General features: G+C 34.2%; 5 protein-coding genes across 16 annotated transcripts; all 5 read right to left on the bottom strand.

Annotated features, from left to right (window-relative positions):
• Window positions 1-67: 67 nt before the first annotated feature.
• LOC104088255 (zinc finger protein ZAT1-like) lies at window positions 68-1,340 on the bottom strand. Its single transcript, XM_009592902.3, has 2 exons — window positions 371-1,340; window positions 68-292 (listed from the first exon to the last, which is right to left on the bottom strand). Exons 1-2 carry the CDS (start codon window positions 1,170-1,172, stop codon window positions 189-191), a joined length of 906 nt encoding a protein of 301 aa, XP_009591197.1. The 5' UTR covers window positions 1,173-1,340; the 3' UTR covers window positions 68-188.
• Window positions 1,341-22,818: 21,478 nt separating this feature from the next.
• On the bottom strand, window positions 22,819-24,725 carry LOC104088256 (zinc finger protein ZAT1-like). Its single transcript, XM_033653986.2, has 2 exons — window positions 23,316-24,725; window positions 22,819-23,142 (listed from the first exon to the last, which is right to left on the bottom strand). The coding sequence occupies exon 1, from the start codon at window positions 24,631-24,633 to the stop codon at window positions 23,317-23,319; it is 1,317 nt and encodes a 438-aa protein (XP_033509877.1). The 5' UTR covers window positions 24,634-24,725; the 3' UTR covers window positions 22,819-23,142; window position 23,316.
• Window positions 24,726-27,493: 2,768 nt separating this feature from the next.
• On the bottom strand, window positions 27,494-30,750 carry LOC104088257 (WAT1-related protein At5g47470-like). 3 transcript variants are annotated; one of them, XM_070182729.1, is made up of 8 exons: window positions 30,072-30,750; window positions 29,895-29,960; window positions 29,677-29,793; window positions 29,060-29,291; window positions 28,749-28,910; window positions 28,466-28,617; window positions 28,060-28,157; window positions 27,494-27,757 (listed from the first exon to the last, which is right to left on the bottom strand). In XM_070182729.1, exons 1-8 carry the CDS (start codon window positions 30,269-30,271, stop codon window positions 27,753-27,755), a joined length of 1,032 nt encoding a protein of 343 aa, XP_070038830.1. In that variant the 5' UTR covers window positions 30,272-30,750; the 3' UTR covers window positions 27,494-27,752. The 3 variants fall into 3 exon arrangements, with proteins under 3 accessions (XP_070038830.1, XP_009591200.1, XP_009591199.1); XM_009592905.4 differs by having other exon boundaries at window positions 27,494-27,760; window positions 30,072-30,749; XM_009592904.4 differs by lacking the exon at window positions 27,494-27,757 and having other exon boundaries at window positions 27,818-28,157; window positions 30,072-30,749.
• A 19,727-nt stretch (window positions 30,751-50,477) lies between these two features.
• Window positions 50,478-54,971, bottom strand: LOC104119272 (protein NONRESPONDING TO OXYLIPINS 2, mitochondrial). 10 transcript variants are annotated; one of them, XR_011410594.1, is made up of 5 exons: window positions 54,682-54,955; window positions 54,491-54,609; window positions 52,432-52,498; window positions 51,046-51,088; window positions 50,478-50,731 (listed from the first exon to the last, which is right to left on the bottom strand). XR_011410594.1 is itself a non-coding variant. In XM_009630723.4 (4 exons), exons 1-3 carry the CDS (start codon window positions 54,843-54,845, stop codon window positions 51,069-51,071), a joined length of 303 nt encoding a protein of 100 aa, XP_009629018.1. In that variant the 5' UTR covers window positions 54,846-54,956; the 3' UTR covers window positions 50,478-50,731; window positions 51,046-51,068. The 10 variants fall into 10 exon arrangements, 5 of the variants coding, with proteins under 5 accessions (XP_009629018.1, XP_009629017.1, XP_009629016.1 ...); XR_011410593.1 differs by having other exon boundaries at window positions 50,542-50,731; window positions 54,418-54,609; XR_691385.4 differs by lacking the exon at window positions 51,046-51,088.
• Window positions 54,972-56,392: 1,421 nt separating this feature from the next.
• LOC104119273 (metalloendoproteinase 4-MMP-like) lies at window positions 56,393-57,638 on the bottom strand. The gene has a single exon (XM_009630725.4). It carries the CDS (start codon window positions 57,554-57,556, stop codon window positions 56,486-56,488), a length of 1,071 nt encoding a protein of 356 aa, XP_009629020.1. The 5' UTR covers window positions 57,557-57,638; the 3' UTR covers window positions 56,393-56,485.
• Window positions 57,639-67,347: the final 9,709 nt, after the last annotated feature.

Genomic DNA, 67,347 nt, shown 5'->3' with positions numbered 1-67,347 from the left:
TCAGATTGCTTGTGAAAGTTTCAAAGCAATGTGTGTTACAACTACCATAAAAACAGAGGAGCTAAAATGGGATTAAAGATCATGACTTTTCTATAAATAAGTAAACCCCATTTAAGAAAAATTACTAAAAGACATATTTAAAGATTAAAAAAGGCAAAACAAGATAGTAAACGAGAGTGACAATTTTTTTAACCTCTCCCATTTTCTTGATGTTGAAAATCAGCATCTGAAATTGCAGAAAAATCTGGTTGGCTAAAATCTTCATCTTCCATTGGTGCTGGCATGTTAAGATCTATAAATCCATTTGGTAATTTAGCTGAATTTGAGTGCTCAACTAAAAAACTATCACCAAGTTTTAATGAGGAAGAACCTGTAGTTGATGAACTCATAATAAGATGTGATCTTTTATGCCCACCTAATGCTTGACCTGACTGAAATAATTTCCCACAAAATGGACATTCATGCAATTTTTTATCCATAATACTCTTCACACTAAGTAATTTCTTGGTTGGTTTTTGTTCTGAATCTTCAATAGAAGTTGAAGAATTGCTGTTCTTGATCTTGTGAATGGTTTTATGACTACCTAAAGCTTGAGAAGTTTTGAACATTTTGTGACAAATCCCACATTGGTATTTCTTCCCATGTTTTGGCCTTAATTTTGAGGGTTGTGAACTTTTCCAAACATCTTTTGAAAGCATCATTAAACACATAGCAATGTCTTCTTCACTTGAACTATCTGAAAATAAACTCAATGGCTCAAAATCAACTGATTTCTCCTTCTCTTTTTCTACTGTTACAACCATTTTATTACTTCTTTTGGATCTTCTACAAGTTGGTTTTTTTATTGACTCAGTCTCACTTTCTCTATCTTGTACCACATACCCACCATCCAAAAACTCAGGATCTATCATTCTAAAGCTTCTCTTTGGATTCTCTCTCAACCCATAATTACCCAATGAATCGTCACCTTTCTGTTCTAACACTTCCTCTTCTTGATTTTCTGATGAACAGAGTGACAGAGTTGACTGGCTACGGCCGCCGCCGGAATCTTGTTTTAACGGCGGAGTCTTAGGTGAAAGTGGCAAAGCCATTAAATGAGACCTCATGTGACCACCTAAAGCTTTGCCATTCAAGAACTTCCTTGAACATAACTTGCATTTATGCTTCTCCATACTCAAAAGAAGAAGAGATCAAAGATTAGCACTTTACTATGTAATCACCAATGAAAGAGGGAAAGGGAGAAAGTTGAGGGATAGGAAGAGAAGTAGAGTGGGAGTGGGAACTTAAGGATTTAAGAGGAGTAGGTAACAAGCATTCCTCAACCAAATAGTGAGGCACAAACTCTGACTCCAAAATAACTCTCATAGAATTTTCATTTCTTTTTTGGGATTTATATTTACTCTATTATTTCCCGTTTTTATGAACCTTCTCGCATTGAAATAAATTTTTTATCATATTGACATAAAAAGAGTTGCTCATATTATTTTTTCTGGTTTCTATTGTTGTTACGGATCTATTATCTCGTTTTGTCTTTTTGAGCCGGGTGTTTTTTAAAAATAACTTCTCTACTCCTTCGGGGTAGGGGTAAGATCTGCATACACTTTACCCCCAGATTCTACTTGTAAGATTTTACTTGTTGTTGTTGTATTGACCTATAGTTTTTGAATATTAAAATTTTACCTTTAAAATATTAAGTTAATATAATTCAATTTAACTTAAAAAATTAGTCAAATTAACCTTCAAAAAGCGAAAAGGTCCACGTAAGCTAGAACGGAAAGAATATTTATTAACCCCAAAGGTTGCGGTCGATGGTAAATATCCTTCCAAGGTCTCCTCTCGAGCCATAAGAAAGAAATCACATTTAATTGAGGACACTTTTATTCTTAAAGTGAAACTTTTTAGAGTGAATTTGAATTAGTCGGATATCTATAGGATATCGAGTGGGAGAAAAAAAAGAATTTGTTTATTTAGTTTTAGTTACTTTTTATTTAGTAAAGGTAAATGAAAAGGAATTGTAACAATTTTGTGATTTGAATATTTCACGGGACGACAAAATGGAGTAAATTAATAAAAATTAACAAATCATGATCATAAGTGGATAAAGAGGAACAACTAACATGCACATGCTGCCTTCTCAGTAGAAACCTTTCCTCCTTTTCTTTGTTTTTCTTCCATTTATTATTTTTTTTCACTTTATGTTTTTCTAGATTGAGTGTAGTGTTTAAATACTCCTTGTTAGTCTTCTATTTTTGTTTGGTAATTTGGTTATACATTGTCGTACTACTATTATTAATTACTCATGTATTATTAGTTTGTTAGTAACTCAAATGATTAAATGACTTTATTTAACCTTTTTCTAAAGATTTTGTTGCAAAACTTGCATGGGTCTTCTCACATTTGGCTTTTTCCACTTCCAGAAAAAAGAACACATCATTACCTATTTTTTCACCCTTTTTCAGATCAATTTTTGTGTCACGATCCAAAATTTCACCACAAGCGTCGTGATGGCATCTAGTCTCTAAGACTAGGTAAGTCGATTACAATTAACTTTTGAAGCCATTTTTTTAAAACAAACAGCGAAAATAATCATAATATACAACCTCCCAAGACTGGTAGTACTGAGTCACGAACTCTAACTGAATACATGGAATGATCACGAAGACCGAATATACAATACTGTTTGATTACAAATTAACAGTACATTGAAATGAAAAGACTCCAAGGGACTGTGACGGCCAATCAGCTCTACCTTGAATCTTTACGATCGCGCTTTAACTCTGCTCAAGTCTGATACCTCCAATACCTAGCTCTGCACAAAAATATGCAGAAGTGTAGAGTGAGCACACCACAGCGGTGCCCGATAAGTATCAAGACTAACATCAATGGAGTAGAGACGAGGTATAGTCAAGACATTCACTAGACTAATAAATTGTGCAATATAATATACAAAATATTAGAAAACAATAACAACAAGGGCAGGATAAAATAACCGGTGATATGCACAACAGACAACAAGAATATCATTAATATCCCTCAACAATTAATAAACACAATTACACCTAATTAAATCAAGTCTTTCAAATAAATGTCTTTCGCATATAATTCCCTCATATAATTCTTTTTGAATAAAAATCCTTCCAAATCAATATTTTGAATATAATTCTTTCAATTAAAAAGTCACTATGTGACACCTCATTTCATAATCATAAAAAATACGGGTCTCAGCCCATTTTTATATTTTTCGTAAATACGGGTCTCAATCCATTTTTATATTTTCACGGCACCTCGTGCCCATAATTAAATTATCATGTTTTTCCGGCACCTCGTGCCCTCAATTCATATCTCAACTGTACGAACAACTCACGTGCCAAATATCCTCAATGTATATAAGATCCACATGATCAATATATTTCCACTAAAGTGACTTTAAAATTTTAAAATCAAGTAAGAAATCAACAAAGAATTGAATTTATTTTTAGAATTCATTTGGGTGAAGAAAGTAATATTTCACTTAAATTAAGGCATAAGATAAACTACTGGTTTGGTTATAAAACTATTTAATTTAAAATAAAATAATAATTTTTTTTATTTAAATCAACTCAATCATCGAAAATCAGTAAGAAAACCCAGAAATATACTTCTTCAGAGTCACGTGCTAAAATGCCAAAGCCAACACAATATATGTGATGACCCAAAATATCATCTTTAAATTTAATAAGTAATTCTGTGTTCTAAAACCTCAAAAAGTACCATTTATTATTTTTCGACTTGCGTGCGCAGTCCGTACAATTTTTCGAAAAGTTTATATGTGAAAAATGGATTAAAATGTGAAATAGAGCTTTAAAAACTCAACTGAGTTGACTTTAGTCAACATTTTGAGCAAACGGACCCGGATCAGTATTTTGATAATTCCGGTAGGTCCGTATTGTGATTTGGGACTTGTGCGTATGCCCGAAATCGAATTCCGAAATCCCTAGCTCGAGATATGAAATTTTAAAGAAAAAATTAAAAGCTTGAAAGCTTAATGATTTTTAAGAAATTACTGATGTTGGATTTATTGACCTCGGGTCTGTATTTTGGTTTCGGAGCTCGGTATAGCTCCACTATAATATTTATGACTTGTCTGCCGAATTTGGTGAGAATCGGAGTTAATTTGACGTGATTCGGATGCCCGGTTGTAAAAATAAAGGTTTTAAAGTTTTCTTGAAAATTTCCTTTGATTTGGTGTCTGATTCGTAGTTCTAGGTGTTAGTTTGGCGATTTGATCGCGCGAGCAAGTTCGTATGATGTTTTAGGACTTGGATGCATGTTTGGTTTGGAGCCTCGAGGGCTCGGGTTGGTTTCGGGTGATTAACGGATCATTTTCGGACTTAGGAAATCTGGTTTTCTGCATACTTGAGGCTTGTGGTGTGTTCTTCTTCGCGTTCGCGAAAGTACTCTCGCGAACGCGAAGAGCAAATTGGGGCTGGTATGTTTTGTGCTTCGCGTTCGTGACAGAGTGACCGCGTTCGCGAAGGCTTGAGGTTCAAAGCTTCGCGTTCGCGATCGAAGCCTCGCGTTCGCGAAGGGAAAGAGGCTGGCTAGGAAAATTAGCCTTCGCGTTCGCGAAGGGCATCTCGCGTTCGCGAAGGCCAAGCCAGGCAAGCATCACGTTTGCTTGGTAGCCCTCGCGTTCGCGAAGAGTAAAATGGGATAGCATAAATTTGTGCTTCGCGAACGCGAGGCACTGACCGCGTTAGCGAAGGGTAAAAATCCAAGAAACATAACTTAAGTTCTGGAAAATGGGATTCGTCCTATTTTTAACCCTTTTCCATTTTTGAGCTCGGGTAAGGCGATTTTTGGGCGATTTTTACGGAAAAATATTGGGGTAAGTGTTCCTTATTCTATATTGATTATATTTCATGATTTCATACTCATTTATATCATGAATCCGTGAATTTATGAAAGAAAAATCAGATTTTTATAAAATCTTCCAAAAACGAAAAAAATAAAGATTTGAAGGTCCATTTGATATCGGAATTGGACAAATTTTGTATGGTTGAACTCGTATCGGAACGGGTGTTCAGATTTCGTGAGTTTTTCCGAGATTTGAGATGCGGGTCCCACTGCCGAATATTTTAATGAATTTCGGATTTTTATCCGGAAAATTTATAAATTCATATGGAATTAATTCCTATGATTCTTATTGAATATATCAAATTTTTTGTAAATAGATTTGAAACTTTCGGAGGCAAATTTAAAAGGAAAAGTTGTGATTGAATAATTGATTGGAATTTGCAAAGCGAGGTAAGTGTCGGGGTTAACCTTGACTTGAGGGAATAGAACCCTTAAATTATTTATTATGTGAATTGCATATGAACGACGTATAGGCGAGGTGACGAGTGTCTATACGTTCTCAAATTAATTGTTTGTCTGCTTACTTGAAAAATCATAAATTATTTTTAATCATAAATTAATTATTATAATAATTATTTTTCTCCTATTCTTTGTCACATATTAATTCTTGAATTCCCGCATTAATTGTTACATACTATTTGAATTATGTGTTTTAATTGTTATTTGACATTTAGCATATTAAATATTAAACTGCCTATTTTTTCTCTGATTTCTATAATAATTTGCTATTTGTCATTGTTTGTTTCATAATTAAATCATGATTATTGTATGCTTGTTATCTTATAGTTTTATATTAATTATTGCATTTATCGAAAAAATTTCTTCTATAAGAATTGGTAAATGAATATGTTGGAGGAGCGGGTTGCACGCCGCAACAGAATTGATTGAAATGGATATATATTGGAGGATCGGGTTGCACGCCGCAACAGACTTATTAAAAAGTCAATATTTGAGGATCGGGTTGCACGCCGCAACAGATTTATTAAAAAGTCAATATCGGGGGATCGGATTGCACGCCGCAACAGACTTATTTAAAAGTCTATATATAAACTTGGTTGAAATAAATACATGACAGACTTGATTAAAAGGAATATATTGGGAGAGCGGGTTGCACGCTACAACAGAATTGAGTGTGAATATATTGTGAGAGCGGGTTGCACGCTGCAACAGCATTGGTTGAAATAATAATGGATTATGACTGCTGAGTTAGCTTTAATTATTATAAATGAGTTACCTGATTTATTTCTATAAGTTGTTGTTGTTATCAATATTGCGTACAGGTTAATGTAAGTGAACCGCCTTAGCCTCGTCACTACTTTGTCGAGGTTAGGCTCAGCACTTACCAGTACATGGGGTCGGTTGTACTGATACTATACTCTGCACTTCTTGTGCAGATTTTGGAGTTGGTCCCAGCGGCGTACCATAGACTTGCTCAGATTTCAGCTACCAGAGGAGACTTGAGGTATAACTGTATGGCGTCCGCAGTTTTGAAGTCCTCGTCTATTTTATTTTAGCTGTGTGTTTATTTCCAGACAACTTTATTTATTCAGACCTTTATTTGTATTTATTCTAGAAGCTCGTGCACTTGTGACACCAATTCTGGGATGGTATTTATACACAGTTATTTTTCTTGGATTACTTCACTATATTTCAAACTTTGCTTCCGCTTTTGTTTCCTTGATTATTAATAATGTATGGATTATTTAAAAATTGGTTAATATTATTCTAACGTTGGCTTGCCTAGCAAGTGAAATGTTAGGCGCCATCACGGTCCGAAGGTGAGAATTTCGGGTCGTGACAATATAACTAGAAACACAAAATACATGATAATAAAGTCTACTAGTACATCACGGAAGAAGACAAGAATTTACATATTCAATGAAACAAAATCACCAAGACAGGAACATAAATAAAGAAATATTAACAGGGCACTCCTGAGGTACCGCCTCGTAGTCCCAAATCATAAATAAATTCACAATATCTCATTTTCTAATATCACCGCGGGAGCCTTTACATTTAATTTTTAAAGAAATTATTTTTTCCGAAATGGCATCCCGCGTTTTAGCCATCCTTATCACATCGCATGACTTCTAGTAGTTCCCCTACTAGCCACGCGTTTCAAGCCACCCTTATCTCACCGCATGTGTTTCAACACCATGACCTTATATCACCGCATGACTTCTAGTAGTTCTCCTACTAACCATGCATTTCAAGCCACCCTTATATCACTGTATGCGTATCAATATCACAAGGCCCTCGGGACCCCGTTCGAACATACCAACATGTTCCCTAACATAAGACGGACCTACTCGAGGCCTCAAATCATATCAAACAACACCAAAACGACGAATCGCACCTCAAATCAAAATCTATGAACTTTGAACTTTTAAATTCTATATCTTGTGCCGAAACATATCAAATCAATCCGGAATGACTTCAAATTTTGCACACAAGTCATAAATGACATAAAGAAGCTATTCAAATTTCCTGAATCAGATTTCGACCCCAATATCGAAAAGTCAACCCCCCGGTCAAACTTTTCAAAATTCAACTTTCGTCATTTCAAGCTTACTTCCACTGCGGACCTCCAAATAATTTTTCGGACACGCTCCTAAGTCCAAAATCACCATACGGAGCTATTGACATCATCAAAATTCTATTCCGGAGTCATCTTCATACAGTTCCGACTCCTATAACTTAAGCTTCTGTTTTGGGGACCAAGTGTCCCAATTCACTCCAAATCATCCGGTAGCTGAAGCTGCTCAGGGCTTTATGCCGCTAGACGAGGCTTAAATTCTTAAAACGACAAGTCGGGTCGTTACATTCTCCACCTCTTAAACAAACGTTTGTCCTCAAATGTGCTAATAGTTATTCTAAGGTTACCTAATTGATGATGTTTTACTTTTACACATACACTCACGGTTGGTCTCACGTTACTGCATTGGAGGGTCCGGCAACACCATCTCATTTAAGATTATTTCTTTTATCCATATTTGTGAATCTTAAGACCAATTTATTTTTACACTCCAAACATTTTCAGAAAGTCCGATTTTTCATCAACGCATGGTATTACTCTCAACTGGCTGTAGCAACTCGTGCCTACGCACACATCAACTTTCTTGATAGTGTTGAAGTACTTCAAAATTTTTCTGGGGTGTTACATTCTTCCTCGCTTAGGATCATTCGTCCTCAAACAAATAACATAATTTATCTCTTCTTTCACACATATCAATCTCCCAAACTTTTTTCTAACTCCCAAATTTTTCAGAATATTTTGGCAGAGTCTCCCTTGTAAGTGGGCCTATCCACCTGCCAGAGCAACACCAAAACGACTCCTAACAACACATCCATAAGGTATATATCAATAATACTGATCTCAGCATTACAAGCATTGCATTATCATTATGATATCAGGACATGAAGTACATCATATGTATGCTCATCACCACATCTCAGGTCTTAAAAGCTGTTCATAATTAATTCCAGCATCATCAATTAATCTCATATTAACCAGTACCTCATTTCAAAATCTTTTTTTTCACAACACTGACAACATAATGTGAGGCATGAAGACCTCATAACTATTTTTCCGATTTAACGAGTCACATTTAACGCCACCTGGACACTCATCTTATAGGTTAAAGCTCAATGTTTACAGCACGAAAATGGTTGAATATGCATAGAAAATATACAAGAATTATCAGATAAGCCTAACATGCATGACTCCCTATTAATATTATTGTACAAATTACATTTCACAAAGGGAGAATTTTAAACTCATATATATTTCACCACAAGGACCTCGTCCTTATATAACTTCCACCGCGGCTTGTAGCCCGGTTAAAATATTTCACATCATGTAAAAATGCGAGGATCTCGTCCTCAACTCCGAATCACAAGTATTTTGCACATTGTGCCAGCTGAATTTCAATTTCCTTTCTTTCTTTTCAATAAATTTCGTAAGCATTTTTTATAACACATAATGAACCCTCATACCGGTAGGGCATATAATTTATAAAAATTGAAATCTATTATTCCGAAATCACATCAAAACCCACTGTATTGAATAATAAAATTTTGCTTTTGGACTTATAGCCCTCAATGGTGCACAAAAATAAAATGACAGACATAGGCTCACATCTTTAAATCTCCCAACAGGGATACATATATAAGTGAGTCACAAATTTACGAAGCTCACCCATAAGTGGAGCATAATAGGAGTACTCACCTCAATATTCAAAACCAAATCAAATTAAGGGGAAAATATCCTTTTATAACAAATATCAGGATCGTATCTGTAACGTCACCATCTGGTGTATTGGCTGCAGCCAAATCATAGCGATTATATCAATGGGTCGGGTCTCCAACTCTTAGGGGCCCACTACCCGTCTGTCCTCTACCTCTAGCTGACTGTGCACGTGGAGTATTAACTGGAATAAATCTTGTAGCCTAACTATTCTGATGAAATCCGTCTCTTCCAAGTCTGGGACATTCCTCTTGATGTGTCTAGTAAAATCACACTGATAACAACCCCTCTGTCGGTTCGGTTGCTCATACTGAGTCTCTGCCGGATAACTGGAATAACCATTATAGGAACCACGTGCCGGTGGTGCATTAAAAGAACTTACTGTAGCACCCCGAGTATTCTGAAATTATTTCTGTGACCACGCTGGTACTGAATTTCGGAGAACCTTTCAATACCACATAAATACATCTCAGGCCAAAACTGATATAACACATGACACCCACAATTTGATCGTTGATAGTGGACTCCCCTCACTTGGCGTGAAACCATAGGGCACATTCTGATGATCCGCAATACTAACCTTCATCGCTCGTACGACTCCGATCATAAGACATCTCAACCATTTATTTTGCGCATGTCATCCTCATGACAGTTAAACTCGCTTCCTCTAGTGCCTTGGTTGCGTACGTACCCTTCGCTAAATTGAAATCCCATACGAATTACATAGTCTTTAATACCACCAGCTATTTCAGATCTACATCTACCTCGTGACCCTACCACAATTTATGATGATTAGGCAATTAATTAAACCTTCATAATATCATACTTATCAACTAGATGTCAGAACCTGCTGCACCCCAATGTGCACAACTGAATGATCTCTCAATACTTTCGCATCCTCTATCTGGACGACACGTTGTAATAATGGTTGAGCAACTCTGGCTCTCTTATAACCCCTCTATAGTATCACGAACCGTTGGCGCATAGTTGATATCGAGTGCGCAATTTCATACACGAGTGGATGCAAAAGGACATAAGATATATGCTTCAAGCTGAATAAATATCGCACGATAAGGAATGAAAGAAGTAAAATTCCCTAATAGTTTTGTAGCCTCTCGAAGATAAGTACAAACGTCTCCGTACCGATCCGCAAGACTCTACTAAACTCGTTCGTGACTCGTAGAACCTATGAACCTAGAGCTCTGATACCAACTTATCACGACCCAAAATCCCACCACAAACGTCGTGATGGCACCTAGTCTCTAAGACTAGGTAAGCCGATTACAATTACCTTTTGAAGCCATTTTTTTTAAACCAACAGCGGAAATAATCACAATATACAACCTCCCAAGACTGGTAGTACTGAGTCACGAACTCTAACTAAATACATGGAATGATCACGAAGACTGAATATACAATAGTGTTTGATTACAAATTAACAGTACAATGAAATGAAAAGACTCCAAAGGACTGTGACGGTCAAACAACTCTACCTTGAATCTTTACGATCGCGCTTTAACTCTGCTCAAGTCAGATACCTCCAATACCTAGCTCTGCACAAAAATGTGCAGAAGTGTAGAGTGAGCACACCACAGCGGTGCCCGATAAGTATCAAGACTAACCTCAATGGAGTAGAGACGAGGTACAATCAAGACACGCATTAGTCTAATAACCTGTGCAATCTGATATACAAAATACTAGGAAACAATAACAATAAGGGCAGGATAAAACAACCAGTGATATACACAACAGACAACAAGAATATCATTAATATCCCCCAATAATTAATAAACTCAATTACACCCAATTAAATTAACTCTTTCAAATAAATGTCTTTCACATATAATTCCTTCATATAATTCTTTTTGAATAAAAATCCTTCCAAATAAATATTTTGAATATAATTCTTTCAATTAAAAAGTCACCATATGACACCTCATTTCATAATCATAAAAAATACGGGTCTCAGCCCATTTTCATTTTTTTCGTAAACACGGGTCTCGGTCCATTTTCATATTTTCACGGCACCTCGTGCCCATAATTAAATCATCATATTTTTCCGGCACTTCGTGCCCTCAATTCATATCTCAACTGCACAAAGAACTCACGTGCCAAATATACTCAATATATATAAGATACACATGATCAATATATTTCCACTAAAGTGAGTTTAAAATTTTTAAATCAAGTAAGAAATCAACAAAGAATTAAATTTATTTTTAAAATTCATTTGGGTGAAGAATGTAACATTTCACTTAAATTAAGGCATCAGATAAGCTACTGGTTTGGTTGTAAAACTATTTAATTTAAAATAAAATAATAATTCCTTTTTATTTAAATAAACTCAATCATCGAAAATCAGTAAAAAAAAAAAAATAGAAATATACTTCTTCAGAGTCACGTGCTAAAAAGCCAAAGCCAACACAATATAACTAGGAACACAAAACACATGATAATAAAGTCTACTAGTACATCACGGAAGAAGACAAGAATTTACATATTCAATGAAACAAAATCAACAAGACAAGAACATAAATAAAGAAATATCAACAGGGCACTCCCGAGCTATCGCCTCGTAGTCTCAAATCAGAAATAAATTCACAATATCTCATTTTTTTATTTCACCGCGGAAGCCTTCACATTTAATTTTTAAAGAAATTATTTTTTCCGAAATGACATCCCGCGTTTTAGCCATCCTTATCACACCGCATGGCTTCTAGTAGTTTACCTACTAGCCACGCATTTCAAGCCACCTTTATCTTACCGTATGTATTTCAACACCCTGACCTTATATCACCGCATGACTTCTAGTAGTTCCCCTACTAGCCATGCGTTTCAAGCCCACCTTATCTCACCGCATGCGTATCAATATCACAATATTTCACAAATCGCACCTCAAGTGCCCAAATATCACATCATAATACAACTTGCACCTCAAGTGCCCAAATATTACAACATATCACAAATTGCACATCAAGTGCTCAAATCTTACAACATATCACAAATTGCACATCAAGTGCTCAATTATTATAACTTGTCACAGAAATCAACAACACATTATTTTTCCACAATAAGAAGCCATGACTCGATCATAATGTGCACAACATCTTAACAAAATGTTCGGGAGTGAACAACTCAACCGAATAATATTTTACAATTTGGCACTTTGCCTCAATATGATTCACGGCCTTTATAATTCAGTACCAAATTTTTTACAACGTGAACTGATAAGTAATTCATCTTATTAACTAAATTTTTTATTTTAACTATTTGTAGGTAAAATCAATAATGAAAGTATTTTTCATTAAAAAAAAATGGCAACTCAAACAAATACAGGGTTCACATAAAAGTCAAGTGACAATCACACCAATTTATCATATAAAAATAACCTCGGCAAACAAAGAATGAGGCATGACAAATAAGGGATTTAATAAGTTACAACAATTTTCCAACTTAATACTTAAGGGCGTCTATGAATTTCAACCGATATTATTTACACATATAAACTAAGTACATACTAGTCACCTCACGTACATGGTTTTCAATTATATAATTTTCACATAAGACTCAATGCCTAAGGGATAATTCCCCCACTCAAGGTTAGGCAAGATACTTACCTTTTTGAAGTTATGCCAATATTCCATAATCATCTTCTTGCTTGAATTGACCTCCAAACACCTCGAATCTAGCCACAAATAATTGGATTCAGTCAATAAAATTTATTGGAATTAATTCCATAAGAAAATACTAATTTTCCAACAAAAATCCGAAATTAGCTCAAAAATCGTCCGTGGGCCCCACATCACGTAACTCGACAAAAGTTACGAAATCTGAAAGCCCATTCAACCACGAATCTAACCATACCAATTTTACCAAAATCCGACCTCAACTCGACCTCCAAATCTTCAAATCTTATTTTCAAATCCCTAAATTCAAACCCCCGATTTACACCTCAAAAACATGTAATCTACTCGGATTAGTCGATGATAATTCAATATTATGGAGTAGAAATGATCACAAGTGACTTACTTCAAGTTTTTCTTGAATTCTCTCTCAAAATCGCCCCAAAATCCGTGCTTGAAGGCCCAAAAATGGCAAAAACTCGGAACCCCTCTGTTTTTAACATTCTGTCCAGGATTTTCGCACCCGCGGTGATTTCTTCGCATCTGTGGTCTTCGTACCCGCGGTGATTTCTTCGCACCAGTAGGTCGCGACTGTTGTATTTTAGTCGGTCGGGGGAAGCGGTCTTCGCACCTGCGGTAATATTTTTCGCACCCGCGGTGCCTGGCCAGCCCATGCATTTTCTGCTTCAGCGACTAATTTCTCACATCCGCGAGCTCGCACCTGCGGCCCTTTTTCGCGCATGTGCGATCACACCAGATGCCCAGCTGCTTCAGCTCCTCCTCCAAATCCAAATTCGATCCGTTAAGCATCTGAAACTTACCCGAGTCCCTCGGGATCCCGTCCGAACATACCAACACGTTCCATAACATAAGATGGACCTACTCGAGGCCTCAAATCATATCAAACAACACCAAAACGACGAATCGCACCTCAAATCAAAATCTATGAACTTTGAACTTTCAAATTCTATATCTTGTGCCGAAACATATCTAATCAATCCGGAATGACTTCAAATTTTGCACACAAGTCATAAATGACATAACGAAGCTATTCACATTTTCAGAATCAGATTTCGACCCCGATATCGAAAAGTCAATCCCCCGGTCAAACTTTTTAAAATTCAACTTTCGTCATTTCAAGCTTACTTCTACTACGGATCTCCAAATAATTTTTCGGACACGCTCCTAAGTCCAAAATCACCATACGGAGCTATTGACATCATCAAAATTCCATTCCGGAGTCGTTTTCACACAGTTCCGACTACGGTAAAAATCCTAAAACTTAAACTTCCGTTTTGGGAACCAAGTGTCCCAAATCACTCCAAATCATCTGGTAGTTGAATTCAACCACGCACGCAAGCCAATACTCATAATAAGAAGCTGCTCAGGGCCTTATGCCGCCAATCGGGGCTTAAATTCTTATAACGACAAGTCGAGTCGTTACACTTTGTCAAATCAATTCAATAAACTTTTTTTTTTTCAAATTCATATTTGTTTGATTGCGTATGTGTACAGATGTATCACACATATATAGTTCGCAGTGAACGACCAATGAACCCAAGGAAAAATAGAATGATCAAAAGATTACAATATGAACCATAATATAATACATTGTAATAAGTAACACAAAATTTAGGCAAACCAGTCATTAATTACAAGATTCCGGTGAGTTTGGGTATAATTGTTTTTTAAACTTTTTTCAGAATTTTTTTACTTTTTTGGAATCTATGTTTTGTCATAAAAATTCAAATTTCACTTCAAGTTGAATTTCGGAATTTTATGGAATTTGAAAAATTCTAAAAAGTTATTTTTCAAAATTTTCACATCAAATCACTCACAAAAATTCAAAAATAATTTCAAATTATATTTATATCTAAACAAAACTCTAATTTTTAAATATTATTTTTAATTAATTCTTTTTCACTTTTTCCGAGATTTCATAATTTTTATGTCCAAACGCCCATTTAGCTTTTTAAAAATTAGCATATTATCTTGCAAATCCACAATCACAACACCATTTTCGAGAACTTTGTTTGGTTCTATAGAAATAAATATATGGATGGGGTTTGTTGTAACCAAATCAGAGGCCACTGATAAGCTCTTTTGGCAAAATGCTTACGTGTCTCTCTTCTTCCAATTTTTTCCTTGCTTTGTGTAGAACAAAAACAAAAATGAAATTAAATGAAAAAAGATTACTGTAATCCCTTCCTGAATAATTAACTTACAACTTAACAAGTTTTTTCTTCAAAATAAAATATCCAAAAACAAAAATAGACACAAAAGTATAATATAGAGCAAAAACACACATCAAGTAATATTACTGTGATCCCAAATATTAGTTATTGGCAAAGTGAATTGTTTATTTCAAATATTTGATGTCTTAAAACAATTATGAAGTCAAATTTATCCTTGTTGTTCTAATTAGTGGAATATTAAATAAGTGAGATATTTGAAAAGAAATAAAAAATAAAATTGATAAAGACTTTTATAATTAAGAATATTAAATATATATATTAAGTAGTGTACATAAATTTAAAAGAAAGATAGTAATATGGACGAAAGAGTATTTATAAGGACTTAGACTTGTACTTTTAACATATCGTTTAGTTGGAAAATAAGTTATCTTAGGATTAATTATCTCACAATTAGTTATTTAAAAATAGCACTATAATCTCAGAATTAATTATATCACAATTTTATCTTAATTAAATATAAAATAAACTCATCTCAAATTTATTCCAAAATTACTTATTTCTTATCCCTCGTACCGAACCAGCCCTAAGATTCCAAAGGAAAGAAAGAAAAGTAACATAGAAGTCGGCGGGTTTCCCATAGGATAATTTGTTAGCTGGAGATTTTGAGGTTCTAGTTTATAATTCGTGATACAAATAAATGCGCTTTATCTGTAAGTTTTATTTACTGTCCATTTGATAATCAAAAAAGTTTATTTACTGTCCATCACATGATATGACATGGTTGATTTTTGCTTTGTCCCAATAACGCTTCTCAAAAAAAAAAGGTGAAAATCAGAGGGCTGATTTACAATTACCAGAAGATCTTTTTTCTCTTCCAGTTTTGTATGGGAGGTCCATAGACCATAGTAGGATTAAAAGAATGTAAGACACCACTTCCAGTTTTATACGGGGAATAAGAAAAAAATATTTTTTAAACTTTTTTCTCATAGAATTAATAGCAAGTTGATAAATTTCTCCACTCTCTGAAAAATGATCAAATAAATTTGCAAGTTCTGCAATATAAACTAAACAGTTAGAAATAGTAGGATAATATTGCCTAGAAAATTCATTTGTAGCAATATGGAATTTTTCTAAAAAATCTACAAGCATTTTAACATTAGCCCAATCCGCATTTGTAAGATGCTCATCATCATCACTTACATGAGCATTAAACGTTGAGTTTATGGGGTTTCTATATTCATATGTAACAACTAAACTTTCATACATGTAATTCTATCTAGTTGGACAAGGTTTAGGAACTTTTCTTTCTCTTAGGCCAAATTCATCGCATCTTTTAAAATATTCTCTAAGTCTACTTCTACGGTTTGAATAAAAAAGCCAATTAAGAGCTATTTTAACCTTTTTAATTTCAACATTTAAAATTAGCATACCATCACCCACAATTAAATGGTAAATATGACAAATACATCTAACATAAAAAATGTTACTAAATACAGGACTTAGTGTAGTGGTAAGCAAGGCTACAACATTTGTGTTACTAGTAGCATTATCCATTAAAACTGACATTATTTTATCACTAATGCAAAAATATCTATAAATATCCGTAATCGTGCTAGAAATAAACTGCCCTGTGTGACGTGAATTAATTATTTTATAAGCAATAATGCGCTTTTGCATTATCCAATGCTCATCAATCCAATGACTGGTAACAGTAAGGTAATCACAGTCATTACCACTTCTACCAATATCAGTTGTAATAGCAAGATGACAATTTATATGAGTAAATAAATAGCGCAAATATTGTTCATATTCATGTTTATATTTATAAATATCACTCTTTACGGTTGTGCGAGAAAAACCTTTATAAGTAGGATTATAAACTTTTCTAATATAATGCACAAAGTGGGGGTTAGAAGGAAAACTATAGGGTAAGCACATAACAGTAACCATTTTTGCCAATTCTTCCCGATCTTTTTTTGGATCATAATATAAAATACCACCGGTAACCGTGTTAATTTTCGGTTAAAATTGATTTGACCCGGTACTAAGGTCAGCCTGACTAGGTGTACTTGTCCCCTCAGCCAAAGCTTTCATACGAAAATATCTAGCTTTATCTTGAGGGTGTAGCAATATGTGTCTAGTCAAACTTCCCGTCCCCCCGACTTCCAACATATTGAAAAACTAACTCTTTGCCACAAGTTTTATACTTAGCCCTATTTTTTTCTCTTAGTTGAGTAAAAAATTGCCAAACAAGAGATGTTTCTGCCCGTTTAGAAGGTTGTCTAGAAAAAGTAGGGGCACTAACAGGAGGGTCAGACTGGGGATCATCTGGATTATTATTAGTTGGGTTAACTTCAGGAGCAGGACTAGTGGGTGTATCATTATCCGGTTGCGTTTTATCAAAATCTATTTCTTCATCATCATTTTCATCAATAGTTGGATTACCATAAAGAGCATTCATATATTCATGGTTTAATTGTTCACCGGATGCAATATTATGGCAAAATTGATTCTCGGTAAATTGTAATAAACTATTATCGCTATCAAGAATAGGAGGTGTAGGACGGGTAACAGGTTTGGGTCGGGGAGCCGGGGAAGTGGAGGAGGAACAGATTGGCCACTAGATTCACCACTCTTCGATTTTCCCTTATTTTTACTAAACATATTTTTTAAGGAATAAGCCATCTTAATTAATCAAGCAAAGTAAATAAAACAAACAAAATTATAATATTAAAACTTAAGAGTTGGAACGAGTTTACCGAATTGACGAACAACTTGTTGGAAATTGATTATCGTTGAAGACTTCAATTCACCAACTTCACAATTGTTTCACAAATTGTAACAATAAAGTAAGCAATAGTAGCAATTATAGAAGTAAATTAGAGAGAGATTGATGATTTTGTAAGAAAAAATGAAATAATGATAGGGTATTTATAGTTGAAAATAGGGAAAATAGTGTAATTATAAAAAGTTTGGGATTAAAATAAAGTTGGGGGGGAGTTAAATGGCTATTTTATAAATAGCCAACGGCTATTTTTGACAGCCCAACGGCTATATTGTTTTTTTTTAAAAAAAAAAAAATAGCCGTTGGGACCGTTTGGCCCGTTAAGGGACCGGGCCGGTCCCGGGCTCTGGCGGGCTAAACGGTCCCGGGCCTGACATGCCCAAATCATAGGACCGACCCACAAGACCAGACCAGGCCCGCTAAAACAGGGCCAAACGGTCCTGGTCCGTTTGGCCCGCGGTCCCCGGGCCTGGACCGGCCCACTTGCCAGCCTTAGTGATATACCAATTAATAGAATAAAAAAATAATAAGAAAATTTGGACTTTATTCTTATTGGTAAAAGCATAGTAAAATTTAAGGTAGCTAAGTTATACTAATTAAGGGTTCAAAACTCAGAAGTAAATCTATAATTTGTGTTGGGATTATACAACATTCCATTTATTTTATTGAGTTTGAATTCTATTATTTATACCGAATTCGAATGTACACTGCATCAACCCCAGGGTGATCGGTGCATTTCGTACATTCAAAAGGTGTAATTGCATTTAACAAGATCTCTTTCCTTATAGTGTAAAAATTTGTATATAACAGTCACTTATAATATAATAATAAATAAATAGTTATGATAAATATTACTCTCTCTGTTTCAATTTAGATAACACATTTTTCTTATTAATCCGTTCAAAAAAGAATGACACATTTTAATATTTAGAAATAATTTAGCTTTAAATTTTTTATTCTACCAACTTTATTTTTAATGAGAAACTTTTATATCCACACAAATATTATGACCCCACTAAAATTTTACCGCTTAAGCTTTTAGCACCACATGTTTTAAATATTTTTTTTTAAATTAAATTTTGTGTCAAATCAAATTATATCATCCAAATTGAAACAGAGAGTACTACTAATAGCATATTAACTTGCTATCATAAGTTAAATTACACTATTTTTTCCCACTATATATGCAGGTCTCAATGCAAATGCAATGTGTCTTTTGCTTTTTACAGAGCACAGAGGCTGCGGTGATAGTACTACCATTCAGTGCAAAACTGCAAATTCGGCTCCTATATATTGTTGCAGCTCTTGTACTTGTTGTTTTTACTATTACCATATTCACTCCATAATATCCTTCTCTGTCTTTTCATTTACTGACATCAATATGAAGAAAAGAAAGAGAAAACATATCTGCCACTTTTTTTCCTTTCTAAAGATAATGAAACCTACTTATATTGAGCTAGCTAGGAAGAGTTCTTTTTAGTAATATTCTACTCTATCTCTCATGTACTTGTTTTTCTTTTTTCTTTTTATCTCAGAAATGTAAGATTAGGGTAACTTTGATTTGTTGATCTGATTTTGAAATTCTTTTGCAATAGCTGACAAGAACTAGTAAAGATATTTGTGTGGACACAAAATTTAAATGCATAAGCTAAATACTTACTATAAATTAGTAAGCTTTTGTTTGGTCAAAGATTTTGGTTACTTCTTATTGTTACAGATTTTTGTTTCTGAGTCGAGGGACTTCCGGAAATAGTCTCTCAATCCCTCCGGGGTAGGGATAAGATCTGCGTACATACTACCTCAGACCCCACTAGTGGGATTATTAATGGGTTGTTGTTGTTGTCTTTCAAAAATAATTTGAAAATATTGTATGTTCATGAAAAGTGATCTTTGTTTCAAAAACTTTTGAATTTTTTTTTTCGAGTTCAAACCAGTTTTTGGGTGAAATATTTTCTTCCACTCACAAAACTTTAATTTTTTTTCAAATAAAATGCATGTCCAAACATAACTTTAACTTTCAAAAATTATTTTTCAACACAACTTTTAAAACTCTTTTTTCAAGTTTCAACCAATTTTTTGTCCGAACGCTAGCTAAAATTGCTCATGTTATCAATAACCAAATCGGCCGTGGTGATAATTTACTAGAGTTTTACGTGTCTTCGTCTTTCCCGGTAAAAGAATAAAATTTATACTAGGATTCTAATTTTAAATGATTTTCAAATAGAGAAAGATGTCATTGTTTTAGGACATACTAAAAAGAAAATTGGGCCGCATAAAACGAGACACATGAAGTAATTAATACAAATGGAAAATGTGATTCGTGTTTCAATCGGTCATTTTAACAGTAAATCTCTATTAAAAATGGTGCAATTAGTCTTGACAATTTTTGACCCAGTCATGAGGTAAGATATTCCATCCTTCCCGAAAATTGATTGGAAGTCTCATAATCGTTCCTCCAATTTGAACTTTTAATTGTCCTGGATATTAAAAAGAGGAAATGATTCAACGTAATTTTTTATAATTTGAACGGAAGAATATGATTAATATCTCTTCTTCTTTATTTCGAATCTCTTCAAAGATTTGACATAAAATTACAACAACAACAAATACAGTGTAATCCCAACAAGTAGGGTTTAGGAAAGTTAGTGTGTACGCATATTTTACCCCTACCTTTAATAAGACATAGATACTGTTTCCGGTAGTCCCTCGGCATAGATTTAAAAAAATTATAACGAGTCACAAAATCAATTAATCCCATTAATCATCAAAGTAAAAGGTCAATTTAATAAATATTCACTGACTAGTCAGCAAAAGGAAAATGTGATTCGTGTTTCTGAAAGTAAACATAATAGGGTTTGGTATTAAATTTTGGGACCTTACACTTAACAAGTTGCTGAAAGTACCATCTAAATTGTAGAGCCAAAAATTCTACTACCTTAATTATGTATAGCTTCATCAAACTTTTTGACTGAGCTCTTATACTTTTTTTCTTTTTCCTTTTCTTTTTGCATTATTGCGATCTGAATAAAGGTTATCACATCAAATGGAACTGATAACAAAATGATTATAGGGATATACCGTGAAAGAAGAAACAAAAAACGAAAATTACAAATCTAAGCAAAATCATTCAACTCATAAATATCGTAAATTCATAATTTATTTTTGTCAACATTGTTCTAACTAATTTGCTATGATGGGGCCGGGTTGGCCTGTGAAAATAGAGGAGGCGAAAGGAAGAGAGTTCAATTTCAGTTGCATTTATTACAACGGAAAATATTTTTTGAAGGTTCATTTATTTTTCTAATTATAAAATATTTTATGGCATTTGGTTGGAGAATGAAAAATATTTTCTTTTAAAAAAAAAGATATTTATTAAACTTTGAAAATAATATTAGCAAACCAAATAGTATTTTGATCAAATTTAGTGTTACAGATTGAAAATAATGTTTACGTGTTGGTTAGAGCAGAAATATGAAATTAACAATTGAGATAGATTTTAAGAAAAATAATTTGCACATGAAAAGTAAAAATATGCCCTTTAACACCAGAAAATACTTACTTTATGAAAACCATTTTTTGTCATACGAAACATTCTTATCTATTAATTTTCTTGTCTGTGACTTTGGTTTTACAGGTTGGCTATTGTAGCTTCAAAACTGAAAAAATCAATTTATTTGCAGCTCTCTTTGGACATTGGCTGATGTTTATAATAAATTGGCATAGTTATAGTAAGAGATATACTGAACTTTTGTTCCTTGGCCTTTTCTTCAATGCTATAGCTTAGACTTTTCCAATTTCAACACCCTTCGACATAACTTCATTGCCTCCAATTGATTTTTCCCTTTTTACTCAAACCGAATTTTTAATTTTGATTTTATAACTAAATACACATAAAAATTCTTTCTGCTATATTACTCCAGGTTGTAGCATAAAATTATGTTATTACTTAATTTTGAAAAATAAAGTACGAATTTTTTGAGAGAGAAATTAAATTAGTTACATAATTTTTTCTTCTTTTAGAAGCCTAGTAAACACCCAATAAATTAAGGAACAAAAAGGAATAAGAAAAAAGTAGGGAAATTAACAGCTATGTCCATTTATAAGTAGTTTATTACAAAAATTAACAAATTTATAAAATATTACTAATATTAGCCAATTAGTTATTTGTAGCCAAAAAAGGTCAATTCTTTGCTTTATTTTGAGTGGGTGTTATTAGAATAAATTGGGTACATCTTAAGGAGCTTGAATATCAGTTTTGGGATGATTTGGTGGAGTTTTGAGGTGGTTTGAATTGAAAATTCGAAGTAGAATACGAACATAAAAAAATGATATGTGTATCACACTGTGTATCATTTGTGTATCACATATGTATCATATTTGTATCAAATGTGTATCACATGTATACTTGTGTATGACATACATGCGTGATACATGTTTGATACATGTGTCGCAAAATATTTTTTGAAATTAACTACGGATTTTGACACCAAATCAGTCCAAATCATTTCCAATCTTCCTCAAATTTTGTATATTGACCCATCTGTATGTTTTCAATGAATTTCAACCATACCCATTGAAAAAGGTTCTTTTTGCTTAGATTTTTGGAATATATATATATATATATATATATATATATATATATATATATATATATATATATATATATATATATATTATTCCATCACCTTTTTTGCTATCTTATCCATGAAATTTTCTTTCCGTCTTGCATCTAATGTTGCTGATCACGCTTAAAAATATAGAAGAAGATCTTTGCATGTGATTCTTGGAGAGAAAGAACCTTAGTTATTCAAATTTTTCATTTTTATATGTGTTTGACTTATTTGATAAGTATATAATTAATGACTAAAGGTTGTAAGTTGAAATTTATTTGGGACATTTCGGTAATACTCCCAAAAAAGCGTGTAACTTATTCTGATTATGTCAAATAGACAGTCCATTGACTAGAAATAACAGGGATTTAAAGTTTTGTTTAAGACATGGGAATAGCATAAAGAGTAGCGAACTCTTGTAGGATTCATTGACTAGCTAGAAAATGTAAAAATTGTAATTATTTGGAATTTTGGGTCATAATTTCCTGCTTTGGTGTCCATTATTTCTAATGTAACATCCAACTAATATGTTATGAAAAATGTAACATCACATCTGACATCGTTTTAACACTCGAAAAAAAAACTTAAAAAAGAGAAAGAGTCACTAAAACAAGAGAGCTAGCGACTCAAGCTTCATGCAGGCGAGTTGCAACCTAAAACTCGGACTGTCGACGGGTTTTTTGGAGTTAGCTCAATCAATATAGTACTAATCAAGCCGACTATTAATGACTAACAAGCCACGCCGCATGTGGTGCAGGAGACAAGGGAACATGGGGGATTAATTCAGCTGCAAGATCGTGAATCAAGAATGTTATAAAAAATGTATAGGGTATTATTATTAGTATAAATATGTTAAACATTTTGGGACATCCCAGAAGAAAGAATTGTCTATAAATTGGGACGGAGAGTATAATTTACTAACTATTTTGTAGCTTACAAAACAATGACTATGATACTAACCTTAGAGGGTTGCTACTATATCTGGAGTTGGACCAATTCCAACTTGTAACCAAGAAGATCCTCCATCCAAATTCACATCTTTAAGGTTACTCAACTTTGCTTCCTTAGCCTTATAATTTTCTTCCCTACTCAAATCTTCTGTTGAAACTTTGGACTTCTGATTTAGACTCAGATTTAGATTATTAGTATCAACTTCTTGGTCTGTCCATAGCTGGAGATAGCTTCTTGGGCCTTCATGTTCAAATGGATTGTGTAATTTCTGCCCAACTTCAGCAGCATTGCCTAGTTGTGCTGAGAAATTTAGATCTAGTGGTTGATCAGAGTTGGTAAACATTGGCTTGTTGAATAGTTGTTCTTGGTTGTGATATTGGATTTCTTGAAAAGTTGGTATAAATGTAGTCTCTGGCAAACTTGATGTTAGCCAGTGACATCTTTTGTGTCCACCCAAGGCTTGTCCAGATGAAAAAACTCGATAACAAATCGAGCATTGATGAACCCTCGATCTCTTTCTTGAAAACGAGCCCGATGATGAGGGAGAGTGGGATTGAAAAGAGTTAGATTCTTGATGTAAAATTAAATCAGTAGGAGAGATCAAGTCTTCATCGATGTCAATATCATTATTGTTGTTGTTATTATTGTCGTCAAGTTTAGCAGCATAACACCCTTTAACTTTCTTATGACTAGCTCTATGTCCCCCCAAAGCTTGGTGGGAATTAAAGATTTTCTTACATGCTTTACATTGAAACATGCATTTTTCCACTTCTTTAGCCTTGTTTTCGACCTCCTTGTTGTTATCGGACAAATCATAAGATTTGTTCGACAACATGACCAAACAATTAGCTAGATCTTCATCTTCATCTTCTTCTCTCGAACCATATTGATCCTTATCATAACCATAGTACTCCGATTTTGCATTATATGACTGAACATTTCTTTCAATATCTGATGATCCAGGCGATGACACTGGTGACAAAGTTAAAGTCTCATCTATAACATATTTCCCACGATCATTGGGAGGCCACATTGAGGACTTTCTATCACGATCTTCACTTGCTCGATTGCCAAATAATCGATTAGAATTAGCACGAAGATTATACGAATGCTTTTGTCCCTCTTGTTTATTATCCCTTCTAAAGTTGTTGTTTATCATAAATCTTTGTTCACTAATTTCTTCTCCATAATTTCTATTAGTATCCCCTACTCCATGAGATCTCATGTGGCCACCAAGAGCTCCAGCAGAACTAAAAACCCTCTTACATACTCTACAATAGTGTACAACACTTGATATTGTTTCATTTTTCTCACTATTGTCCACCATTTTAACTCTCTAAAAGTAACAAAGAAAATGTTAAAGAAACTATGGGAGTATGTTTTGTAGTATAGTTCAAGACAGGGTTGGTATATATAAAGAATTAGATAGTGACAGTAGTGAAGGTTGTGGTGTATAAGTAAATGGATTATTATAGCAAAGTGAGGGAAGTCCTAGTTTTTAGTTGAAGTTAGTTGATTGTGGATGAGAAGAAGAGAGAGTTTGTTATGAGTAAAGGGAGGGGAGTGAAAATGAGTGTATGACAAGTGGAAGGTTCAGTTTATGTGGTTGGCAGACTATTTCTAACTCTCGTGGTTATAGCAATGTTTTTCTTCAGTCAAATCTTACTGACACAAAATCGTATTGTACGTAATGTTGTACTAAGAAATTTGTAAGATTGGTGGACTACTTTACTAGTGACTTCTATCTAAAAACACTGTTGTAATAGTCTAACAGAATAATTAAACAAAATAAACACATATACGTACAATAAGTGGCATTATTAGTTTTACGAATATAGTAGACTTAAGACACTAGTTTCTATTTCTTTGTTGATTAAATTCTCATTGCATGCTTGTAAGGATCGAAATAATCAGGTGTCATGCGAAAGTTAGTAAAACAAACTTTAAACGACGATAAATCAGACAACAAAAGAGAAATATACTAAAAGAGATACAAACATTTAACGTGGTTCGGTCAACTGACATACATCCACAGATGTAGATGAGCAATCCACTAAATAAAAGAGAATATAAAATATCGAGAGAATTGAACAACCTCACGAAGTGGCAAACACAAGTGACACACTAACACTTGTTCCGTAAAGTTCTCGCCCTAAACAAGACTCTCAAACCCCATATGGTTACATCGTGGATGCTACTGAATGAGAAGAAATGATCCTCAATTTATAGAAGCCTAAAACATTTTCCTCCAAGAAAAAAGGACTTGCCAAATAGAGGAGATTTATAATTTTCTTCTACAAGAAGGAAAGCTCAATTATGCTAAATATGTTGCCCTTTCATTTAAGAAATAAAAGAACCAAATATAATAAGTGTAGACATGTAATTTTTGACCCTCCCCAAAATTTTACATCTTTTAGTGCTTAGTGTTGGTTTTAGGTGTAGTAATGCTATTTTGATTATTTTTTACCTTTTTGCTCTATTTTATCCTAAAAATGAAAACTACAAAAATATTTTCCTTGATTTTATCTAGTTGGTATTTTGTCTAGCATTTTTTATTTATCTTACTTCACAAAAATATTTTTACTCAATTTAGTGATTTTTAAGTTGTAGGCTTTTTAGGAAATACTTAGTAACAGTAGTAGTTAAATCCCTTTAATATAGTTACTATATTCTTTTGTCTAATATTTATTCCCTATTAATCTAAAGCAATTGGAATTTGTTTTGCTATTTTAATTTAGTAGTATTTAATTTTTAGTTTTTGTTACTTTGGATTATCTTTAAAAAATGAAGGAAAAAAATAGAAACAGAAAGTAAAGAACGGAAAAAAAGAAAAGAAAAAGTGAAAGTAGTCCCTTATCCTCATTTATTATTTTATTTTTATTAGGAAATGTAGTTAAAAGTAATAACATAAAACAAAAAAATAAGTAGAATAAGAGAATAAGAGAATAAGAAATAACTTTCTTATTTCATGAAGTGTTCGAGTGTATTCATTTCATATTTCATGTCTCTATTTATACTATTACACAGAAAGGTTATAAAATGATTGTCTTAAACATGACATTAACAATTGAGATCACGGGGAAGACGTGGGAGGTTATTTACCTCAAGGATAAAAGTAATGGGAGTAGTGGAGATATATATTTCTTTTTCTCTCACTCTCTAATCACCTCTTCTCACCTCAATTCCCTCTAACAAACTACAACTCATTCTAGAAAAATCTTTTCTTGTACACCAAGTTCACGTGATAAGAGAGAGTCCAAAATTGGATGGCATAAAAGAGTAATAGAGCAGAAGGGGAGAGAAGCACAGTGAGGAGACAGACGGATACAAAGCAAAAATCAGAGGAAACCTCTGCTCCTAAACCCCAAAAATCCGCCGAAAACACAGCTCTAAACAGCCATCTCTTTTAAGTTTTAACCATCTCCTTCATCCTTTTTTTAAACCATTGTTTTCAGCTGCTTGCCATCTCCATAAACCACTACTGTTCTCTTCCCAATAAGGTGGGTTGATTAGACTAAATCTAGACGAGTTAAAATCAATGAATAGGTTAGATCATAATTCGTCCATAATTAATTTGGATCAATTTTATGTTTGATAAGTCTTTCTATTGGTAAATACGGACTACATAGGTTATCCGAAGAGGAATTTTCATAAAACGCTATAGTTTAGAGCCTAATTATCATACGTAGTTATAGTTTGCCTAATTATTATTTGTAGTTAATGTACTAGTTTTGATATATCAACATATACCGTCGCGCTGGATAAAGTCACGGCAGGTTGTATGCGTTCCATCAATTTTGTTGTAACAATTTTGATGGGCTAACTTAAATTATGCGCAATTGAACCGTCAATGGAACATATTTCCGGGGGAGTGCACAAACAATTATTTTTAGGGTTGCTATTTAGAAATTAATCAGTATTTACTTTGTCATTAAAACTTGAACTAAAAATCTTAATTTCAGGTCAATTCAGGATATTTGGGTCCTAAAATATTGAACTGAAAAATTAAAATTAAGGACACATTGATTAATTCCTAAATAGCAGTTCATTAGTGCAGCTCATTTCTACTATATTTGACACCACTAATATCATAATCTAAAACAAGAAAAAACAACCCTAGTATTGTAGCAATATGATTTAGTATGTTTTTCTGCCATAAGAGGCTAAAGGCACTAGGTGCATGGGAATTCTCAAACCGCAAACTCAAAAGGAAGAACAAAAATGTATTACTACATGATTGTGAGCTTATGGTCATTAATTCAATCCCCTTTTCCAGAGGTTATATTATATATATATATATATATATATATATATATAGTTCTAAGTTTTTACAAAAAAAGATCATTTGCATATCTGGTCTAAATCTTAAATCTACCCTTTCTGCTTCCAAAAGTGAAGGAAAACAAAACCCCAGAAATACAGCAACATGTTGATTCCCATATTCCGTCATGCTACTGCAAAATAAAAGACATTACTAGGATTGTAACTTGCAATTTTTTTAAAACTTCAACTATCATAATCAAGTCTTTCTTTGTTCTTTTTCTTCCTTTTTTTTCTCTTTTGATTTTTATATATTTTGAGCTCCAAGTCTAGATTAATGAGTACATATTATCTATTTGTACTACTACAAATTACAAGCTCGCTCTTTCTCTAAGTTGGTTTCTAATTATATGTACAAACTAATTAATCTACAAAGTACAAAGAGAATAAGAAGAAATTTAATGTAAAAGAGGCTTCTCCACATCGTACTCACTTTCTGAAGAGTTGATATCATTATTTAGAAATCCTTCTTTCCTTTTAGCCCATAGCACGAAATACAGACCCGTAAACATCAGAAACATACCAGCAAGGCTGCAAAAAAAAAAAAATTATGTCATTTAAAAGGTAATTGCAGATAACCGTCTATAAAAGAAAAGTGCGATTAGTAGCCTAGAAAATAGTAAAAGGCAACTTGGTGCACTAAGCTCCGGCTATGTGCGGGGTTCAGGGAAGGGCCGGACCACAATAGTCTATTGTATGTAGCTTTACCCTGCATTTCTGCGAGAGACTGTTTTCACGGCTCGAACCCCTGACCATACTAGTTACGTCAAGGCTCCCCTTGAGCCTGGAAATAGTGTATAAATTAAATCCAAGTGAAAGTAGATAAGGTGTTTAATTACCTTCCCATAGTAATTGTGTCACTCAAGGTGATAGCAGAAAGAACCACAGTTAACACAGTGCCAACAGGACTAAATACAGAAACCAAAACTGGCCCTCTTTTCTTCATTGCCCAATTATTGAAGCTTACACATGCTCCACTAACAATACCTGCCTATGATCACAACCACAAACCAACAGTAGATAAAACTCAAAAGTTTGAACTTTAAAAGAATTTTCCATTGCTAATTAGCTCCTCTGCACCATAACTTAACATGAGTATATTGAGTGAATTTGATGAATTACCAGTAAGGAGTAGCCAATTAAGTCGCGGATACTTAATAGGGGCAATCCAATCTCCAAACTACCTTGTTGAATCAATTGTACAATTCCAGTCAATACCATTCCTATAAGTGAAGTTATAGCACATAAGGAGATTGGTGCTGGAAAATCTCCTAGTGTTGCTGCCTGCAAGTTAAATATTTGATCAAAACTCTATACTATTTCTCGACTTATATGTATCATTCTAGCATAGTAATCTTTTCTGTGTCGTTCTAATTTTATCCCTTGACGGGACCTAGTAAAATTGGTACGATTAGTTAATACTAGACCTGTACCTGCAAGACAATATTGCATGATAACACGACAATAGCTGCCATGAGATACATTGAACCTTTGATTTTTTCTGGATCAAAAACGTTGTCCTTGTGATCAGGAGGTGAAGAAGGCATCTCTTTAGGATTTGAGCTACTTTGCATTAGGCTCATAAGTATAGCCCCTGTAACACACAATAATGTTCCTGCTATTTTAGCTCTGCTGTATTTGCATCTTAACTCCACTTTCTCTAATCTGCACATCACACACTTAGATATCAGATTGACACTCACAAAGTTGTACAAGCCATCTTAGCTCAGTGGTAAAATTTTTACGAGGTAGGGGTAAGGTCTGCGTACACGCTACCCTCCCAACACCCTACTTGTGTGATTAAAGTGGGTTTGTTGTTGTTGTACTCACAAAGTACATGAAACACTAGCAAATATGCCTTAATCCATACAAATTGGGGTCGGCTATATAAATTCTCCCTTTCCATGTTGCTCTCAGCCGATTATTTCAGCTTCTTTCTTTATTCTGTTTCATATATATTTAGTTATACTCCTATTTCTCAAATTTCCAACAGAAAAATCATCTCTCAAACAGAAAAAAGAGAAAAAAACGAAACTGGAAGGTATAATACCCAAAAGCCCAAGCAATGAGAAAGATAAGTCCTGGGGCAAGGTTTGGCATAGCTGTTGCCATTGCAGGTGAAGTAAGTTTGATTCCCTTCATGAACAAAGATTGGAACAATGTAACCCTGCAAAATAAGCAAAAAATTTAAGGAACTATTTAATATTTAGCCATACTAAAACTTTGAAATAAACTAAATTACTAGCTCATAAAATCATCTTTACTTACCCTCCAAAAGAAATCAAAAAAAGTTCAATCAACAACTTCAAACTCATGCCCCTAGGCCATTGACTCCTGCAACATCAACATGCAAATATATATATAAGCAGCTTAATTTAGGAAAATTTGCCAATAAATTAAATAATCAATGAACAAGAGAAAAATTAAGAGAAAGAAAATTTTTACCTTTCAAACATAAAGGAAAATGGAGAAAGGATGAGAAATGTGGCCAAGGAAGACAAGATAATGAGAGATGAAGGCTTGAAACCTAACATCATAAGATAACTAGAAACCACTGAATTTCCTGCATACATAAATTGTACCCCTATCAACCCTCCTATTATTGCAAAATCCTCAATAATTTCCCTCTTTCTACTTCCCATCATTTTTAATTTTCTTTTCTAGCAAGAAACAGAATCAAAAGAAATCCGTTCCCTCGGGCTTAATTTGTCCTTCTTTATTCCTCTACCTATTCTCCCTCGGGCGTAATTTGCCCTTCTTTATTCCTCTACCCTATTCATGCATGCATGCATGAAAAAGAAACCTTTTTTTTTCTTTTTCTCCAAATACTTTTCCAAACTCAATCAAATTCTCTTGAAAGCTAGTATTTTCCTTTCAGCTACCATTCAACGGATGCACAACGATTCTTTCCTTCCTATTTATCTATCTACCTGTCAAATTCTTGTCATAAATATAAGTGATTTCCCTATATAGGGAACTTTGTATTTGATAATTAAAAAGTAATGTGAACTTTTTAATCCTATTTACTGCAGATTCTTTTTGCTCAGAAATTCTCTGGCTATCGATTATTCAAAATGGACGTATCATTTGTTTTTCAAGGGAAACCTTTCTTTCATTATCTGTTTTGGGAAGAAAACTAATTAGTATAGAAATTTAGTGCAAAGGCAAGCTCCTTTTGTAGGTGCCCCCGGTTTTCCTTCAACTACTTTTAGAGGAAATTTCCTCTCTTTACCCTTCTAATTATAATAGCTTAGCTATATTTACTATTTTTAATTTCGTATTACTTTAAAATTATATTTAATTAAAGCCATAAATTTACTAAACCAAAGATTTCTCTTGAGTAATAACTAGCGACATAATAGTCAATCTACTTAGCTCTCCTCCTTTTTCGATTTAGAATATTTATAAACTTATACATTAGATTTAACCCTAATGAGAAGAATTTAAAAAGGTGGGATTGGACGGAATTTTGTATCTAATTAAATGTAAACGACAATTTAAATATTTAACTAGGATGAGCGCACGATCATAACAAGATTAGACATGATCATATATGACCACACTACACAGATCGAGTGCCCAAGTAGCACACATAAAAGATAAGGTAAAATCATTTAAGATGCTTAAAAGGGACTACGTAGACTTAAAAATCACATGAAATAAATTAGTCAGTAAAATATTTGCAATACCTTAGTAATCAATGCGAGCTTAGTCAAGAATACAACATGATGAAACAAAAGTTTCATATAGTGAATACAAACTGATTAAAGATTTTTTAATTGTTTCTAGTTTTTTTTTTTTACTTCCATTTTCATCGAAATGTAATGCTAGTTAAAGGAACAAAATTGTCATTTTAATCAACAAATATCCAAATTTCTTTTTTTTTTTTATTTTGAATTTCTTCTTTTGGCAATTTGTTGTAGGATCGATATGCCGGCAGCGTCTTTTCAGCCTTACAAGTGTTAAAGATCAAATTGAATGAACCACAGAAAATACTTCATTGAAATCTTATTTTCCTTAAATTCTGGTAAAGACATGATTTGTGACTTTGCGTGACCAATATCTAGTCTACCAAACCACGTTTCTGCCAATATTGCATAAGCGTGAAGGGTAATTGAATTTCTATGATTTGTCATTTAAATCTCAAGCGTCAAATTCTCATTTGACATATTAAAATCATAAAAACTCCCCCCCCCCCCCCCCCCGACTCGAAGTTTATTTCACTTTAGGCATTCCCCGTCACTGCTACTATTATTATGAAACGAATGATAATTAGAGACGAATTCAGAATTTAAACTTGATGAGTTCGACTTTTAAGATTTTTAGGACAACTTTTTGTAATCTGGAGTAATATTTTCTCCGAGGAGCTGCATCCATTATTCAACTTGTCATTCTTTTTCTTTTTTTCTTTCTTTTAGAATATTATTTTTATTAAAAAATCTCTTCAGATATAAGTTTCTCTCTGATGGTCAATTGCAGAGGCGGACATATGCTTGGAGAAGAGGGGTCACCGACCCCGTTAACTTCAACAAAAAAATTTGAATGTGTATATATGTTGAAACCGGTCATATATTTTGCTTGTTACCCTTATGATCAAAAGTCCGATGGAGGCACTAGACTAGCAGAGCAGTTTGCTCACGTGCCCCGCTGCCTCCAAATCCTGGGTGTCAATTGGACCCTCTAGAAATAGAACTTCACGAAATGTAATTTATGGTCTAATTAGGACAACTTCTTGCTTTGAGAATAAGAACTGCTAAGAGTAAAATTCAAGAAAAGTAGCCAATTATATAGCAGGCCCTCCAAAAAGTTATATAGTGATATCTATTACTCCCATTAGATATTAGAGCTCAGTATGTATAAATTAGGCATACTTGCATTCCAGCCCGTTTTAGTAAAGAAGGTATATTTGTCTACATTTCAAAATAGAGAAAAACTATACTTGTTCGCCTTTGTTTGATATGTTCGTGCAGTATTTATACAAGCTAAAACTATCCAACATATAGGGTGTGTTTGGTATAACGGAAAATGTTTTCCAAGAAAATATTTTCTTAGAAAACAAGTAGTAATCTTATTCATTTTCTGGTGTTTGGTACGCAAATTAAGGAAAATAACTTCTCAAGAGTATTCATACATAATTTAGATACAATAAACATGAAGCTATAAACTTTCGAACCAACAACCTTCCGAACCCACAAATTTCATAAACTTCCGAACCGCTAAACTTTCGAACCCGTAAACTCTATGTTGCGGCCAAACGCACACGTAAGTATACGCGGTCGTCAAGTAATAAAGTGACTAAAAGTCGGATGTCGAACCCACGAGGACTTGTTATCAACTATTAACTAGATCAGACTATCCTAATAATCTAAACAAGGATTAAACCCAAAAATAGTGATGCTAAAATAATTAAACTAAAAAGAAAATAATTAATGAACTTTAAACAGAGGAAGAGCAGATTTTTATATTATCAATGTGATGAAAACGATCTAGGGTTATGGGTTATCTAACATTCCTATTGTATTCTTTAATTGAATTGACTAACTAATTTATTTAGTTTAGTGGTTAACAGGGTTAATATTGCTCATAAAAATCTGTCGAGTTCTTACTCGTCTATTCAAGCTAACCTTACGCTTATATGTCTATAGAATTAGAACTTACAAGAACGCATTTATAATTCCTGTAAATCAACCAAGCAAGGCAATTAGGTATATATCTATCCTAATTGCGAATCTGTTCCCCGATGGCCAGGTTCAAGAACTTGCTCTACTCAATCCTATATGCAATCTAGAATTCCCACTTTCGAGTTCAATTATAGGTTCGTAGATAGTATTCAATTGTTGATCAAACAATCAAATAATTAAGTGCATGATTGAATAAATAAACTAATACAATAAACTAAGAAATTAAAATCAATATTCGAATAACAATAGTCATGAAAGAACAACAACCCTAGAATGTGAAGTTTAGTTCCACATAGACATAGTAGCCAAACAACAAATCATACAAAGGAACATAAAAATTACTAAGTTTGGCGGAAGAAAAGATGAAACCCAGCCTCCACGGCGGCTCTGTGCTCTCCCTTGATCAAAAGTTATATAAAAATTGTGTTTGTGACTATTTATAGATGTAGAAATAGGCCTAGGCAAAATAACCAAGTCCAATACCAAAAAGGAGACAAAATTGCCTCAAATCCCAAACACCGTGCGTCACCACATGGAACATGCGAAGTAGCCCGCGCTGGACCTCGCGTCGCGAGGCCTAACGCGAGGAATTTCTCTCGCGTCGCCGGACTCTTTCTGCTTCCAATATTTGCTGCCTAACTTCTTTGATTTTATTTTTCAACTAGTGAAATTTCCCGCGCTTCGCGCGATTATAAAATTATCACTGAATTTAAAAATATTTTTCACAAAATTTAGTAGATAGAAGAGATAAAATCTTATATGTGTGTGTATTGGCGCGCATATGAAAAAAAAAATCGACATATTTGATGAAATCAGAATTTAGTATTTTAATTTGAATTAGAGTTTAGATGAACTGCATTTTAACCGGTTTTTTTCATTAGGTAATAAGACTTTTGTTGTATCTAGAATTTCTTCTACTCAAATAAAAGAAATCTGAAATAAAATGTTTAAAAAATAACAAAAAGAAAACAATACTAGTACATAGTAACTAAGTGGCAATTGCGGTGTACATCCATCGAATCCATTTTCATTATATATATCTTTTCCTATTCTTTCTCGGTTTTTTAATTTTTCTTCATTGCTTCTTCGCCTTTTGTTTTTCTATTCATTAAGGGTTAAATAAGCTACTATTCTAGATAAGTTACATCACTGACCATTTTCCTTATGTCTTTGATTGTTTGCAAAAATAATTAAAAGGTCGTCTAGAGTAAATATCAAAGTACTTGGATTGTGCGTAACATTAGTAGAGACATTTTCTATCCCCAAATCCATATAACTATTCATGTGTGTTTATTAGTATTAGATTATAGTCTCCTGTATTTATATTTGTATATAGTTATTTCATTTTTGTAAATTTTGTACTATTTTAAAAAAAATAAAAATAAAGAAAGAAGTAGTAAAAGATAAAAGGATAAATAAAGTAGCAGAAAACTACCATTTTGGCCGACTCTGTGTATGGAACAAACTAAGTGAATTCGTTTCAAATTAAACCCCAATTTTTGACAGATTCTAGATGTAGAATCTTTGATTTCCTTTCTTCTTCTAGTCATTTATTCTTTTTCCTTTTCCTCCTGTTACTCCATATATGGATTACTTCCCTCTTTTTGCCTATATTTTATTTCTAGTTTTATGCAAAATCCTCAAAAAATCAGATATTCTCTAAACGGTTCTCATCATTTTCTCCTATAAAAGTGCTCGCTTTGGCAGTGAATTAAAAAAGGAAGATGACAAATAAAAGAAAAGTACATTCACACAAGAGTCCGTGTAGCAAAAATACTGTAGTTTCAGACCTAAACTTTTACAAAGATTCTGACCCCTGATTCCTTTCTTCTTCTTGTTTCACCCTAAGATATCCATGAAACTAAAACTTAAACCCTGCCCAGCGGAAGTCCGTCTCCTTTTGTTGTGTCTATATGAACGATATTGAAATACTTGAAGAGCATAAGATAGTAACAGTGTCTAATACCTTTGAAATACATAATGGCTTTGGATTCTTAATGCAGTAGTCAGTGGCAGATCCACCCTTTAGGGTGGGGTGGTATCACACCCGCTACGTTGGTAAAATTATTATATATTTATCTAGAAATTTTTTTAACCGAGGTTAAATATTTGATCCCGCCACCCCCCGTTGCAAACTAGACAAAGGTGACATAGCCGGTACACCTTTTTAAAAGTTTTTTTCGTGTGTAAAATTCAAATTCGAATTTATCTTGAACTTTATCTGACTTTCCCTTTTCGTTCTGCATTTTATTTCCTTTGTGCCAATCATTTTCCTTTTTGGCTACCTCCAAAATTTAAATTTTCATAAAATAAGCATCTCTCTTAATCTCAAATCTTTTAAAGTAATTTTTTTCTTTCAAAATCAAAAAACTTGGGTCTTGATAGGAATTTTGGATTGAGATCAACTTTAATTTTTATAATTTTTTTATTATAACATAAAAATTTGTGCTATTCTATAATTGTTAAATACAACTTAAATCTCTTTACTATTAAATTGTGATAAATATTTCGCAGGCATTGCCTAGAAAAATATGAGATTTATTATTTTATTTTTTGGAATCTTGTAATTTATCTAATTCTGCATTTACTCATGGGGTATAATTTATCTATTGAAGATATTTTTTTATTATTCTTATTCGGATTGGTAAAATTCCCTTATTAGAGATGTTATTTTACTTGTGCAGATTTATTTTAGCATACAAAAAAGATGTAGTTCCCAATTGAAAATATTGAGTACTTGTATTGTTAATAATAAAGGTGTGATTCCTTCTTTAAAATGCTAATTACATTTGCTTCTTGATGTCTGAGATGTAATTTTCATTTAACAATAACAACAACAACATATTCAGTGAAATCTCACAAGTAGGGTATGCGATCGAGATGTAATTTTCATATTTGCAAATTAAAAAATGCCAATTAAATTGCCCGAATAAACTAAAAAAAATGAAAACTGAACAAGCGTTTCAAACAAACTCTATATTAATTATTACAAGGTCTACATTAAAGAAAATTATGGCACCCGTCACTTTCATATCCTAGATCCGCCTCTGATAGTAGTCCTCTGCTCTCATTCATCAGTGCATCTGACCTATTTATGCTAATTCACGTTGCACGAGATTTGGATTGTGAAAAAGTGAAATTGTGAATGCATATGGTATATCTGTTTATATAGTGGTGTTCAAAATTTAAGGTTGAAGAGCCCTTTCAAATTCTGTAATGAAGTGGCGCATGAAGTTGTAAATTTGCATTACGCTGTAACTGACTAGATTAGAAAAGATGCATTTACTCTAAAAGATGAGAATTAATTATGTATCTTAAATTTGCTGCCAAGGATCTAAATACTCAAAATTTACATAGAAGAAAGGGAAAAAGATGAGAAATTTGTGAAAATATGAGAAAAAAAGATAAATAAGAAGTTGCAAACTTTCAGCCAATTAACTTAATTAATGATCATGCTTTCAACTTCTTCCATCATAATGTTCCCATCATTAGGTTCTCACGAGCTACTAATTATAGTGTATAAAATACACTTAAAATATTCATCTTGCTCCCAAATTTCATCTTCAAACTAACTACATATAAATTAAATTCAATTAAGCACAAATATAGTACAGTTTGACATTAAAGCCCCAAAATATAAGGTAAGTAATGCACTAAAAATATATAATTATAGCAAAATATTACTACCCAACACTTAAATGTTACTCGTCCTCGAGTCAACCAACAATTTACATTAACCTTGAACACTTTATATGTAACACATTTGAAGCACAATATACCAATGACTATATGGTTGATAGCAACCTTTAAACTCTAGCATATGCAATCACATACATTCCCCTTCACTTTATATCATACTTCACAAACATTCAAAACAAAGACAACATGTTCATAACAATCCTAACCTCAAAAACCGACTCAATGTCACAATGCACTCATGGCTTGAATACTCAACATTGTAGAAAAGTCTAATAACGTTACATATCCCCTGTGAAACCATGTGCCATCACAACAAGAATAAGAGAGTAAGTTGAATCCACATATTCAAATCACATGTTCAAATATATTTTAAGGACTCACATATATCAAAGGAAATCGCTTACTCTCCCAAAGAAGTCACATGCATGCAATTGGTACCATAAGCTTGCCCATAATGTAAATCTCTACTAATGTAAGCTCGCTCGATATAAAATCAATTAGGACTTTTTCATAGTTGTAATGTAGGCTAAGGGATGGGTAGAAAATATATAGAAAAAGTGGCCCACCCTCCTAAGCACTTTAACACATCACAAAATTAACTTTCAAGCGCAAATTTTTCAAACCCAACTTCAATTTCACAACTAAAATCACCCCTCAAAACGTTCCCTCTTTCTTTAAGCACTACTTTAATTTATACTCCACTAGCAAGAACAAGATGTCAATTTATTTATCTATATTTTTTTCCTTTTTCTTTCAATAATAGTTTTCTCTTCTTTTACAATTTCCGTTAGTGGTGTATTCCTTTACAAAATAAGTGCACATTTCTTCCTTTTATTGGTTCCACTCGAAAGCCACCAAAATTCCCTCCTCACTTCTTCTAGCGCTCACTTTACAATTAAAGTGCTTTAAAAGGTAAAATGATCAAAATAATATCAATTAAGAATAAAAGGGATATTGACCTTTTAATGTGGGTGCCAAATAAAAGTTATAGGCTCAAAAGGGTTAACTAGGGATAAATTTTATTCATGGTAAGCAATAAAGCTCAAAAAGATCAAAGAAAGCCTAAAATTATTTTTCAAATGGAGCATCACCTAAACTTTCGCGAAACTCATATACTGGCAAGTTCTAGACACAAGTACAATATATGGACTACACAAAAACCTTACCACACATGGCACATGACTCAGTAAGGACGGTCCCATTCCGACTCTCAACAAATGCAAGTATTCACGGAGCCACGAGATATTAATCATTAAGTACAAAGAGACCATAAGTCAAGTAAATGAGACAGAGACGTCAATAACATGCTATCCAGTTTGCACAGGCATCATAGATAATTTTAAAATATAAGAAAAATACTACACATGTCAAAGCCTAAATATGCTACTATCAAACAAGTCAAGGGCGCCTAGGAATCTCATCTTTCATCCATTTATTCCCTAAAGTCTAACCTACTCTAAAAATAGAAAAACTACTATTCGGTTCAAACTACATCCCATGAAAAAGAACCGGGGCACAAAGAAAAATCATGGGGGATTATTACTACCTAAAGAAATTAAAAGACGTATTTTTGGACTTTTTTTATTTTTTAATTTTTTGTGTGTATTTTTTTGTTAGACTTTAATCCCTCAAGAAAACTGTCTAGGAGATCCATCATCGGGAAAAGTCCAAATTTTCATAATTAATTTTTGATTTTAAAAAAAAAATTAAGTTACTAAAATACTACACTACTAAAAAAACAAAAAATAAGAAGCTAAAGTACTAAAAAGCTAATTATCCAAAAATATTCTCCCACCCCACACTTAAAAGAGTGCAGTGTCCTTAATGCACATCATAAATAAAATCAAGAGGGTAAGAGAAACTCCCTGAAAGGCCAAAAGCCGAAGCAATAGCAGCTCACGGGGTACTCAGACTTCTCCCAAGGATGGTCCTTTGCGTGGGCACTCCACACCTAGTCCCAACCATCTAGCTCTCTTTTGCATACTTCTTATGGCTTCGCTTCCTCTTCTCATAATCCTACAAAATAAAAATAAATACTTCAAAAATAATATAAAAAACAAAAATAAAAGAAAGCAGTAAAGCTGGGTTGCCTCCCAACAAGCGCCTAATTTAAAGTCGCGGCACGACTTGAACCATTTTTTGCCTCCACCCCGAACTTATAAATTGAGGCCCTAATTTGGCTTCAAACTTTCTGTTATGCTCCCGGGGCGGTGAGATAAATTTAATTGGGCCAAGCAACCAATATCGCATTCTACACTTCTTGGCCCTCAGATGAGGTATGTAATTCTATCTCTCTGGCACGCCAAATTCAAGAATGTAAACACCCCGTTCCTCGTCCATTGGCTCCTCCAAAGGCTCAGATGACTCGATTTTCATGTCATCATCCAAACACAGTGTTGAAAAATATATGGAATGAGGATCAATACGCCCTAACTCTAGAATTGTATTACTCTTTACATCCTCATACTTACATGCACTAGAGTATTCAAATATAACATTATTTGTTTCCTCGCATGGCTCTAGTTTATTTTTTTCAACATGGGCATCATCAACAAAAATATGCTCGAATGATTGGCTCTCCACTTTTAGCTCCTCAACTTGGCATATAAGCTCTTTTTCATCTTCACACAACTCATTACTATTTTGTTGGGTATTAGACGCATCAACTTTTGCATTCAATTGAGCCTCTAAGTCATGAATAGCAGTGCCAAATTTATCAATCTCTTGTCCCAGTTCAGCTCTTCCTTCTATAAAGTATCTCATCTCATTTGTAATTTCTTCACGTTGAGCCTCATATATTTCTAACTTTTCAGCTTATTCCACTAGCCAAGTTTGACTCAATATCTCCTCTTTTTCAAAATTTTCCTCTTGCTGGCACTCGCTCTCTTCATTTGATTCTTCCATATTGGCCTTCATGCCTGTGATTGCTGCCATCATTCTTTTCATATTTTTTTTTAGTTCATCATGATGCTCTGCTACTTGCCTCAAAATATCCTTAATGTATGCATTACGTTCCATATCCTGCACTTCATTGCCCCTATCAAACTCACAAACACTGTTAGAAAGATCATAATATGGGCTCAAAGAAGGATAAAAAGAATTAGGACAACCATACCAATGACCACCTGACCACCACATATATTACAAATATTCCACTCAAAGAATTGAGATTGTGCGCACAACTCGGTCCCGAAAATATTCTGACAATTTTTCCACCAGTGGGGTCCTCCACAATATGGACAAGGATCATCAAAATAAGAATAATCATCATTCGAACAATTTTCATTCCAAGATGCTATGTTAAAATAAATAAAAAAATACTAACTAAACTAAAAATATAAAAAATATAAATGTCTAATCTAGAGAAATAGCTAATTCTAAGTCCCCGGCAACGGCACCAAAAACTTATTGCGGCCAAACGCACACGCAAGTATACGCGGTCGTCAAGTCATAAAGTTACTAAAAGTCGGATGTCGAACCCACGAGGACTTGTTATCAACTATTAACTAGATCAGACTATCCTAATTATCTGGACAAGGATTAAACCCAAAAATAGTGATGCTAAAATAATTAAACTAAAAAGAAAATAACTAATAAACTTTAAACAAGGAAGAACATATTTTTATATTATCAATGTGATGAAAATGATCTAGGGTTATGAGTTATCTAACATTCCTATTGTATTCTTCAATTGAATTGACTAACTAATTTATTTAGTTTATTGGTTAACATGGTTAATATTGCTCATAAAAATCTGTCGAGTTCTTACTCGCCTATTCAAGCTAACCTAACGCCTATATGTCTATAGAATTAGAACTTACAAGAACGCATTTATAATTCCTGTAAATTAACCAAGCAAGGCAATTAGGTATATGTCTATCCTAACTGCGTATCTATTCCCCGATGCCCAGGTTCAAGAACTTGCTCTACTCAATCCTATATGCAATCTAGAATTTCCACTTTCGAGTTCAATTCTAGGTTCGTAGATAATATTCAATTGGTGATCAAGCAATCAAATAATTAAGTGCATGATTGAATAAATAAACTAATACAATAAACTAAGAAATTAAAATCAATATTCGATTAACAATAGTCATGAAAGAACCAGAACCCTAGAACGTGAAGTTTAGCTCCACATAGACATAGTAGTCAAATAATAAATCATACAAAGGAACATAAAAATTACTAAGTTTGGCGGAATAAAAGATGAAACTCGGCCTCCACGGCGGCTCTGTGGTCTCCCTTGATCAAAAGTTATATAAAAAATGTGTTAATGACTATTTATAGATGTAGGAATAGGCCTAGGCGAAATAACCAAATCCAAGACTAAAAAGGAGATACAATTGCCGCAAATCTCAAACACCGTGCGTTACCACATGTAACGTGCGAAGCAGCCCGTGCTGGACGCGAGACCTAACGCGAGGAATTTCTCTCGCGTCGCGTGACTCTTTCTGCTTCCACTATTTGCTGCCTAACTTCTTCTATTTTATTTTCCAATTGATGCTTCATGTCTTTTTGCAAACTTTCAGCCAATTAACTTAATTAATGTTCATACTTTCAACTTCCTCCATCATAATGTCATAATGTTACTATCATTAGGTACTTACGAGCTACTAATTGTAATGTATAAAATATACTTAAAATATTTATCTTGCTCCCAAATTTCATGTTCAAACTGTTGAAATTGTCAAAAGTCCCACATCGGTGGATGACAATTTTGAATGGGAATTTCACCCTATAAAAGGAGGCCTAATGTTTAGGATTTAAGTACACCTCTCATTTTTCCTTTTTATCTTCTTAAGGCATTTGTATCTTCTCTCTTTAGTATTATTTCACTTGTAATTTTGGAGTGGAATAAAATATTGATTGTGTCCGAGGAAGTAGGCAAAATTGGCCGAACCTCGTAAATTCTGGTGTTCTTTTATTGTTGTCTTATTGTCTTGTTTATTATTTAGTGGTTGTCATAATTTTTGGTATAGTAGTTGTGACTCATTCACACTATATACATTTGGCTTCCGCAACAATTGGTATCAGAGCCAAGGTACTGTCTAAGTATGCTCTGTGGTTGCAGCATAGTCTGATCTTCCACATCAGAAAAGATCTATCTTGGTAACTGAGTCAAGGTTCTGTCTGAGTATGCTCTGTGGTTGCAGCTTAGTCTGATCTTCCACACCAGAAAGGAAATAATCTTGATTTGTGTCGTCAGCTACTAAATAATATTTGTGTCAAAATGGGAGACAGTAAACAAGAAGAATCTACATCAAGTGTCAATAATACGTCATCGTTGGCATCTTCGCTTATGACAAGAATTGTGTCAAATGTGAAATTTACGATAGAAATTTTTGACGGGTCAGGACATTTTGGGATGTGGCAAGGTGAGGTTCTAGATGTTCTTTTTCAACAAGGGCTAGATCTTGCCATTGAAGAAAAGAAGCTAGATGTTATTGGAGAAGAAGATTGGAAAATTATCAATCGTGTTGCTTGCGGTACCATTCGATCCTACCTTGCTAGAGATCAGAAATATCCATACACAAAAGAAACTTCTGCAAGTAAATTATGGAAAGCACTGGAGGATAAATTTTTGAAGAAAAACAATCAAAATAAATTGTACATGAAGAAGAGACTGTTTCGCTTCACATATGTTCCTGGTACCACAATAAATGAACATATCACCAGTTTCAATAAGTTCGTCACAGATTTGCAAAATATGGATGCAACTTTTGATGATGGTGACTTGGCCTTGATGTTGTTAGGGTCACTTCCTAATGAGTACGAGCACCTTGAAACTACTCTACTCCATGGAAATGACAAAATTTCTCTCAGAGAAGTTTGTTCGGTTTTGTACAGCTATGAACAAAGAAAGGGAGAAAAACAGAAGGGCGGAGAAGGAGAAGCACTAATTGTGAGGGGTCGTCCTCAAAATCAAACGAGGACTAAGAAGGGAAGATCCAAGTCGAGATCTAGACCCAGCAAAGATGAATGTGCCTTTTGTCGAGAAAAGGGGCACTGGAAGAAAGATTGTCCGAAGTTGAAGAATAAGGCCAGACATAACAATGGAAAGGCCATTATGGATTCAAATGTAGCTGATTGTGATGATTCAGACTTCTCATTAGTTACAACAGAGTTATCAACATCATCAGACATATGGTTGATGGACTCGGCTTGTAGCTATCATATGTGTCCCAACAAGGACTGGTTCGTGAATTTTCAAGAAGGAGAATATGGAGTCATCCACACAGCGGATAACAGCCCTCTTACCTCATATGGCATTGGTTCAATAAGATTAAGGAGCCATGATGGAATGATCAGAACATTAACAGATGTTCGATATGTACCGGGTTTGAAGAAGAATCTCATCTCTGTGGGAGCCCTAGAATCAAAAGGGTTCAAAATCATTGCAGAAAATGGAGTGATGAGAATATGCTCCGGTGCACTAGTGGTAATGAAGGCCAATCGGAAGAACAATAACATGTACCGCTATCGTGGTAGTACAGTTATTGGGACAGCGACGGTGACATCCAGTTATGACAAAGAGGCAGAAGCAACCAGGCTATGGCACATGCGCTTGGGACATGCTGGAGGGAAATCCTTGAAAGCTCTATCTAATCAAGGATTGTTAAAAGGCGTAAAGACTTGCAACTTGGAGTTTTGCGAGCATTGTGTCAAAGGAAAACAGACAAGGGTTAAATTTGGTACAACGATCCATAATACTAAAGGCATTTTGGATTATGTACACTCTGATGTTTAGGGTTCTTCCAAAACACCTTCATTGGGTGGGAAGCACTATTTTGTAACCTTTGTTGATAATTTTTCCCGAAGAGTGTGGGTGTATACAATGAAGAGGAAAGATGAAGTGTTGGGAATTTTTCTCAAATGGAAGACGATGGTGGAGAATCAAACAGGCAGGAGGATCAAGTTTATTCGCACAGACAATGGAGGTGAATACAAAAATTATCATTTCAATAAGGTTTGTTAAAATGATGGCATCGTCCGACACTTCACTGTCAGACATACACCACAACAAAATGGAGTGGCAGAACGTATGAACCGGACTTTACTGGAGAAGGTACGGTGTATGTTGTCCAATGCTGGCTTGGGCAAAAAATTTTGGGCTGAGGCAATTACATATGCATGCCACCTCATTAATCATCTACCATCTGCTGCTATTGATGGCAAGACGCCATTTGAAAAATGGTATGGAAAACCTGCTGTAGATTATGACTCTTTGCACGTGTTTGGCTCAATTGCATACTATCATGTGAAAGAGTCAAAATTGGATCCGAGAGCAAAGAAGGCTAGATTTATGGGGATTATTTCTGGAGTCAAAGGATATCGCTTATGGTGTCCAGATACAAGGAATATTATATTCAGCAGAGATGTTACCTTTGATGAATCTGCCATAACATATAAGGTGACAGTTGAAGATGTCAAACAAACTGGTAGTGCATCAAAGCAGGTGGAGTTTGAGGGAAAATTTATTTTTCCTACACAAGAAGCAGAGGAGGAAACTTATGAAGATTACCCTCTGGAAGAAGAGCCAGTAGAGAGGGAGATTCCAACTCAGGAACCTCGACATGAATCAATAGCAACCAGCAGGCCAAAAAAGACAATAACGAAACTTGTTCGTCTCATAGAGACGGTTGCTTGTGCAACCTCAATTGTAGTTGATGGTGTTCCTACCACTTATAAAGACGCAATCCAAAGTTCAGAAGAAGATAAGTGGAGGATTTCCATGAATGAAGAAATGCAGTCCCTTCATCAGAATCATACATGGAAATTGGCCAATCTCCCGAAGGAAAAGAAAACAATTGGGTGAAAATGGGTATTTGCAAAGAAAGAAGGATTTCCTAACCAAGAAGATGTTCGCTACAAAGCAAGGTTGGTGGCCAAAGGATATGCTCAGAAGGAGGGAATTAATTACAATGAAGTATTTTCTCCAATTGTAAAACATTCCTCCATTAGAATTATGTTGGCTTTGGTAGCATAGTTGAATTTGGAACTAGTTCAGATGGATGTAAAAACTGCATTTTTACATGGAAACTTGGAGGAGGAAATCTACATGACTCAGCCAGAAGGATTCAAAGTTGCTGGAAAAGAAAATATGGTATGCAAACTTGAAAAATCATTGTACGGATTGAAATAATCTTCTAGACAATGGTACAAGTGATTTGACAAGTTTATGTTGCGGCAAGGGTACAAGAGAAGCAAATACGATCATTGTGTGTATTTGCGCAAACTTAATGATGGTTCCTTTGTATATCTTCTCCTATATGTTGATGATATGTTGATAACTTCCAAGAATTCGGAAGAAATTGATAAGTTGAAGATTCAACTGAAGGAGGAGTTCGAGATGAAGGATCTGGGTGAGGCAAAGAAAATTCTTGGCATGGAGATAATAAGAGATAGACGTTCAAAGAAACTCTGTTTATCTCAGAAAGAATATTTGAAGAGAGTACTACAGCGTTTTGGCATAGATAAGAAGACTAAGCCAATTAGTATGCCACTTGCTCCCCATTTTAAGCTAAGTACTACTATGTCGCCAAAGGATGAAACTGAACAGGAGTATATGTCAAGGGTACCATATGCAAATGCTGTTGGTAGCTTGATGTATGCAATGGTTTGTACGAGACCTGACATTTCACAAGCCGTTGGAGTTATTAGCATATATATACACAATCCAGGAAAGGAGCATTGGCAAGCTGTGAAATGGATTCTACGGTATATTCATAGTACTGTAGATGTTGGGTTAGTTTTTGAGCAGGAAGGCAATCGGTCTGTAGTTGAATATTGTGACTCAGATTTTGCGGGTGATCTGGACAAACGAAGGTCAACTACTGGTTATGTGTTTACTTTTGCAAAGGCACCGGTTAGTTGGAAGTCTACTTTGCAGTCAACAGTTGCTTTGTCTACAACAGAAGCAGAGTACATGGCTATTACAGAGGCTGTGAAGGAGGCAATTTGGCTTCAGGGGTTGCTAAAGGAGCTTGGTATTGAACAAAAAAATATTATAATTTTTTTTATGATAGTCAAAGTGCTATTCAATTAGCGAAGAACCAAGTTTATCATGCAAGGACGAAGCACATTGATGTTCGGTATCATTTTGTACGAGAAATCATAGAAGAAAATGGAGTTATGGTGAAGAAAATTCATACTACGGAGAACCTGCTGATATGCTGACAAAAGTGGTGACTGCGGTCAAGTTTCAACATTGTTGAACACTAAAGATTGAAGATGAAGACACAACCAAAATTTTTTATTGAGAGAAAATTGAAGATGTGGAATTTTGCCAAGGTGGAGATTTGTTGAAATTGTCAAAAGTTCCACATCGGTGGATGACAATTTTGAATGGGAATTTCACCCTATAAAAGGAGGCCTAATGTTTAGGATTTAAGTACACCTCTCATTTTGCCTTTTTATCTTCTTAAGGCATTTGTATCTTCTCTCTTTAGTATTATTTCACTTGTAATTTTGGAGTGGAATAAAATATTGATTGTGTCCGAAGAAGTAGGCAAAATTGGCCGAACCTCGTAAATTCTGGTGTTCTTTTATTGTTGTCTTATTGTCTTGTTTATTATTTAGTGGTTGTCATAATTTTTGGTATAGTAGTTGTGACTCATTCACACTATATACATTTGGCTTCCGCAACACAAACTACCTACACATAAATTAAACTCAATTAAGCACAAATATAGTATAATTTAACATTAAAGCCCCAAAATGTAAGGTAAGTAATGCACTAAAAATATATAATTATAGCCAAACATCACTCTATAATTTCTAAACCCACAAATTTCCAAATACATAAACCTCTGAACTCATAACTTTGGAACTCGTAAAATTTCGAACCTGTAAATTGAAAAATAAAAAAACCAGAACTGAAAATATATATAAAATAAAATAAAAAAATTACCGCGGGGTGGGTGGTGCAGAAAAATAAAAAAAACAGAAAATTAAAAATATATAATAATAATAATAAAAAAGTAAGTGGAGGGGGGCAAGGGGGTTGCGCTGGAGTGGATAGCAGGGTGGGTAGTTACGGAAAAGAAAGAAAAACTGAATTTTTTAATAAAAAAAACCTTTTGGACCGACGGGTGGGAGAGGTGGGGTAGGGAGAGAAGCGGGAGGGGGTTGGGGTTATTATGCATACAAAGCAATGCCAAGATTCATCAACTATGAACTAGTCAAGAAATGCTCTATCCAACTACTAAGCAAAAGGCAACTATATTGTTTCTTCTCCAAGTCCATTAGCAGCACTATCAAACCCCATCTAGAAGATGACTTTAATTCAAGAATCGTTTTTATTTCCAATCAGTCACAAACTGGCCTTAGTTCTGAAATTGCCCTGTTCAAGGACTTTCAAATGTTGAATTCTGGTTCCAAGCCTAATGCTTATTCTCTGGTTCACTTGACCCGTGCATGTACCAATCTGGGTTGGTTTTCACCTGGTGAACAACTTCACTGTTGCATTCTAAAATCTGGGTATGACATCAATGTCTTTGTTACTACAGCTTTGGTCAATTTCTATGTCAAGTCTCAGCTTTTGAATAAGGCTCACCAGTTGTTTGAGGAAATGACTGAACCAAATGTAGTTTCTTGGAATACGTTGATTTTTGGGTATGTTCGATCTGGGCAGTTCACTGCTGCTCTGAACTTGTTTATTCAGCTCGAAAGATCGGAACTTTGTTCTGATTCGTACTCTTTTACAGCTGCTTTATCAGCATGCGGACCGCTTGGTTTACGACTAGTTGGAAGGTTATTACATGCTAAGATTGTGAAATTTGGTGTTGAGTGCAGCATTGTGGTCTGCAATTCTTTGATTGACATGTATGGAAAATGTGGCTCTACCGAAGAATCAACTAATGTTTTTAATAGTATGATGGAGAAGGACACTATTTCTTGGAATTCTGTCATAGCGGCAAATACAAGAAACAACAGGCTTGAACAGGCATTTGATTTCTTGCATCAAATGCCTGAACCTGATACTGTTTCATACAATGAGGTAATTAGTGGCATGGCACAGTTTGGTAACATAGAAGATGCTGTTGAAATGTTATCAAGAATGCCAACCCCAAATTCATCCTCATGGAATTCGATAATAACAGGATATGTCAACCGAGGCAGAGCAAAAGAAGCTCTACATTTTTTCCAAAACATGCATCGCAATAATGTTCTTATGGATCAATTCACCTTTTCAAGTATATTAAGTGGCATTGCCAACATATCAGCTGTAACATGGGGAAGGTTGATCCATTGTTGCACAATTAAGTACGGCGTGAATGAGACTGTTGTTGTTGGAACTGCTCTCATTGACATGTATTCTAAATGTGGGCTAATGAAGGAAGCTGAAATTCTGTTTGAATCTCTCCCTGTGAAGAATCTGATAACGTGGAACACGATTATATCTGGATATGCTCATAATGGTAATTCAGATGAAGTGATCCGGCTATTTGAGCAGTTGAAATTGGTGAAAGATTTACAACCAGATGGTATTACTTTCGTGAATGTCTTAGCTGCATGTTGGCATAATAAAATGTCTCTGCAAGCTGCAAATGAGTATTTCAAATTGATGGTCAAGCAGTATGAGATATGTCCCATGCCGGAACACTGTTCTTCGATGATTAAGCTCATGGGACAAGAAGGGGATGTGAGTAAGGCCGAGAAAATGATTTATGAACTGGGATTTGAAAACTGTGGATTAGTTTGGAAAGCATTACTAGGTGCTTCTGTCACTTGTGGGGATATAAAAATAGCAGAAGTTGCAGCTGCGAAGGTGATAGAATTGGAAGGTGATAACGAGTTTGTCTATGTACTAATGTCTAATATGTATGCATTGCATAGGAAGTGGATAGATGTTGGTGGCACGAGGGAGCAGATGAAGGAGAGAAAAGTGAGAAAAGAAGCTGGTTGGAGTTGGATCATGGGACTATCGCTCGAAAAGTAAGTAAGCTTGTCCTTGTTTGGTCACAAATTGAAACACTCGATGACCTAAATACAAATGCAAAAAACGAAAATGACCTACAACCTTGAACTTCTACGGACAATAGGATGTAGGTAGATTATTTAAACAGTGAAGATGAAAATGAAAATGTTGGACGGCTAAATTGGGGATGGCTGTTTGCCAACTTCATTGTTGCGTTTATGAATCAACACTTACAACAGAAGCACTAACCTACTGAGGAGAAAGAGTGAATACTCGTTCTGTCCATTATTACTACTTGGTTGACAAGTGGAAGTGCTACAACTATACTGGGAAATGTTAGCTTATGTTGCCATGATTTGGTTTAGAAGATGAGATGCCTGATCTAATCATGCTTGAGGACAACGGAAAGTACTTTTTTATTATGTTGGGAAGGTATCTGTATAATGCAAATAGCCTCTTTTTTGAACTATTATTGGGGGGAGTAAAGCTACAAACTAAGCTAGCGTTTGGCCATAAATTTCCAAATTTGTTTTGAAAATTTTGATTTGGGTAAAATTTGGTTTGAAGATGAAAATGTATTTGGACACCAGTTTTCAAAACATATTTCACTTTTTTTTCACCCACAAGTTCTAAAAACTATCACAAATACCCAATAGTACCTTCATCAATAACATTTATTATATTATCGCAAACCATAGTCCTGAACATAAATAAATTTAGTACAAAATTATTATTTTTAAAATGAACAACATAATACACTATCAGATGACCGAGAAGACGAAGCAGCATTGTTACAAAATAATAAATTGTGGGCTTTTTTATAAAATACAAAAGTTTGGGACAATTATTAAAAAATATAATAGTAATATTTTGGGCCAAAATCAATTGGGATTTGGGAATTTGTCAAAATATGGATAAAATTATGAACAAACATGTATTTGCCAAAACAAATCCAAATATATTTTGACAAAATCTATGGCCAAACGGGTCCTAATTGTTTGATGTTTCCTCCTTTTGCCTCAACTTACTATTTGAGTATTATCACTTTTAGTCCGTATTAGAAACTATTTACATTCGGTAGCCGAAAAAATATAAATTTTGTATAATTTTTGTATATAACATACAAAATGTATATATATACAAAAAATATACATTTTTCGACTATTATTTTAAGAGTAGCTATACAGTAGTATTTTCCCTACTATTTTTGCCTTCACTATAATTTGAATTTTGATTTACTATGATTTTCTTTCACTTTATTGACCGCTTGACTACATTGTACGCATGCATGTTTGTTCTTTGCCGTTGACGCATTGATAATAATAAAAACATATCGTGTTCTATTTGTTAAATAAAATTTTTCATTTGACCAAAAAAAAAAAAAAAATCACTTATTACAGCCACAAAATAAGTGGCAGAATGCCTTCGTTGTTCAACTTCTCAGTCTAACAAATAGGCCAAAAAAATAAGAAATTATGGGAAAACAAAACGCACTCATTAATCGTTATAAAACTCCAACCTCTTCCATTCTCAGTATAACAAATTGGCCCAAAAAGGAAAGAAGGAAATAAGGATTATTCCATAGTAATATTCCAAGTAATCAAGGAATCAGAAATCAGAATTAACAGCAAAACCAGCTGAAAATTCAATACATTCAAATACTATTACCACTTTTGTAAAGTTTGAGCAGTCATTAAACATAAATGTCTTTCCTAGGACAAAATCTTGCCTTCCCATTCAAAGAATTGACAACTTTCTTTGACAATCTGCTAAACAAAGTCACCTTGGTACCGAGAGACCCAGCTCTATTGCCACAAACAACAAAAGACTCATATCAGGAGAAATATTCAGAGGCAAAGTAGAAAAACAAAAATCAAGACTACGTTAGCTTAGGTTCCTTAAATCAGTCAAATACATTTTACTGCAGATACACTTGCCAACAAAAGAAAAAACTTAACCTACCGCATTACATACAAGATAAATTTGCATTCAAGTATTTGAAAAGAAAAGGGGAGGCTCAACTCTGATTTATCTTTCTCTACAATAAACAGATGATATGTCTGAAAATATGGTTAAAACCAAGGCAAAATTGTTGTAGCTAAATTCAAGCAGATACAACCTCCTCCTGAAGAGCAAAAAATTTCACGTTCCTTCAGTATTATCTGGGAAAACGAAAATTCTTGTTACCAAAGTGGGCTTTGTCAAATAGGGGCATAATAGCTAAGCATAAAAACAGTTGAAGTCAGAAAATTATTTTATGACAAACAGACCCTTGGAGGTTCTTTTTTTCTTTTCTTTTCTTTTCGACAGAAACCTGGAGGTGACAGTCAGAACTGTCGCCTCTTAGCTGATACTTTGTCTTGAACAGTTTAAACGGAAACAGTTACGCGTTACGCGTTCTCACTTTCCTAAACCCACCAAGAACGATCAAAGTTTCACTCACCAGATCAATGGGTCTAGGGATTTTAAATTATTTGCGCTATAAGTTATAAACAGATACATTATTTGAAAGTCAAAATGAATGGAAATTGTTAAAGATTAATCAGTAATACTTTTAAATCTGCTTCTTGTGGTCTCCTAACAGGCTCCACCTATGTCTAACAATCATAGCAGGACTTTCAAAGATAAAACTAGACTGTTTGAATTCATTATAGACCTGTATCTTGGATTTCTTAAAGAACAATGAGACCATTCTCATAGACAAGATTGCTATAATTCTTGGGAGCATTTCTAGAGCTGACATTGACTTAGAAGTGTGTATTTAAGATGTGGACATATGGAATTGTTATGACCTGAAAGTACCTTCAAACCTTCTCAAACAAATCAAAAGGAAGAGCAAACCACAGAAAGGAAAATAGTGGATGAAAGCATGAAAGAAAAACTACTCCTCAATCCCAAGCAAATTGGGGTCGGCTCTACAAATAAGATTAATTACTTCATTATGTATTGCTGAACCCATCATTCTTTTACCCTAAGAATGGCCTAAAAAGTCCCTAATAATGTTAAACACTCTCGCCACAAGACTGAAACATCAGCCCATACAGTATCTCCCTCGCTCTGATCCCCTACAGAGCCCCGGGAAGATGCTTGAAATATAGGAAAATCCTTCGACTAATAGATGAATTTAGGTATGATTATAAGCTTTCATTTTGCAGTGTGAATCTTAAACTTTGGAATCACTTGAAAGTAAGGAACTCTCAAAAACATAATCTCGGGGCATTACCCATCAAATGAACCTTTTCTAAATGGTAAGAAGCAGAAACACAGTTTGTCAGATAACCCAAAGTGCTACGATTAGAATTAGGTAAAATGACATTATCAACGACAAGATAATAAAATGTTATTCATTCTGAAAGCTTTTAAATTTATGTTTTTACATTCAGTAATTGCATGTGAAGGTTTCGAAAAGAAAAATGGCAGCCCTAAGCACAATTCGCTTCCATCCTACTCATTAATTGTTTTCTTAAAACTGCTGATTAAACTTGGTGCTAAGATAGGAACGCACTTAAGCAAAATAGAAAGGCCTGTGATATCCCAGTATATTTCTTTCATGCTTTTGGAAATTCATGTGCCTGCAGGAACCAAATATTCCAGTCAGATAGCTGATCAAAACCTTCCACCTCAAAATATATGCCCACTTTGGTTATTAGGAAGGGTGTTTAAGAGATTCAAAAACTTTTTTTGTATGGAGTTCCGGTATAATATAGAGAAGAACAAGCATGAGAAGATTTATATTTGGTTCATTTTAGGAGCGAGAAGTTCCAGCCCAAACCAACTTAGACTGCAATTGCTTCATAGGAGTAACCATGCTAACCCAGTAACTTTTAGAGCTTTAATGGTTCATCAAGAGAAGCCCCTATGTTCCAAGAATCCCATTACATACCCTTTACAACCAGTCCACCACCACAACCCTCCCAAACGAGGAAACAAAAAATATGGGTAATTTAAGAAAAGACAGCAGAAAAAAAAATGTAGAATTATAGACAACCGAATCAAACCCAGTTACTACTTGCATGAATATTAATAGAGTTTCCAGAGTAAAGCTGTGAATAAAGTAGGAGTTTAACGACGAATACAAATTATTAGCTATTCTGTTACACCCAAAAAAATCTTTTTAAGAGATATGTAGTAACATAATTTTCAAAATGCAATAAAGAAAAGGTATCCAGTTTCCTGCCCAAGAAAAAGAAAACCACAGCTGCACAACCATACGTTCTGTTCATAGATGTAAGATACAATAGGTTTCACCATCTCACTTTTAATTTGTTGGTTTTCCATTCATGTTAAAAAAATGCCTTTCAGATTTCTCTCTTTTTCTAGAGTACAAGTAATCAGGTAGAGCATTATTGAGGTGAATCCATTGCTGTTGTTAGTCACTACTCACTATAAATAACCTGCGAAAGCGATACAAGTTCTATGGTACTTCTGCCTCATCCTATGTAGAAGCCTAGAAGAAGCTAGTAAGGCAAGGATGATATACCATATTACTCTGCAATTTCTTCTCAATAGGAGACACTCTCCCATACAGTTTGTTGAAAAAAGGAAAGGGGGGAGGGAAGTCAATCAAGAAGAGCTTTTCTGCCCCCTCTCCGCATAAATATGTCCAGTCCTTAACACAAAATGCAAGAAACAGAAGCACCATATCTAAGCTGGTGCAAGGTGTAGGTAGAGCTACTTCCGACAAAAAAGTGTAGGCAGAGCTACTGGTCAAAGAATGTAGGTAGATCTAATTACCTAAATAACACTGGCACATTGAAATATGAGAAGTAGGAAAAAAGCACCAGAATAGGCAAAAATATTAAACAAATCTCACAAACATCATAAGATCACTCTACATGTTTCAGTAAAAGGAAGATTAGACAGTCATCTAGCCAATTCAAGACTGTGCAACACTAACTCGAATTCTGATTGGTATATGTAATTGATGTCATATGGTTGTGCACATTCAAATTAATAATCATACTGGTGTACCATTCTTCGGTAGCCTACAACTATGCAACTATTTTCTACCATTTGGATATAGTATTCATAAGGAAAGTGGTTTTGACTAATGACTGCTAGCTGTTGTAGTTGTTGAAGTCTTGATCAAAAATGTTGTACAGTAATTGTTTTAGTAACTCTGAAATACTATGGAATGTCTCAGATATCGAAGTTCCATTTGCCATTAGCAGAATTTAGTTATCTAAATATTTAAGGAGTTCCCCTTCTCCCCGGAAAGAATTCCATTTTAAATTGCTAGCTATTGTAATTGATTTAGTAATTATTGTGATTTAGTAATTACTGATTCTAGAAATGACTTCCGTATCAAAATTCCTTTTGCTAGCATCAGTTATTAGTGATTTAAATATTTAAGAAGTTCCCCCCTTCTCCCGGGAAAGAATTCAATTTAATCTCCAATTATAATATCTAGAAGATGAAACAGATAGCACGATAAAAGAAAAAATGAAAAAATAGCAAACATGTACAACAAACAGTAAGAACAAGCACATACTTGTTTTTATTTTAATTTGGGGCAGTTATAAATGGAACATGCTAGAGGTCTGGAGAGGTGCAGCAGAGAGTACCCTGTGAAAGAGCTCTGCAACTCCTCGATGTTGAGCTCAGGCATGACGTCATCCTCGCCGTAGCAACTGCGTTGTGTAGCGGCAACATTGACTGCAACCCTCCCAGTTCCGACGGAATTCTGCAAACCCGAATAGTACAAATATAAAAAACAAATTAACAAACAATAGACGTTGGGGCAAACGAAAAATACCTTGAAAAAGAGAACCGACGGAGAGGGGACGATGTAGATCTGGTTGAGGCAGAGAAACTGGGAAACGACTGTGAAGAAGAAGCTGATTGGGAATTGGATTTAATGGCGGATCTGATAGAAGAAATTGAAGCCCTATTGATAATTCTACTACACCTTGACGCCATTGTAGAATTGTAAGAAAGTTTGAGCAAAGAGAAGATCTTGGGGATATTGGACAAGGTTGATAGGGTTTAGGGTTTTAGCGTCCAAATTAGTCGGATCGGACCCGACTGCATGTGCATTTGTAAATTGTGATAGCCCAACTTATTTGGGTCAATTACATGTAAGGCACACATGTTTTTAAAAGTCAAACATCAGTCCTTTATTTGTTAGGAATTTTATGTAAACTTTACCACTAGGTTGAAGAAAGCAGATTTTTTAAAATTCAACTGAATAAATCCAATTGTAGTACGGGAAATCAAAAGCAAAACTTAGATCACCTTTCAATTCTACTAAGCATTTTTTTCGAATACCTCACTTTTTAACGTTTTTGTTGAGTTGTTTTTGTCAAAAGTCTCAAAGAAAGAGAGGTTGGAAATGAACATTAAGAAGAATCAACGTCCAACAATTAGAAGTACTTATTCCGGTCCGTTTTATTTGATATTTTTTTATTAGTTTATTCCAAAAAAAATAACAATGAAAAGCTTTTATAACTATACAAATGTTATGACATATTTAGCGTCACAAATTTCAAAAGTTTTATACTCACACAAATATTATAAAATATTTAATACCACAAGTTTTAAAAAAATTTATTTTCTTATTAAACTTTGTGCATGTCAAACTACAACAAACAAAATGAAATGAACGTAATAATTTAGGGATGTTCAAACCAAATCGATTAATCCAATTAAACTGAACATCCAAACCAAGCCGACTAAAAAGTCGAATATATTTGATTCGATTTGGTATTAATCAAGGAACGTCGGAATCAACTTAATCGACATGTATATAGTTCGAATATGAGAGTCAAATTATCTATTTGTTGGTAAATTTTGATGTCTTGATTTTTTTAAAATAAAAAGTAAAAATCCTAGAACTACATAAGAAACACCATATATCACACTATAATATATCTTTTAAATAAGAATCACATTTCTAGAAATTATACAAGAAACACCATAGATCACAAATTTGTACAACTAAAAATTTTCTTAAACGTTTGAAAAATATGTCTCTTTCCATAGTAATAGTGTGACATAAAATGGAATATGAAAGTAGTATGAATCTATATTATAATTTGTCAATTTCAAGATAGTAAATTCATTCAATATACATCTCCTACCATAGTTTTTGGTTATATTAAGTAGAAACCATCTTATCTCCCTAAACAACTAAGCAACTAGTACTCCATTAACATTGGAAGTTCATATCCTCACGCTCATTTTGAAATTAGAATTTTTTTTCCTGCTTTCCAACTAACCTAATCTTGAAATTACCATTAAAAACTGTCATGTTCCCCACTAATTTCCCACTAAATACAGAAAACCTCCATTAGGTTTCAAAGTTTTAACTCCATAAGAAAGTAAAGTTGAAAAAAAGAAAACCAAAACTTCCCACTAAGGTCACAAAGTAACCCATCTTTTAATTCTTCTTTGACTCTTTTATCTTCCTTCTCTATTTCAACACAAGTCAACAAGAATAATTCACAAAGAATATGACCTCTACTCCATCTTTAAAGAATGTTCTTTACTTCCTTTTTCTGTGTAAAATATCTTTACAACATCCAAAAAAAATAAAAAAAAAACTAAAAAAACATAAGCAATCATAAACATAAGGAAAAGATCAAAGCCACCAAGCCAAAAAAAGTGGTCCACTTTGATGACGTTCTCCAACTTGATGCTGACGTGTCATGTTCCAACGATGACGTGTATTTGAAATTCGGGTTTGACCCATATAAAGCTTGGACCCCTTCCACGTCATCAAGCTTCAAGTCCCTTTTCTTCATTCTTGGGCTTAAACTTGGGTACATAACAGCATCTTTAACCGAAGAATGAGCCAGCCCAAGTACATGCCCAATCTCATGGGTCGCCACTGATTCCAAATCAACGGCAACTCTCGACCTCTCTTCATCAAAATCAACGGCCCATGTTTCCGCTGCGTCTAAATGAAACCTCCCATTTTCCGGCGAGAAAGCGTGAGCTAACACTCCCAACACTCCGTCAAACGGCTCTCCGTCGCCGTGATCGCCTCTAAAAAACCCGATTTTAATATCCGCCCTGTAGTAATCCTCCGCCTCCGTGAAATTCACCGGAATCGCTGACGACCACCGCGAAAACGCTCTTTTAAAAGCCGATTTAATCTCCGAGATATCTATATAATCAATCATGTAATTTTCAGAGAAAGCGTACGATAAAATCATCGGCGATGACTTCATCCACCTAGGTCGCCCGTAAAAATACGCGTAATTTCTCGTTGTATGTAACGAGCTGTGATCGTGTTCATGAGCTGAATCACTCATCCCACAACGCGGCAACATAATTTCGTTCATCGTTTCGTCGTCTAATTTTCCGGTGACTGTTAATCCGAGGTTTTTTTGGTAATTGAGTACTGCAGACTCTAAGTCTTCGTCGAAAAAATCGGTGAAATTATGATCGGGAATATTAGTCAGATAACCAAAGCGTTGGAAGTATTTTTTGAGCTCCGACATGCCGGGGAGTTCACTGCCTTTTCCGGCGTCGAGGAATTTAACGAAAGCGTGCCACGTGTTGTTTTGAATATCGGCGGTTAATTCAGTTAAAGGATCGTGTTTTAGGATTCTGGCGGGAAAAGAAGGAAGTGAAAGGAGGAGAATGAATAGAGCAAAAGTGTAATAATAACCTGGAAACGGAGACATGGAGTTAGTTTTTTCTGTTGGATTTACAAAGAGATTGAGAGGGATTTATTAGAAGTAAGGGTATGTTTAATCATTTATATATGACATGAAAAATATTAGTACTAGTATAATTGTTTAATGGGTTGTATGTTTTAATTTTATAGTAGTATTTGTTGTTGTGTTATATGAGAACAACAAAAAGGAGGAAGTTTTGTTGGTTAATAGAGATAAGATCAATGTACAAGAAAATAGTTTGAAAGAAAGCTACGAAGATTCTTTCGTGTTCGCCTTTTCTATTGAGATTCTGACTTTTCATGAATGCAACTGGTGGTTGAACCACTGTATTTGGTAATCCTATTATTTTAAGCAATAAAAAAATTGGATAAAAAAAAAGATTAAACACATAGACCGAAAAGAAAATTCATGTATTAGATGATAATAAGAAAATGAATTACACGATGCTACTTAACTATTACGCACAATTATATGTAACTTTTAGATGATTTGTAAGAGTGTATATAGCAGTTAATTCTCTAACAATTTTGAGGTGATTATAGAATGAGTACTAGAAGATTAAGGATACACGAGTTTGTGTATTCAAAAATAGAAGTTGAGAAGTAATTCATAATAATATAATCTCGAGGAAATATGAGAGTTTTTCTTTTTTCTTTTTGTTAGTAGTTTCTTTGCTTCCTCAACTATATAAAAGTTCCAAATGAAGTGGGATTAACGAACGAAGCCAGACACCTACAAAATCAATAATATACAAAATTCTAACCTAAATACTAGTTTGAATGAGAATATTCTAAGTATTAGTTGAAGATTTCTATTCATTTGTTGACCAAATTAGCTAGATGATTTTGACATAATCTTAGAGATGTCATTCTCTTAACACTTTGATTTTCTGACTTGTCTAACAAGCAAGATAATTAGAAATTGTAAAGCAGAATTAGGACATCAACCATATGTTTAATTACCAACTCTAGGCCGCTCCTCATCTAAAATGACAAAATCAAGGGGAGAAAAAGAAAAGAAGAGAATGAAATTAAACATGAGTTTGATTATTCTAATGAACCATCTTCAGATGTGGTATTATTCAAAATAGTATCTTTTCAACTTAAAAACTCTTTATAGTTATTGCATTACAATATCCACAAGGTTTCCAAATTTAAGAGATGTAATAAAATTAACTAAAACGTTCAAAGTGCATAAGCAAATACATATATTCTCTCCTTAAATTCCTGTTGGAACTTATTGTACGTTGTGGTTTCCATTGACCTTTACCAGGTCTTACTTGGACTCCTAGATAAAAAAGTGTAATAGCAATGACTAATTATTCTATCAAAAATCTACCTATTAATCTATATATTTGTGGAATATATCAGCATAACATTGAGTTTTGTCAAAATAATATATAGAAGTGTATTATTTACCAACAAAAAAATACTGAAAATGTAATAGATAATATACTTTATATACAGTTAATTGTATAGTTCAAACGTAGAGATCAAATACAAGAGTCTTTTATTGGACAATATCATTAGGTGACACTTAAGAAAACATATATAAATTACAAATCTCAACCAAAAAATAACTTTTATTTTCTTCCATTCTTTTTATTCCTTTGATCCTTCCCCTCCTCCTTAAAGCAAGACCACATTAAGTATAATAATGCTACTGAAAATGATTAGGTTTGAACGGTAATAGACGTTATAGGTCTAAGTCTTCTCCAACATCGCTTTCAACGTGCAACTGAAAGCTATATTATTGGAATGACGAAAGTGTTTACACATAATGCAATATTACTCGTTGGTTTTCAAAGGGCACAAACTAATTTGAATATTTTTCTTCCTTTTCTACATATTATTTTTAAATTTATTACACTTAATTATTTTCTTTCAATACAATATAGTCATTGGGCGGCTTTTGCTAACATAGAAAAATTGGCTCCTTGTAAGTCTCATCTTACAACATTACGTTTTCCCAGAAAGACGTATGAACAATAACCTCGGATTTTCCAAACTCCCGATGTTAATTTCCTTTTGAGAATCCAAAAGAGAACATTCCTTATTTTTAATAGGCTAATATATACAAGGGACAATTAGGGACACTTTTTTTTTTTTTTTTGGTTTTCTTCTAATGTCCGATGCTCGCTGTGAGACCTCTGATTAATTCGGTTCGTGCCGTGTAAGACTTTTAAAGAAATTCCTTTTCTCATTCTCGAGATTCGAACTGAGACCTCCGATTAAATTAAAAAGATCTTATCTATCATATCACAACTCTGGGTGGTCAAGATTCTGTCCTATGTCATGGATCCTTAAACTTTTGGAACTCGGTATCATAATATTCCTTCAATATATTGTTGTATAGCTGTGAATAGTTGTAAATTAACGATCGATATGTGCAAGTCCAGCAAAAAGATACTGAAATAACACAAGTTATCTTTCATTAATATTAAGTAGATAGAAATGTTGGATTGCCGGTGTAATTTATTGGTCTTGTTATGAAAATATTATATTGTGGATGTCCTTTCATTACTTCGCTATAGATAATTTTCCTGAACAAAATTATCCATTTAGTACTCTGTTAAAATTTATCTACAAGCAGCTGATGCAGACAGGTTGCAAGCAACTAAATAAAATGATTTGCAGCGGCTTCTTATTAAACAGGCAGGTTGCAAGCAACTCATGCAGACAACTTACAAGCAGCTGATGCAGGCAGGTTGCAAGCAACTCAATGAAATAATTTGTAGCAATTTCTTATTAAACAGGCAGGTTGCAAGCAGCTCATGCAGACAACTTACAAGCAGCTAAAGAAAAGTCTTGCAACTGCTTCCTGAAAAGTCTCGCAGCTGTTTCCTTTCTTCTATAAATAGAGTAATTTTCAGTTCATTATGAACATAACTTTGAAAGTTGAATAAAACATCAATCTCCATTTATACTTATTTTCAGTTTATTTCTTTTATAGTCTTTATTTTATAACTGGTCTAAATTTTATCTTGCAGCGTCATTTAAGTGCATGTTTCCAATTTTACCAAAGTTAATTCCTTCTTTTATCTTTCCTTTCTTCAATATTAATGAACCGACCCTGCTTCAAAAAGAAATTAAAACAATTAAAGAAAATAGAATTCATTTATTTGTCTTTTGTTGGTTCAATTAAAGATAGATTATCACAATATGGCATTATATTCAGCCGGCAAGAAGACTTAGCTCTTTATATTCTTACTAAACTTTGCAGGTATCATTAAACGTAGACACCCCCCCCCCCCCCCAAAATTTGTGCTAAAAAAAGTGTCGTGATCTCTATTTAAATAATTTTTCTTGATGCAATTGTTCATTTACCATCAAGTCCTCTGCAGTTTTAAAAATGGATAAAGGGGTGAAAAAAGGGTGAAAGAATATTTGCACTTTCCAATATTTATGGATGTTAACTTTGGTCCCATTATTTTATAATATCTATATGAGCATTTAGGTGGATTAATCAGTTCACCTACCTAGATAGGTCTGGCTGTCAATCTCTTAACGGTGAGAGTTTACATGTAATTAACCTTTAAGCATGCTCAATACCAATTTGAGTAGGTTACCAACTAGTACTTATTATAAATTTTACATGTAATTACCTTATAATTAACCTCATGATTGTATTAATATTGTTTACATCGTCGGGATATAAAACTTAAAATCTTCTTTTACAAATCTCGCACTTACTAACACGAACTAAGTATACATTTGAATCAATCTCATTTGAGCAAAACAATTTTGTTGTTCATCTAATGAAAATGAGTTTATTCTTGGTCCCAAATTTCCCTCCAACTCTTCATTCATAAACTCCTCTAACGCTCCACCATTTGTTCATAAGCAAACTTTGGATCTTTACATAAATAGTGAATTGTGGAACCACGGTTTATTTTTCTTAGCTAGTACGCACAAAGTTTATATTGATTATACCCGCCGACTACTTTTAATTTAAACTTCTTTTATTTTTCATTTTCCTATTTTCTTTGTAGTTGAAAAGGGTTTGGATTTCCGATTGGACTACTGACCCATACATGTGTTTAAGATATGGGCTTGTGGTAATAGTCCAAGCTGTTCTGTCTGTATAGACTGGATTGGGCTTGATGTTGTACGAGGCCTTCAAGATTCAGAAATATTAGAAAATTTTACATTCCTATACACTCTTTGAAACTTTAATACCCTCCCTACTCAAGTTTCAATCTAATTACAATCCTATATACAATTTACCAAGTATATACACTTTAGAAATTAAATGAGTATCCATTTATATTAGGAATCAATTATTTCTCATCCTTATTCTCTCTCTCTCTCTCTCTCTCTCTCTCTCTCTCTCTCTCTCTCTCTCTCTCCCTCCGTCTCTCTCTCCTGCACTCTCTCTCTCTACGTCTCTCTCTATCTCTCAATTCCTAATTCCAGTAGTGTAGAGGAAAGGAAAGGAGAGCAGTAATAATTCCATGCTTATTGAAATTTCAGTAATATAGAGCTGAAGGTGTTGCACAATTGGTGTTCAAATTACAGTAATGTTGCACAATTGGTGTTCAAATTGAAATTGTCAAGCAATAAATTTTGAAGGTGTTTGATTCTCCACCATTGACAGACATTAAAACGCTTTGAAGCTTTGAATTCGAATTTGGGTTTTCAAAAATCATTATTTGTTTGAATTGGGTGTTGTTGCAAATAATTGGGAATATTGTTTGGATTTATATCTCAATTTTGAGGGTGTTTTGGTAAAGATTTGTAACTACCCGGCCGATCGTTTTGAGAGTTATAGTCCCAAACCCATATTTATTGCTTCCCCTGTATCTATTTCTGCTATTGTGACTTATCGGGAGGTTTTATTTTTGGTTTCGGAGTGTTTTGGGATACTTAGTCCCTAAACGGAAGTTTAAGCCTTAGGATTTTGACCATAGTCGGAACTGTGTAAAGACGACTCCGGAATGGCGTTATGTTGATTCTGTTAGCTCCGTTGGGTGATTTTTGGCATAGGGGCGTGTCCGGATTGTGTTTTGGAGGTCCGTAGCTTATTTAGGCTTGAAATGGCGAAAGTCGCATTTTTGGAGATTTGGACCGGTAGTGGAATTTTTGATATCGGGGTCGGATTCCGATTCCGGAAGTTGGAGTAGGTTCATAATGTTGAATATGACTTGTGTGCAAAATTTCGGGTCACCGGACGTGGTTTGATAGGTTTCGGCATCGGTTGTGAAAAATTAAAGTTTCAAGTTCTTTAAATTTGAATTGGAGAGAGCGATTCGTGATTTTAGCGTTGTTTGATGTAGTTTGAGGGCTCGACTAAGTTCGTATGGTGTTTTAGGATTGGTTTGTATGTTTGGTTGAGGTCGCGGGGTCCTCGGGTGAGTTTCGGATGCTTAACGGATCACTTTTAGACTTTGGAAGATAGTAGATTTTCTGGTATTTTGTTGCAGACATTTTCTTCATCGCGTTCGCGAGGGAGTTCTCGCGTTCGCGTAAGGCATCTGGGAAGGCCAGCTGAGTTACTCTTCGCGTTCGTGATATGGTTCCCGCATTCGCGAAGATGTGGAACCCTAAGGCTACGCGTTCGCGACATGGTCGTCGCGTTCGCGGAGAGGAACGGGCAGAAAGAGCTTCATGCATTTAAGCCTACGCATTCGCGAAGAGGGTCCAGGGTTCGCGTAGGGTCCGCCAGTGAAAGGTATGCGCTCGCGAGAGGTCACTCGCGTTCGCGAAAGAGGAATTTCTGTGAATATTTTTTTGTTCAATGCGATCGCGAGGCTTTGACCGGGTTCGCGAAGAAGGAATTAACTGGGCAGATATAAGGATTCAAGAATGAGGGTTTGGCCATTTTTATCAAAACTTGAGTTTGGGAGCTCGGATTTGGATGAGATTTAGAGAGATTCTCAGAGACATCGATTGGGTAATGATTCTACACTTGATTGGTTATATCCCATTAATCTATCATTAAATTTCGGATTTGGGTTGAAAATTGGAGAAAAATGGGAAGAAGTTCTTCAACTAAGATTTTTGGTTTAGATTGGGATTTTCACATCGGATTTGGATAATTTTGGTACGAGTGAACTCGTGAGTAAATGGGTGTTCATATTTGGTGACTTTTACCCGATTGTAAGATGTGGGCCCGAGGAGGCTTTTTAGGGCGATTTTTTAATTTCTTATTTTAGCTTTGATTTCATTAATTAAATTAGTTACTTATAGTTGTATTTATGGTATGAATTTGATTTTGGCTAGATTTGGGCCATTCAGAATTGGATATTCGTGAAAATGGCATTGTTACCGATTGATTGAGTTTGGTTCGAGGTAAGTGGCTTGCCTAACCTTGTGTGGGGATACTGTTGTGATATGTGAGCGCCTTGTACGTGAGGTGACGAGTACGTACACAAGCTATATTGTTGTAAAACCCGATGTTTTACTGAGTATAAAGTTGTTTTTCCTTTTAAATTGAGTTATATTTTTTTTATGAGTATTAGCCTGTTTCCATTCTTATTTGAGCTATTCCAATATGTGTAGTTATCCTGTTTCGTCTAATATCACATGTCTACATGCTTTAACTGCTTATTTGAACTATATGAAGCATGCCTAGTTGATTTTCTGCTTTTCCTTGTTCTTGATTAGTCTTGGCTGTAGAACTCTTGCTCTTAATTGTGGTACTTATCGGTTTGAGCTGTGTGTTTACTTTTGAGACTACGAGGCGGTTCCTCGGGAGTTCTCCCTACACATTTACTTTTGAGACTATGAGGCGGTACCTCGGGAGTTCTCCCTGCACATTTAGTTTTGAGACTACGAGGCGGTACCTCGACAATTCTCCCTGTATATTTACTTTTGAGACTACGAGGCGGTACCTCGGGAGTTCTTCCTGCATATTTATTTTAGGACTACGAGACGGTATCTCGGAAAATCCCTTGTTGTTTACCCCCTGTGTGTTGTACTGTTATTTCGCTGTGTTTTCTTTTTTGTTAAATTTCAATCTCTTATTATACTGTTATATTCTCCCGCTTTAATTATTATATACCAGTGCCGGGCCTGGCCTAACCTGACCTCGTCACTACTCTACCGAGGTTAGGCTTGGCACTTACTGGGTACCGCTGTGGTGTACCCACCCCTTTCCTGCACATGTTTTTCGTGTGCAGATCCAGGTTTCTCTTACGAGCCTCGTCCTTAGTTGCAGTCACTGCTGTTTTCGGAGAACTTCAAGGTATATTTGCCCTCTTCCGCAAATCCTCGGAGTCCCCTTCTATCCCCCTATGTTGATTCTTCTCTTATTTCTATAGACACTGATGGATAGAACAATTAGAACTTCATAAAAGCTTGTGACTTAAGGTGTTCCGGGTCTTGAAAGTGTTTTGTATATTTCGAGAGTTGATTATTATATATGTCGGGCGGCATCTCAATTGCTTATTAAAATTTGTTAGTTGTTAAGTTTTCATGTTTTTCATTTCTTTTCCGCAAGTGTTAGGCTTACCTAGTCGTAGAGACTAGGTGCCGTCACGACGATTCACGGAGGGAGAATTTGGGTCGTAACAAGATTACACTTGATTTTGGCTGAATTTCAGATAGAAACTCGAAGAAGAAGAAGAAGACATGACATACATTATACTTACGAAATTGCAGTAAAGTTGTAGTAAAATTGTAGATAAATTGTATTCTGTTTATATATATATATAATTTAAATATTGTATGAAAGTTGAACAATATTGTATAAAAATTATATTTAAGTTGTATGATATTATAGTTGTATATAACTTGGTAGAAATAATGTATGAAAGTTGTAGATAAGTTGTATAATATATAATTAGTTGTATGAAATTTATTTTTACTATGTATAAATCAGATACAAAATATACAAAAGACATAATGTATAAAATTTGTATAAAAATTATATTTAAATTGTATGATATTGTAGTTGTATTTAACTGTGTAGAAATAATGTATGAAAGTTATAGATAAATTATAGATAATTTATAAATAAGTGTATAATGTATATTTAGTTGTATGAAATTTATTTTTAGTATGTATGAAAGTTGTTGATAAGTTATAAATAAGTTGTATATTATATAATTAGTTGTATAAAATTTATTTTTAGTTTATATGATGTTGTAGATATATCAAATTTGTATTAAAGTTTTACGAAATTTATTTTTTAATTTGTATGCTGTTGTACCATACAAATTTATCATCTCTCTATTCCAATTCGTTGTGCTCTAAAAATAAAGACAAACTTGTTAGACAGTTTTCTGTGCATGTTGAGTAACTCATACAGTCTGAGAGTCCTAGTCTTGCGTTCCAATCTATTCACTAGAAGTATTGAGTGTGATCCAACAGGAAATAGCTGGAAAAATCTCCAGATCATAGATATAACTTCCAACAACTTCACTGGTATGTTGAATGCATAATGCTTTTTAAATTGGAGAGGAACGATGATTGAAGATGATTACATGGAGTCAGGACGCCACATCCAGCTTAGATTCCTCCAACTTTAATTGATTATCACACGGCCCTGATTACACATGTGTAACCCACCCCAATATTAGAATGCACGCATACATCAAGAATGATAAGCTATCAAAGCAGCAAAGTAATATGATATGTAATTCTGGGCAAAAAAAATATATATGAAGGAATATAGACAATCAAACAAATTAAAAAGAGAAAGTGATTATGAGAATGGCTAACAAGCGATACGCACCTAAAGCAAAGAAGAAGGTGAAGATTGCATAGAAGAGATGCCGATGATTGCAGAAAAAATAAGGAAAGAGAAGAGGAGAAAAAAAAGGAAAATGATATAACTAAATCTCTTGATTGAAGATACTAATAATGGATTGAGAGTCCTTTAAGGTGAAATATGTATATTTTGTAGAGAAAACTTGTTTAGGTCGGGTAATTAACTAAACGTGGACATTTTTGGTAATAAAGTTTCAAATAGTGTATAGGAACGAAAAAATCCCAAAAAATTATACGGGAATTGGTCTTGGTGGAATGTCCATGTTTTTAGAGAGAAATTAAAAAATAGTCAGATTTACAAGGGGTAATTGAAAAATAGCCACAGTTTCAAAAGTAATCAAAATTTAGCCATTTTTCATGTAAAGATAAATTTGAACGAAAACACTGTTCAAAATCCGAAAAATATTCCAGCATAATATACTGGAGTTCCAGTATATTATACTGGAACTCCAACATATTATACTGGAGTTCCAGTATAATATACCGGCCCAACATAATATGCCGGACGTTCATACACATGTGCTCCAATCTCCAGTAAATTATGCTGGAACTTTCCGCATGTTGGAGTTCTAGCATAATATGCTGGAAGTTCATACACAGGTGCACCAATCTCCAGTATATTATGCTGGACCGATCTATGTTGCAACAAAATAGTACTATTTTTTAATGACTTTGCAAATGCTTGCTATTTTTTAATTACCAGTCCAAAAATTGACTAGCCCGTACTATTTTTACTATTTTCTACGCTCTCAGACTCTTAGAGAAATATCCCATATTTTACTTCAACATCATTGTTCTTCAATATATAAAGCTTGAAATTCTTATTTGGCGGTGAAGAGTAGAAGGTTAATGATCCATTATTGTTAAAATCGTTTGAATGTTGATAATTTATGTTTAAATTTTAGTTCAAATACTGATTTAGTAATTTACTGTAAAAGCTTAAAACTCCATCGTTGTATTATGGAAAGTGTTGATGAAGACAAAGTGGGTCTTTTTGATTTTATATTATTTGACAAAAATGGTGATTGAGAATTATTATGTTGGTATTTGGAGCTATGTTTCAACTTTGAGATTATTTGGAGTAGA

The sequence above is a fragment of the Nicotiana tomentosiformis genome, chromosome 8, assembly GCF_000390325.3.
Source record: "Nicotiana tomentosiformis chromosome 8, ASM39032v3, whole genome shotgun sequence".
Lineage (NCBI taxonomy): Eukaryota > Viridiplantae > Streptophyta > Magnoliopsida > Solanales > Solanaceae > Nicotiana > Nicotiana tomentosiformis.
This window is presented reverse-complemented; position numbering and strand designations above follow the sequence as displayed.

Excerpts from the sequence above, each read along its gene's own strand:
- LOC104088255 (XM_009592902.3), bottom strand. The coding sequence starts at position 1,172 with ATGGAGAAGCATAAATGCAAGTTATGTTCAAGGAAGTTCTTGAATGGC. Across the intron at positions 293-370 it reads TATGAGTTCATCAACTACAG|ATCTTAACATGCCAGCACCA; the intron begins GTTCTTCCTCAT and ends ATGGATTTATAG.
- LOC104119272 (XM_009630719.4), bottom strand. The coding sequence starts at position 54,845 with ATGGCGTCAAGGTGTAGTAGAATTATCAATAGGGCTTCAATTTCTTCT. Across the intron at positions 54,610-54,681 it reads CGTCGGTTCTCTTTTTCAAG|AATTCCGTCGGAACTGGGAG; the intron begins GTATTTTTCGTT and ends TCGGGTTTGCAG.
- LOC104088257 (XM_009592904.4), bottom strand. The coding sequence starts at position 30,271 with ATGATGGGAAGTAGAAAGAGGGAAATTATTGAGGATTTTGCAATAATA. Across the intron at positions 29,961-30,071 it reads TTTTCCTTTATGTTTGAAAG|GAGTCAATGGCCTAGGGGCA; the intron begins GTAAAAATTTTC and ends TTGATGTTGCAG. Across the intron at positions 28,911-29,059 it reads CATGCAATATTGTCTTGCAG|GCAGCAACACTAGGAGATTT; the intron begins GTACAGGTCTAG and ends TTTAACTTGCAG.
- LOC104119273 (XM_009630725.4), bottom strand. The coding sequence starts at position 57,556 with ATGTCTCCGTTTCCAGGTTATTATTACACTTTTGCTCTATTCATTCTC.
- LOC104088256 (XM_033653986.2), bottom strand. The coding sequence starts at position 24,633 with ATGGTGGACAATAGTGAGAAAAATGAAACAATATCAAGTGTTGTACAC.